At 46.2% G+C, this 52,065-nt stretch overlaps 6 protein-coding genes across 6 annotated transcripts; 2 read left to right on the top strand and 4 right to left on the bottom strand.

Moving 5' to 3' along the window:
• Positions 1 to 23,539: 23,539 nt before the first annotated feature.
• On the bottom strand, positions 23,540 to 25,334 carry PtA15_7A466 (uncharacterized protein; the record flags this gene model as incomplete). Its single annotated transcript, XM_053171075.1, has 8 exons — positions 23,540 to 23,690; positions 23,765 to 23,979; positions 24,047 to 24,124; positions 24,190 to 24,315; positions 24,399 to 24,512; positions 24,621 to 24,743; positions 24,815 to 25,258; positions 25,323 to 25,334. The coding sequence occupies 8 exons, from the start codon at positions 25,332 to 25,334 to the stop codon at positions 23,540 to 23,542; spliced, it is 1,263 nt and encodes a 420-aa protein (XP_053022293.1).
• A 7,262-nt stretch (positions 25,335 to 32,596) lies between these two features.
• Positions 32,597 to 32,981, bottom strand: PtA15_7A465 (uncharacterized protein; the record flags this gene model as incomplete). The annotated part of the gene is made up of 2 exons (XM_053171074.1): positions 32,597 to 32,758; positions 32,847 to 32,981. 2 exons carry the CDS (start codon positions 32,979 to 32,981, stop codon positions 32,597 to 32,599), a joined length of 297 nt encoding a protein of 98 aa, XP_053022292.1.
• An 873-nt stretch (positions 32,982 to 33,854) lies between these two features.
• Positions 33,855 to 35,883, bottom strand: PtA15_7A464 (uncharacterized protein; the record flags this gene model as incomplete). Its single annotated transcript, XM_053171073.1, has 10 exons — positions 33,855 to 33,946; positions 34,013 to 34,097; positions 34,174 to 34,205; positions 34,290 to 34,305; positions 34,374 to 34,562; positions 34,634 to 34,693; positions 34,772 to 35,096; positions 35,188 to 35,360; positions 35,436 to 35,514; positions 35,684 to 35,883. 10 exons carry the CDS (start codon positions 35,881 to 35,883, stop codon positions 33,855 to 33,857), a joined length of 1,251 nt encoding a protein of 416 aa, XP_053022291.1.
• A 159-nt stretch (positions 35,884 to 36,042) lies between these two features.
• Positions 36,043 to 36,995, top strand: PtA15_7A463 (uncharacterized protein; the record flags this gene model as incomplete). Its single annotated transcript, XM_053171072.1, has 4 exons — positions 36,043 to 36,100; positions 36,183 to 36,317; positions 36,385 to 36,581; positions 36,654 to 36,995. 4 exons carry the CDS (start codon positions 36,043 to 36,045, stop codon positions 36,993 to 36,995), a joined length of 732 nt encoding a protein of 243 aa, XP_053022290.1.
• Positions 36,996 to 45,109: 8,114 nt separating this feature from the next.
• On the bottom strand, positions 45,110 to 47,831 carry PtA15_7A462 (uncharacterized protein; the record flags this gene model as incomplete). The annotated part of the gene is made up of 11 exons (XM_053171071.1): positions 45,110 to 45,167; positions 45,259 to 45,401; positions 45,475 to 45,539; positions 45,602 to 46,018; positions 46,083 to 46,132; positions 46,205 to 46,214; positions 46,296 to 46,385; positions 46,453 to 46,605; positions 46,689 to 46,772; positions 46,849 to 47,434; positions 47,520 to 47,831. 11 exons carry the CDS (start codon positions 47,829 to 47,831, stop codon positions 45,110 to 45,112), a joined length of 1,968 nt encoding a protein of 655 aa, XP_053022289.1.
• Positions 47,832 to 47,954: 123 nt separating this feature from the next.
• PtA15_7A461 (uncharacterized protein) lies at positions 47,955 to 51,407 on the top strand (the record flags this gene model as incomplete). Its single annotated transcript, XM_053171070.1, has 18 exons — positions 47,955 to 48,011; positions 48,080 to 48,513; positions 48,618 to 48,676; positions 48,769 to 48,786; positions 48,873 to 48,925; positions 49,116 to 49,142; positions 49,233 to 49,318; positions 49,396 to 49,419; positions 49,531 to 49,553; positions 49,629 to 49,677; positions 49,752 to 49,887; positions 49,965 to 50,062; positions 50,151 to 50,353; positions 50,385 to 50,449; positions 50,521 to 50,557; positions 50,645 to 50,952; positions 51,039 to 51,097; positions 51,179 to 51,407. The coding sequence occupies 18 exons, from the start codon at positions 47,955 to 47,957 to the stop codon at positions 51,405 to 51,407; spliced, it is 1,965 nt and encodes a 654-aa protein (XP_053022288.1).
• Positions 51,408 to 52,065: the final 658 nt, after the last annotated feature.

Raw genomic sequence — 52,065 nt, 5'->3', positions numbered from 1 at the left:
TTTGGTACTTTTGCCAGGAAGGCTTGGCTCCATCAAACTCGCGGTGGATGCAAACCACTTCAATTCGCACATCGTCAGACTTGAGAATGGTAAGTAGCCGAGCAGGCGATTTTGAGGGGGGGTTGGTGGAAAATCGGTTCTGTGGGCCAATGCCAGTTTGATTTGGTTGACCTGAAGAGGTCGTTGGGCCAGGGTTTTGGTTAGAAGGGATTGATTTGGTTGAATTTTGAGTTTCTGAGGTGGAGCTATTTTGGTGAGGGTGGGAAGCAGCAGGTTGATTGTTTTTGGAAAGGGCTGGTTGTTGATCATTGTTCTCCGTGGCATTTGATGGGGAAATACTGGGGGGATCTTTGGCAGTTGATTTTGGTGCAGGGTTTTGGTCAATAGGAGCAAGTTCTAGGGGATTGGAAGTTATTACAGGAGCCGGAGAAGCTCCTGGATTGATTGAGTTGACCGTGTCGCCTGAATCGGTGGTGGTGCTCTGGATGGGAAGATCTGGGGAATGAGGATCTTCGGGAGGACAATGTTCAACTCGAGAATCTTTGCAGACCGGAATTTGGGATGGGTTTGGCGAGTTTGAAGGTGGTATCGGTTGCAATGGGGTGGTGAGTGTTGACGTGTTATTTTTTTTGACCAACAAATCGACTGGCTTGGAGGAGTTCGCTTTCCTGGCGCGTTTCTTGGGGGGCTTGCTGGATCCTTTCGATGTTTTTGGTGAGTTGGAACTGGATTTACCGGTTTGTATCTTAATGGCTTCGTCATCTGGAATTTCACCAGTTTCCTCCCATGCTATAAAATGATGTCAGTAAGAAATTCACCACGAAGTTGTTTTGGGAGGGGGAAATCTGGAACTAGATGACTTACTGCGCTTGGTGCTGTTGATGGAATGAGAAAGTTTGTCCACCTGTTTCTTCCAACTTCGGGGGAGCTTGAGTTTGGCAAGATGTTTAGCAGCCTCCTCGGCGGCTTGGATCGTGTAGCCAAATTCTTCTGCTGTAATTTGCTGGATTTCATTGTCAAGGATGGGTTCATCGGGATTCAGTGGGAGAGGTGCACCAGGGTCGTCTTTTCTGATTGCAAACTCTTTGAACATGGGGGCGGGTAGAGTCTTGGATGGAAAGTTTGCTTCAATGACATTTTGACCTATGGAAAGAAGCAAGTGAATTAGATGTACATAGAGAGCGGGTGATTATCTGAAAGCTAGCAATAACATACTTGGGGGGGGAGTCAAAGCACCCAGTGGAAAAGATGGGTCCAAAGAGGATGAGGTGTTGGAAGGCGCATTCGAAATAACAGGCTGATTGTTTTCCATGTTGATGTGAAATTTTAGAATGATATCAGGAGGATTTTGAACGATGAAGGATAGGATGTTGAGATTTTTGGTTGATGTGGGGTGAATGGGCTGGGAAGGAGGCTCTTATGTAGTCTTCGTGCACGGTTCTAGAATACTCCCATTGTGTGAAAAACCTTTAACCTAACCTTTGTTCACCCACAATCCACCTTTGTTATAAACTACAAAGACGTATTTGTTTGGCATGGCCAAACCCTTCCCAATCTTATGTATTCATTAGCCTAAAACAGATCAGCCTGAAATATGCATGCTTATTTGAAGAGGAGGTCAGCACTGGAATATCACGTGACTTTCTGTTTACAGAGTAGTGGATTATCTCGTCATTAGCCAACCATGAAACTGTTGTACTCTCAAAAGATACAGCAAATCATGGAATTCCAAACGTAAGCACATACTTATTCAGAGCTGCAAAGAGATTTCTCAGGAAGGCATGTGGTACTGACAACAATATATGTGGGTTTAGAAGAGGAAATGGGTGATATGTGTGCTGGAAGTCCATCTGAAGTGTGTATGAACTTGAGTCACCCTTTTGTACGCGCGTACATCAGGGTGACATCATGCAAATGTAACATGAAATTTCACCCGCTACATGAAGATCTACATGCAGACTGCCTCGCATGTCATTTTTTTGCTATGATTGCATTAGAGGGCTATGTCACTGCTATGTACGCGCGTACATGAGAGTGACAAATAAGGACAATCCTCTTTTTGGCCCTACTCCAGCAGAGTGGAACTCAAACATACAATCCGGTTAGCACACAGGAGAGTACGATTTCATATTGGCACAAAGTACCCCAACTATCTCCAATTTTGACTAAGGGAAAATGGATAGTCAAAAGCATATGGAAAATAAGCATAAAGAGAATTCAATCTAATCCACATTCATCCCTCTCCCTCCATTTTCACCCGAACCTTCCCCAGACGTCATACTTGGACCAGCATTCCCAGAATCGTCTTCCAATCGTCGCTTGTTCTTGGTCTGAGTGGGACTTTGAGATGCCGCATTTGAATCGCCCGTTATAGTTGTACCATGACAGTGTGTTTCAAGGTTCTTCGTAATATCCTTGATGCCAAATGATTTGACTGTTGAGATGGTTTCCCGCTTGAATGGACTCAACTTTTCCCACCAGGCGTCATCATAGCAATCTCAAGGCAAATCTCTGGGCACCCCCCTTGCGCCTTTGAAAGTCTTGAAAATTGTCTTAGAGCGGCCGTAGATCTTCTCGTTGGTTTTGATGGTTTTGTGGTGCTGCGCCTGTGCCTTCACCATTTTGTCAAGGCAGTGGAGTACCGAAGTGAGATCGCCACTACGCCAATTCGGACACATTCTTACTGGTAACATGTTCAGCTCGCCATCTTCAATGTCGGAGCCACAGTCCTTGTTTTCAACAATGTGCGCCAGCTGGACATTCTTTTGGAAGACTTTGTCGACCATTTTGCACATGTTTTCCCTTATCTTGAACATCCATCGGCCAATGCAAAATTTGTAATTCATCAGACAGGGACACAAAACAAAATTTAGCAATAAAAAATTGTAACTTACCTTCTTTTTCCATCTTTGGTACTGCGCCTTTTTCGCCTTTTCGTCCTTCATCTTACTATAAGTGTCGCTGCTCATGTTCTTGAATTGTTGAATCTCGAGGGACTTGGTACGGACCCATCGTTGGATTATTGCTGGCGCCTGGGCTGCCTGTTCATTGGTGACTGGCATAGATCGTCGAAGCCATTCAACAGACTTGCCTCCCAACACCTCTAAAATGGTTGAGTTCCAGGTTGATACAACGCCGTGGCTAATTTCCCATTCAAAAGTGAGCCTTGAGATGCCGGCCAAAGCAAGAGCTCTCTCCACATCACCCTTAGTTTGCGAGCTGACAGGTTGACCTTTATGATTACCCTTCTGAGCGGCGGGAATGAAAGAAGGCAACTGGATGTTCTTTCGGATTTCCTTCTCTGCCAGAGATACGAAGTAGTCCAACTCTGCAGGAGTCTTCCCTTGGAGCCTCTGGCGTAATCGATTGAGTTCCCTTTTGATTGAAGCCGTCCGTTGGTCCACCCAGTACTGGGCCTTGATTTCTTCACGCGTCGGGGCAGGCGGATAATCTTGAGGTTTGTCAGGATTTCCAAGAAAGAACTTTACAAAGCTTTGGATACCACGAGATAGTTTGTCGCAATGTTCTGCCAGAGCCTGTTTTCCCGCAATACCCCTCAACCTCTTTTCAGCTCGATGGTGGTCTTCATTTGCTTCTGCCTCCTCCCTTGCACGCCGGGCATTCTCCACCACAAACTTTGGATCCAATCGAGAAGTCTCTGGCAGTTTTGATGGCTGGTTTGGCTCCTGGGCATCACTTCCTGCTAGTAAGTGCACCCATCTATCAGCAAGCAGAAAACCAATCAAATTTAACTATACACTGACCACCAACACCGGTTTCCATTGTAGAAGCGCTTCCATTGACTCCAAACTTGGGAATTAATCCATCTACAACCGCCGAAATCCAACTATCATCCGGACCCACACCAGAAGAGGCATCATTCCTGTTGTCTTCATTCCCAGCCCCGTTTTGTTTGTTGAATTCTGAAGGCATGACACACAGAAGTTTGTCTCAAACACTTGATGAAAGCAGATCTCAGAAGAATGACAGTATATGATTGAAAGAGTATTTTATGCAGTAGTTCAAGAGAAAAAGCGCTTTGAGCAGAGTTTGACAGTTGAAAAGGAGAAAGTAGAGTAATAAAGGATAAACTGGCTAAAGTGCATCAAATTCGGTGAAATATTCAGCAATTGAGGCTGATGGGGATTTGTATCACTATTGCAAATCAAGGGAAACAACACCGAATATGTGGAAAATGCGTTTCTGAATTTTACAACAAAGAAAAGGGGGTATGGCAGATAATCAGTTATCCCTTTTTCTTCATTCAATTTTCAATCAATTCACAAGGCCCTCCCACCCCTTCATACGTAAAAAAAAACAAAACCAAACAAACCCAAAATTCAGATAAGTATGTACACAAATGTTGTATCAAAATTGAATGAGACTCACAGCTGTACCCAATCCAACAGCACTGATGGTGTTTGTCGAAATTCCAAAGGTTGAGATCGGATTTGCCAGGATTGCAACATGACCAATAGCCCTTCCACTGTCAATCACCTCACTAACCTCCTGATTGGATTGAACTAGACGGCAGTTGAGATCCGGGTAATCCCTGTATGGATCTTCTTGTTGTGCTACTTCCTTGAATGGTTTGACTATCAACCAAGTTTTTGCAGGTGTTTCTTCTGATTGGAATATTTGTTCCACCTCTCCAAATCGTTGATCCCTCCCTAAGTAGAACTCCACTAAGCAATTTCCTGGGTGATGGCTTTTTGTGGTGAACTTCTTCTCATTGATATTGATGTATTCAACAACCTCAACAGTTGAGGAAAGTTGAAGTTCTTCTACACTTTGACCCAGCCTTCCCCTTGAACCCTCCTTACCAGCCACAGCTCGCTTCCATTTCTTCATCAAAGTTCCATTCAACTGAGTTTGTGTTGTTTCCTTCTCGTCGTTTTTCCCTATGATACCAATGTTTTTTTTATTGTGGTCTTTGAGAATCAGCTGGAACGTTGAGTTGATGTGCCACTCCTTCATCAGTGTTTTAGGTATCTCATCTGCAATAGACCCGATTTATTGTCAGCTTAAAAATTCTACAAATTGAGTACAAACACACTAATATAAAACTCACCCATGTGATGGTTTGTAGGGAGTTTCTGCAACATTCCATTGACTCTTTCCTGTGCCCAAGCGGCAGTTGATCAAGGGGGTCTAAAACGGCGAATAACATCAGAGTAATGTTGTGTTAGATGTAGATTTGGCTTGCTTGGTTTTGTTGGCCAACCTTCCTGAAGGCACCTTCGGTATTCCAAAACCAAGCCATCAAGCTCACTAAGATCCTGTAGTTTGATCTTTGGAAGAGTGAGAAAGTGTGAGATTTTTGATAGTAGGGTGGTTGATTCCAGGAGTGAAGATATTCTTTGTTTGCTTTCGGCTGTTGCACAATCTTTGTACAATTTGGTCCATAGTGGAATTAATGCAATGGGATAGTAAACTTTGTACAGTATCAACCATTCTGCTGCTTTCAAAGATCCATGGCTTGCCAATCCCAAGTTGTGTGGAACACGATCAATCCAAGAGGGGACAATTGTATGTAAGATTGTTCTCCGCACTATTTCCAGCTCCTCCGGCAAGAGTTTAGGTTCATTAACGTCCAGTATTGGTGATGGAGCAGCTCTGCGGGCTCTATGTCGAGCTCGAGTGGCAGTGTGATCACTGGCACTATCATCTTCTGAGTTGGTGGTTACCTCCTCATCCGCATCACATAAAGCCTTCTTCCAAATCCAAAGCCGATATGAATGTGATGATGACCCATCTGAAGTTGTCTCAGAGCCACTGCAGAGCACACTGTCAACGATATCTTGCTTTGCTGTGGTACTTTTTTGCTTTGTTACAGCTGCACAAGCTCGCTTGTTTGGTTTGTCGGATTTCGCATTTGGATTTTCAAGATCATCTAGTTTACGTTTCCCCTTGTTTATGGAGCTAGGGCCAGAATACGTTGCAAACGGATGCTTGGTGTGTGACTTGTCGTTCTGCCATTCTGCATCTTTCTCTTGAATAATCTTGAGCTTGGACGCAACCGATGGCAAGGACATGAAGCGCATTGTGTGATCCTTTAAGTCGCCCAAAATCAATGCATGCATTAACTCAATAGAGCAGAACTCTATTGGCCTCCAGTATGGAAGGTTGTTGAGTACACTCCACCTTGCGCCGTGTTCCTTGACAAAATGTTCACGTTCAGTTGCATTTTGGAGTTTGAGCCATGCATTTGCTTGTTTCCGTTGTTCATCATTTGTGCGCGAGGGGAATTTTGTTTTGTCCGTTTCTTCAATTTCATTCTTGCTCAACATACAAAAAGAGCAAAATCGAATTGAGGCATGACTTCCAAATCCAGCAACCTTGCGGAGAGCAGGAAGATCTGCAATGAGAGGAAAAATTGCCGCACGGATAGTTCTTCCTTGTGCATGAGAAGCTGTTGATTCAAAGAATATTCCTTTCCAAAATTCCTTCAATTCATTCACTAGCGGCCGTAAAAGATGGTTGACTTCGTCTAGACTAGGCTTGTTTGGCCCTTGAATAATTCCGAAAAGGAAGATGTTTTCCTGCTTGTAACGCTGAGCTGGAGGAAGATTCAAGCAGATCAAGATGATTGCTCCAATAGAGTTATGCTTTCCAAGATTTGAAGTTCCTTCAGCATTGAACCAGTCAAGATACAGGCTAAACACAAGGTTTCCGGAATTCTGTGTGTAAACGCCCGTCCCATCGTCTAAGTTTGGAAATTCTCGCCAGACACTTCCATGCCACACGTCTTCCATTTCATTGTGTGGTTCCCAACTAGTTGCTGAAAGACTTGCATCTAGAAGCCCCTCAAAGGAAGGTTGGGAAAGCCGATCTTTCAACCAGGACTTGAGAGTCAGATAAGAGTATGTTCGAATCGGTTTGCGTGATTGATGCTTGTCGAGCTTCATGAGTTCTTGATCACACACAGGCACAAGTTCTTGTGACTTTGCCCACTTACAATATCCCTGATATTGGGAAAAAAAAGACTGAGTACATTTAGTCGAAGGTTCTTGATTATCCTTTTTCAGGGGGTAAAGCGCAAAGCATTTTTTACAACATATCTATGTTGTAAGATTCGGAAGAAGTCCAAGCCAATGGAAAACCGCCTCCTGAGTCTTAGGGATCTGTTGAATCATAGATTTTGTATTGATGATCCGATCTTCAGTGCTCCACAAGTCTCCTAGAAATGAGACGTTCTGCCTTGCTGCCTCAAGGAAAGCAGCAGAACACTCCTTGCTTAGCCGGTTTTTTAAAACAAATTCAGCCATCTGCATCATGACCTGTTTACAAAAATCCTCCTCCAAGTGTGGCACCTTCCCTGTGGTGGAGGCACTTTGATTTGAGTTGGAGGTGGTCGGAACAGTCTGAACCACACATCCATCAGCCCCAAGAAATAAATTTTATGATTGTAAACCAAACTTCGCTCACTTCAATTTGGTTGTAGTTGATGGGGCCAGTTTGCAAAAGGGTGGTCGCATTCTTCTCCAGTTGCATTTTTTCTTTCCTCTGGTGCATATGGTACGTTTTGCCTATCAAGACCCTCCCCGAAGCAACCCTACCACCCGCGTCTTCATGCTGGGCCTTATTGCACCCATAGAATTCGCAATGGCAAATCAAATTGGGTGGTCGGGACATGATGTGTTGGCTTTAACTCAAATTATATAGGCAGAGCAGATGACTTTGGACTTTTTCAGGAAGGAAGAATAAAATAGCGGTAATCAAGCTTCACACTTCACGTGAGAAAACTTGATCCAACCCAAGCCTTAAATCATCACCACCGATAGATGAAATCACACTGCTCTTCTGTTGTTGAGTAAAGATATGTGTACACAGCAAAATAACCAGCTGTGCACGTGATTGGCTGCAAGAATTCCAGACAAAGAATCTTTTGGAGAGTATATTCAAGTCATGTGCTACCCTCATGCAGGAGATAGAGTCATCATAACACATGCACTCAGGTATCATGTGATTCGGAATCGGAGGAGATAAAAAAGTCTACATTGGTGTTTGAGAAAAGCTGCACTGCATCCTCATATAATTCCTTGTACATTCTGAACTTCTCAAAAATACCACCACCTTATGCCCGCAAATTTCATATTCAGCAGCACTCCTGTCCGACCGGGTTAGATGATTCTTGAATCCGTAAAGAATTTTGTGACACTGTTCCACATAATTAGTGGTGGGTCCCACTGTCTTTCCCACCAGAATTGAGCAAGAAAATCATCACATCCCAAACCAATTTCTCGTTGTTCTGAGTTACATGTCATGCCGTATTATGGTGATGAACCACCTTCCTACCATCAATCATCTCCCGTTTGTGGTACCCTTTCTCCCATCCAAGTAAGATGGCTCCAAGACATGCAGATCTCGATTGATAATGCACTCAAGATCTGGGAGCCAGAAAATGAGGATCACGAGTCCACCACATCCAACACAAACCAACGAGAGCGTGAATTGGAGGCCTGGAAATGGCATATTGTCTGTCAGGGTAAAATGACTTCGGGGGCACATGATATGGGTATTCCCAAATGGGCAGTTCCAAATGTCAAGGCGATTTGGGACGCCAAGAGGAACCGTCTTGGAAAAGGTACGTTTGTTTTGAGTGTAATTTTTTAGCGTATTATCCAGCTGATTCCTGTGTTCCTTGACCCATGTGTTGAAAAAGGGCCACTGATGTTTATTAGTCCAGGCACAGTCCCACCAAATGTTGTTCAGTGAGATGGAATTTGTTAGGATCACTGTTGTGGCAAGATCGAGTGCTGATAGATAGTGAGTAAAGTTGCAAAGTCAAGAATTTCTCATTCAATGATTGCTGAGTTCTCTCTCCATAATGCCTCAAATTCCAGATTGGCTTCCTATTCCAAAAAAAACCTTCTCCTTATTGCCTCTGCATTCATGATATGGCCTTCTGTCACACCATTATTTTTAGTTGTTTTTCTCAGCCGAAATTTAAACAGAAAAATGATAGTATAGGGAACATGTCACACACACCACATTTCCTGTGGCGTTTTGCATGTTCCCATAAAGTCAAAAATGAAATGTCCAGTTACTACCTCAAAGAATATTGTGGTTCTCATTTTGTCAACTTTTTGACTATTGTTAATCAGGTGGTGAGGAAAATTTGATATGTATTGAGCGTGAAGCCCAGGGAAATTAGATTTGTACTTTGGTATTGAGTTCAGAAAAGGTGTTGGTTTGTCTTTTTGAATGCCTTGCAAGACTGCATTGTATGAGTTTGGGGATGGGAGGGTGTCCCGGCAAGATAATATTGCAACATGACACTGTCATAAAGTTGTAGTTGAGTGAAGGTCACTCTTATGTTTGCGCGTACATTGCGGTTACATGTACCTGTAGAAAAGCCTTTTTCTTCTGTGTGTCGTTGAAAAAATACAACTCCACACAATTTCAGTTTCGCTGACCAATTTCCCTCCCAGCCAATTTATTTGACAAAAGTCACCCGCATGTACGCGCGTACATAAAGGTGACACTCAATTTATGAAAATTCAACCCTTTCACTGTAACCAAATAACGATCAACATTTCAAAGCACCCTTTGTAGTTTACATAACATATGAACCCCTTTTACCTGAAAGCTACATAATTCTGACCATACTCATCCCCTTGTTTATTCTGAAATACCATTGCTCAATGTTACGATATATAATCTGACCCTTCTCCCTCCTGCCCCATGCTCAATTGCACATTTCTCTTCTCGACTTTCCTCACTTTGCAATGCCTCCATCCCAGACTCACTTCTGTGATGGCAAACCTCCAGCTGGTGCTGCACAAGTTAATCTTGCTTATTCCACAATCTTGCCCAACTCCAATTCACCATTTTCTCGTTGTATGTCTGCATTCATTCGAGCTCTCCTAGATATAGAATATAACCACAAGAAAAAACCTTCAGATTCTTGGATGCTCTCTCCCTCTGCCCACAATTTTCACGTTGGCTCGAACCTTCCAGACTCCATTCTAATGCGTCCCATAGATCCCATTCCAATCAATCCAGCATTGCCAACATCTCAAAAGATATCACCAGCATTCCGAATACTATTCTTACAAGACCTCTCAGAATCCAATTTCACTGGTGTAACGTTTGCCTGGTCTCATCCCTGGGATTCTCACTGGAATCAGCTCTTTGCGAAATTTGTCTTGAAGCATTGGAGGAATGCCTACACTTCTGGAGCTTTCACCCACTTTTTCATGGATCCGGTTCAGGCTTCAAACACCTCCTTGCAGCTTGGTATTCTTCATAGATGGTTCATGGGAAGGCAGAAAGGAATACGATTAGGTCATTTTTCCCATGCGTTTAAATCGAAGAAGAGCAAATCAGAGAGTAGATCCAAAGTGCAAATGCAGGTATGCAAATTTCATCATTTCTTCCCTGATCCCTCTTTTGTTGAATTCCTGGATTTTAGATTTCCCAGCATCGTCAAGAAACACTCTCCACACTCCCATTCAACTCCAACATCAAAGCGCTATTTGACAACATCAAGGCTACCTCTGACACCAAAATCAATCCTCCCCGAAATCTTGTCAAAATACCCTTACGTTGGAGATCAACAGAATTTGGAACCTTCTCTCAAGAACTGGACAACATATTCATTCAGAAAAAGACATGTACCAAAGGACGTCAATTTGTACACGATTACATTTTGGAAGCTCGTAGGAAGACTTTGGCCGTATTGTCTCGAGATTCTTTCAAAGATGTCCCTCGCAATCTCCCGTTAAACTGTTATGCACCCGAATACCTGTCCACACTTTCCGAGTCGCAGAAAATTCTACTTAATCCTCAGGATCCAATCAATATGTCTGAATTGCTAACAGTTGGATAGGTTTTAATACAGTAAGTAATGAGTGCTTACTTTTCAACCCATCATATTTCTCATCAGTAACTGAGCACATTCGTAATTCTCATTTCCCCCCAATGGTACATTGAGCCTATTCCACCACCAATTCTACTTTCAGTGAATGCAAACACAAAATATAAATTCATAGTCACTTACAGTGCAAGCTCCCCTTTCCTCTTCTGTACCTGGTAGATATTCATTTCCAGACTTCCTCTCAGATAGTATTGATAGACATGAACTGGATGTGCCTGTCCCAAGCGGTAAAGTCAATCAATGGCTTGGGTTTCTGCTGCGGGGTTCCAACCTGGCTCCTAAATAATGTATTATTATCAGATTTGTCCTTTATACATGTAACACAATGCCTATGACTTGCCATCATTCACACATTCTGTGCACAACGTAAATCAATTCCTACCCCAGCAGCTTGGATTGAGGCCAAAAGAACATTGCATTCTTTGTTGATTCGAAATTTTTTCAGATTTTCATTGCGCCTTTTAATAGTCTGTTCCCCAGTAAGCCAGGTTGATTGAATATCATTCTCCTCAAGTGCACGTTCAATACTTCAAGGTGAGATCAGCATCTGCAGCTTTCTACTGTAATTTTGTGAAATTAAAATTCACTTACATTCCTAGAAAACCAGTAAAGCTGGAAAAAACCACCGCCTTTGTCCTTTCAACTCCTTGAACTCCTCGCAAAAACAACTTGAGATTCTCAACTAGGTGGATGATCTTTCCCGAATCTTGCCATTGCCATTCAGGTTGGAAGTGTATCTCTGATCGTGCAAATAACGGATGATTGCAAAATTGGCGAAGCATTGTTAACTGTTTGAAAAACTCCGAAGAATCCCATCTCTCCCCCGCCGCTCGTAACCTTCCAAAAAGTTGGATAAAAGACTGGTGCAAATTTTTCAACATATCCTCCCATTCTGAGCTGATGTTCACTACAACACATTTCTCAACTTTTTCTGGTAGATTCAACAAAACGTCCTTGGTTCTTCTCAAACAAATTGCTTCCATCAGTCTATTCAAGCTTTTGATTGCCTCTCGAGATCCAACATTCATTTGAGGAACCAGACAGCTCTTCCAGACCCATTCTTCGCTCCAAGGATATATTTTCAATAGTGTGATCAAGCTTTGCAAGTCAGTCAATCTGTTTTAGACAGGTGTCCCCGTTAAGCAAAGAACAAACTGGTACTGAAGGTTATGGATGCTTTGGGTTCGGTTGGTTTCTGGATTCCTTATCAAACTATCATCATGCAGAAATATGAATCAGAACCGAGTCCAATGCTCATTCACATGAATTATTTCACTTACTGTGCTTCATCCAAGACAATCCTGAACCAAAATATGCCCAGAGATTCAATGTTAATCTGGTTGGTATGTTTCTTGTTACCGCTTGTCCCAATCATTTCGTAAGTTGTCAAGACAAGCATTGCAGACTGCAGGTCTTCTTTCGATAATTTTTTCCAATCATCTCCGTGGAATACCTTGTAATTTATTGCGTGATCTCTGAAATGAAGACTGATTTCGTTTTGCCAATTTGACAGGGTTGCTAGAGGGCAGATGACTAGAGTAGCAGCTGATTGTGTGTTGGTATTACCGTCTCGAAAGCTCTTTCCTTTGTTAATTGTCGCCAGAATGAATGCAAGTGTTGTCAATGTCTTTCCTAATCCCATATCGTCAGCTAGTATTGATCCTCGGGACCTTTGGTGATTGTGGGAATTCGTCTCGCTAGAATTAGACTTGACATCGAAGTGATCACGAAGCCAGGCATTATCATTGTGGTACCACAAGGCTTCTGGCTCGTGATTTTCTGGGTCCTCATTCTTCAGGAGGAATTCTAGGGCGGATAGCTGATGTGTTTTCATATCTGTTTGGCACTGTTGAAGTGATGCCAAAAGCCAAGTGGGTAGTCTGGAGTTCGAGCCATCTGGAGTGGTTTGAGACGTTAATTGTGGAATTTCAAAGAAAACAGCTGGGTTGTAGTTCCAGATTGGGATGAGATCCACGTTTGCAGTTTTGAAGGCTAATTCTACTTGAGCTATGTTTTCCAAACGGCTGAAGACGCAGCCCCTGAGCTGAGGCTCTATGCAATTCTTTTTCACAAGAAAGGCACGCAAATTAACAAGGGAAACATTGTTGGGGGGGATATCTCGATTTGTTACTGGAGTTGAACAGCTTGAAACTGGTCCTAACAGGGGACCTAGATGGCGACTTTGGTTTTCACTGAGATCACCAAACCTATTCTGCGGTGCACAATATACATGAACTCAATGGTGCCCACGTTGAAGGAAGGCTACCTGAGGGAAATCAGAGGTCAGGCCAAAAGGACTAGAAGAAGATAAAGATATGATAAATTGGCTGAGGCAGAAAGTTGAAGACATGCTTGGAGAGCAATGGATAATTCAATTGTTTTTTGTGGTAAAGACGGGAACTGAGAAAAACATGCAAGGAGGTTGTCTCCTTTCCATATATTGGGGCAAGCCAACCCCAAGAATATTATTGACCATGATGATATCCTAAAATCTATCGTTAGCTTTGTTTGGTCCTTGTATTTGGGCTCCTCACCATCACATACTGGAACGATGTGTGGTGAAATGCTATTAGAAGAAATCGATTGGATCTGCAAAAAACATGCTTCAAGGTAAAGATATCAAAACACTGAAATCATTAGCCCTGTCCCTTAGACGAATATCAAATCTCTCAGAGACCTATGCACAATCATGTCTTTCTGAATTATTTGTAAATTGGTAAGATTATGTTGTAAAAATATGTACGTTACACACATTTTTTTGCTTGATGTGATATGCTGAGTACCAATTCATAAGATTGGGGCCAAAAGCACAATTATTTCATATGGTAGAAACTATAATTTTAGTTAAACTTGTCTAGCCATCAAGTAATTGTAGTTAGCTTTGTAATTTTGAAAATGTGTATCCAAATGTCAAAACAAAACGCTTTGCCAGAAGGGATTTTAACTCTGCCTGTTGTTTTGCAAAGTAAACATGTTGAAAGGTACTTTAAGGCATTTTTTGGAGTTTTATTGGATAAGATTATTTATGATTGAGTTGAACTAGAATCTAACATTATTTCAACATAAGCTCTTGCTGAATTAGCTTTCAATATAATTTGAACCTTTTTCCATTTGGCCTAAACTGCCACTTAGGAACTGAATGAGTTATGTTTATTAACTCCCACTCAACTTCTGGCACAATTCACACTCACTTACAACTCAATTCTGGTAAAAGTTCCAACCCACTTCTGAATCACTTCCCGTCCACTTCTGAATCACTTCCACATAACTCCCAACACAATTCTCATTCACTTCTGAATCATTTACTAATCACTTCCTAATGCACATGTGACTAACATCAGACCTGAATCAACATAAAATTACACTCTGGCACTCTCCGGAGAGTGCGTCAAAGTCTCCCCTGGTGGTACCTGGTGCTTTTTTGCCCAAAATCCCGCACCCGGACCCGTACACGGCACCCGCGCGCGGGTACCCGACGCCATGTGGCGGGTACCTACCCACGGGTGCCGGGTACCCGCGCGCGGGTCCACTTGGTGATCTCTAATTGTATTTGTTTGGAGACTTGATCCAATATCAATACAGTGTATTGGACTAAAAATACCAACACATGTACCGTACCATTTCACCGTTGCCAGCAGCCATTCTTATGAGGGCTGTTCCTGAGCAATGTGATGGACCCGTAGGGCCAAGCGCCGCCAATGCAGGTCCAGGTTCTCACGGTTTTGGCCCCACAAGACCTTCCCAGCCAGTTTTTTACATCCAAATTACTTCCAAGCAATGGAGATGTAAGTTTGATATAATACACAGTAACATGTAGAAAGAGAAGGTGATTCTAATGGTACTGGAGGCTGTGAGGAAATCAGAGGTGTACCAGGTGATACATGGGTTCAAAGGGAATTTTGGACAATTGACTGGGAAGCCTCAAGCCAAATATGGGACATTGGGCACAAGTCCCTCCTTTGGAGGTCACTGCGCTCCCCCAAGGAGGGACATGCATTAAGTTTGTGCCCCCTCACCCTATTCCAGATCCACCCCCTCCCTCTTGCTTAGCACAATCCCCTTGTTTCAGGGGCCAGGGGACCCGGCGCTCCAAAGGCGAAGCAAGCCTCTGAAAGAGGGGCTTGTGAGTAAAGTCCCAGCCGTGGCCTGGGAGCTGTGGCTTTTTGTGACTTTTTTTGCCTTTTTGCAACTTAGACACTTGTAACTCCCAAACCATCAAGCCAATTAACATGCTGTACACTTTGGATGTAGTATAGCATCTTGGCTTCATGGCCATAACTTTTTTTGTCATATTTTTGGCTAATAGTATCCATTCCCTGGCATGTGAGTGATGGTCTCTCTTGGAGGAACCTTGTTCAATTGGCACAGGGAGCTGTAAGTGATGACAAAAGTGGTGAATCCAAAGCTTGAAGGTGATTTAAAGGTACAAGCTGTCAAATTTTCAGTCAAAGAAAAAGGTGCGACAAAGAGAGGGACAATCACAGAGGAGCTTGGATTGAACCAAGGAGCTAAAGATGTAGGTCAAGGGTGGAAATGCTCTGACTTGATCATTTATTTCAAATCATAGGGGCAGAATATATGTAGTCACAACTAGAGAGCCCCCTTGCAAGATCCAAAATTAAGGTGCAACTATGATTGTTGCGGGATCTACGAGAGAAGAAAGAGGATCTTGGAGTGAAGGACAGCTTTAAATATAAAGGACAGAAGGGGCCAAGCAAAGATTTTGCCGGAAGAAAAAGAAAGGTCCAAGAGCGTGATTTGAGTGATGTAATTCCCAGGCAGACTGATCTCAGGCCTTGTAGGTACCAACTGGGTTTGAGATGAAGTACTAGAGGGATAGAGCTTAGATATCAACACCCCCCCCTTCCCTCTAGACGAAGTAAACCAAGGTTCTGGAAGGAATTAAGCAGGGTGGGTTGCAGTACCAATTTAGTGAGAAAGTTGGCCAGCATCTTGCTTGTTGGAGTGTATTCAAGAAAGATTTTCGCCTCCTGGATGACATCTTGAATGAAGTGTAGTTGAATCTCCACGTGCTTCATCCGCTTAGCATTTGTATTAGCTTCAAAGTTTGCAACAGCAATACAACCTTGATTGTCTTTGTGAACAACCGTTGGAGCCATCACAGCCAATATCTTTACTTCATCAAGGAATTGTCAAAGCCAGAGAAGCTCACATGAGAAATTGGTGAGAGCTCTGTATTCCGCTTCACAGGAAGAAAGAGAGACCACCAGTTGCTTCTTGGTTTGCCACAAGATGAGATTATTGTTGAATTGGGAAAGATAACCGGTGACTGATCTGCAAGTAACAAGACAGTTTCCCCGGTCTGCATCCGTGAAACCCCTCAAAGGCATGGGAGTACCACGCTGATAGACCAAAGTGTTGTCGGCAGTGCCAGCCAAATAACGAAGAACATGGATGAAGGATTCCCAATGTTAAATGCCGGGAGCTTTGAGAAATTGAGACAACAAGCTTACAGCGTAAGATATGTCAGGAAGCGTCGCAGACAAAAGATAGCTCAAAGCCCGGATTGCACTTTGGTAATTGACACCCAAGCTTCTGAATTGGTCTTGATCCTCAACTATTGCTTTGTCAAGATGGAGATTTGGAACCAGAGGCATAGACACAGAGCGGCAATTTGTCATGCCGTACAAGTCCAAGACGGAGTTGACATAGTGCAGTTGAGACAGGACAATAGCACCCGGTTCATGTAGAATCTTGATGCCCAACATCAGATCCGCTCTACCAATGTTATTCATGTTGAATTTGTTCTTGATCTGATCTTTGAAAGCACCAACATCTCTTCCAAACACTGCAAGATCATCCACGTTTACAAAGACCCACACCGGATTGTTGCCTAGCCGATAAAAAATGCAAGGATCAGAGATGGCAATGAAAAAGTCAATTGAGACCAGCCACTTAGAAAGGTGATTGCACCAAGCAAGAGGAGCTTGTTTTAGGCCATAGATAGCCTTTTTTAATCTAAGAAACTTGCTCTTCTTTTCCAAGTTGACACCCCGAGGAATCAACAGAAAAACTTCTTCATCCAATTCAGTGTTAAGGAATGCAGTCTTGACATCGAGTGGATGAAAGTCAAGCCCGTTTGCTGCCGCATAAGAAATCAGAGCCCGCAGCGAGTTCAGGAGGCCAGTTGGAGCAAACGTTTTGGAGAAGTCGATTCCATGAACTTGTGAGAAGTCTTGAGCACACAACCTTGCTTTAAAGACAACAGACTTGTTATCCTTCTTTTTTCAAAATACCCACGTTGTCCCCACAGTCTCGATGCTGGGCACCCAATACACCACATCCCAGACATGAAGCCTATCCATAGCCTCCAGCTCGGATTTGATTGCGTTCAGCCATCCGACTGACTCTTGTGATAATGGCTAGGAATGTTATCGCCAACCACAGTGGTGAAAGTACAGGGACATTGATTAAATCAATAGGGGAGAATTTTGATGGTTGAGATGTCACCATTGATCAAAGTAGGATGGCGAGGTCCAACCACAGAAACTCTTGGAGCAGCCAGAGGAGGGGGTTGAGGAGGTGAGCCAGGATATCATCCGCTGGGGGAGAAGATCTGGATTATTGTTGTCGACGGAGGAGACTGACGAAGCTTCCGAATCCTCTTCAAAAGAGTCATGAGTGAATTCTCCCTCAACTAACGTTTCAGACATGGCAAAGGGAATGGAGTTGTTGGAGATCTTTGGAAAGACTGTTTCATCAAACTTTGCATGCCTGGTCTTGATCAACTTGCGATCCCGTAGACGAAGTACTCTATAGATAGAACCTTCATTTTCAAATCCAATGAGAATGCCAATATCACCGGTATTGCCAAGCTTCCAAGATCTGTGATGTTTTGGAACAGCGATGTATGCTTTACATCCAAAAGCTCTGAGACAATGACAAGGAGGAGGTGACTTAGTCCACAACTCATATGGAGAAGAATGGCGAGACGGGGTTGCTAACATTTTAGAAATAAACGTAGCAGCGTTGACTGCTTTAGCCCAGTACGTCTTGGGAAGACTGCTTGTCAAAAGCAGGCATCTTGCTTTGTCAAGAATTGTCCAATTAGCTCTTTCGGCGACACCATTCAATTGAGGTGTTTTGGTGGGTGAGAATGTTTGAAGGATGCCCTTATTTTCAGCAAATTCATTGAAACAAGCATTGACAAATTCTCCTACTTTATCTGAGACGACTTCCTTGATCTTGCTGTCTTGTAGATTCTCAACAAGATTGGCAAACTTCTCAAATTCTGCAAACACATCCTATTGAACTTGTGAAAATTATGGTCCAAGTGAAGTGGGTATTGAACCCACAACCTTGTGTACTGTGAGAGTCAAACTCACATACTCAGCATTCATGAGTGATGCTCTAACCATTGAGCTAAGTACACATTGCATAGAAATGAGATTTAGGTGATGACACACATAATATGCGAGAGGTTGCAAACTAAGTGCATTTAACATTGGCATTGTGGTACGCTGCAACTGAGCAGACAATCTACTCTCAATACTCCCCCTTGCTAGTTGCAGGGTTAGAAACAATGCACCTATCTTTTCCAAGTTCATTTGAATAGCAGCATAGCGCTATCTGGGCTCATAACCTATTGAACTTGTGAAAAGTATGGTCCAAGTGAAGTGGGTATTGAACCCACAACCTCGTGTACTGTGAGAGTCGAACTCACATACTCAGCATTCATGAGTGATGCTCTAGCCATTGAGCTAATTACACATTGCATAGAAATGAGATTGAGGTGATGACACACATAATATGCGAGAGGTTGCAAGCTAAGTGTATTTAACATTGGCATTGTGGTACGCTGCAACTGAGCAGACAATCTACTCTCGATACATCTGACTTCGCCTTGACAAACTGAACTAGAGATGGCATATGGCACCCGGGTACCTGTGGCGGGTGCGGGTACCCCCCTGTTTTTTCACAAATTCCTCACACCCGCACCCGCACCCGGCACCCGCCATGGGAGGTACCCGGGTGCAGAGGGGGAGGTACCCGGGTTCCAGGCACAGGTACCCGGGTATCACATTTGATGGCCAACTGAGAGGTTTCAGCGCCTTCAATGACCGGCTGACCGGTCATCGAGAGGTGGTATCCCTTTTGATGACCGGTCAGCCAGTCATCAAGAGTGTAGCCTCTTCAATGGCCGGCTGACCGGTCATCAAGAGTGTAGCCTCTTTGATGGCCGGCTGACCGGTCATCAAGAGTGTAGCCTCTTTGATGGCTGGCTGACCGGTCATTGAGAGCCTTTATCCTCTTCAATGACCGGTCAGCCGGTCATTGAGAGGTTGTATCCCTTTCAATGACCGGTCAGCCGGTCATTGAGAGTGTAGCCTCTTTGATGACCGGTCAGCCAGTCATCAAGAGTGTAGCCTCTTCGATGACCGGCTTAACGGTCATTGAGAGGTTTTATCCTCTTTGATGACCGGCTTAACGGTCATCAAGAGGTTTTATCCTCTTTGATGGCCGGTCAGCGGGTCATTGAGAGGTTGTATCCCTTTCAATGACCGGTCAGTTGGTCATCAAGAGGTATCCTCTTTGATGACCGGCTGACTGGCGGATACCCGTCCAGGTACCCGCCTTCCTCCCCACCAGAATTCTGGACACCCGCACCCGCACCCGGCACCCGCTGGCGGGTACCTGCCAGCAACAAGTACCTGTTTGCCATCTTTAAACTGAACAAATTTGAAGGATGAGTATTGGTCCAAGATAGGCAAGAAATATTTGAAGCCAGACAAGGAGGGAGGATTGATAGGACCAACAAGATCCATGTGAAGACGCGAAAGAGGAAATTGAACAGGTGGAAAATGACTGGGGAAAGGAAGAAGAGTCATTTTGGAGCAGCTACACACCTCACAGAGCAACTCATCTTTTGAAGTCGGAAACCCCATAACCTTCATAACTTGATTTCCTGGGTGTCCCATGTTGATGCCATAGCTCATCATCAGATTCCTTGGTGTTGACCAGGGCAGCAGGACAAAGGATAAATTTGGCATGAAGAAGATTGTCAATTATATTGCCAGAGAAAAGTGATCCGCAATCATCAGATATGTCAAAAAATTGATTGTTTTTTGTAATCTTTACGGACTTGCTGATGAGTCGAACAAGAGAAATCAATTGTTGGGATATGGTCGGAACAGGAAGACAGTCAACAAGTTTGATGACTTGACCATTGGTAAAAATTTCAGCTGTTCCGTGACCAGAGGCAAGAAGGGGAGTGTCCGGATTACCGGTCTTGATGGAGATCTTCTCAGGGACAAATGAAGTAAAGAAGCTGCGATTGCAAAGCATGTGATGAGATGCCATTGCCGCCAAATCAATTACCACGTCTTCAGTAGGTCGACCAGAAGCAAACAAAACAAAAACTGATGCATGAGCAAAGCTTGCACTAGTGTTCTTGCTCTTTGAAGGGGCTGCCGGTTGTTTGCCAGGATACTTCTTGTAGCAGTTCTCTTCAGCATGATTTGAATCAGGATTATGAGTTCTGTTCGCGCAATAGTGAAGGATCTTGAATGGAAACTTGCTAGTGGGAATTGGAACGCTAGAGGAATTGATTAAGGCAGTTCCCTGATCTTAATCTTTTTGACCGCTCTTGTGAGTCAACCAGGTTTGAAGGGCATCCAGAACAAGATAAGGAGATGAGGTGTATTCTTTGGATAATGCACAGGTATCAATAATTTGATTGATTTTATCATCATTCATGAGTTTACCAAGCACTAGATAAGAAATGATGTCATCAGGAAGAGTGATCCCTACGGCATCAATGTCAAGAAGGTGAGCTCGAGTTTTATCAATGTACTGTTGAAGATTGCCCATGTAGATCTCAGCCAACCAACTCATGAATACTCGTCCCCAATTAATGACCAAATGAGATGTGTGTTGAGCCGCAATTTTCTTCCAGAGTTTGATGGGATTGGAGTTGGTGAGTGAACTGATGACTTTGTTATAACATTGGGGATTGATCCGAGAAGTTATAATGGAGATAGATTTATGACCAGCCTCCTTGTTCTCAAGGTTCTCTTTGGCGGTAGCATCTTATTTGATTGGAATGGTGCAGACCTTCCAAAGTTTCTTCCCTCAAAGATAAATAAACATCCTTGACTGCCAATACGTGTAAGAGCATTCGCATTTGTTTGCTAAGTTTTTGGGTTAAATAAGCCCGGGTTTGTGGGCAGGTTAGCTGAGGAGGTTGCCTTCAAGTGGGCAAACACATTTGTTCGGTCAGTTTCAGGCTAAAGTGAGCTGAAATGAGTCGCAGACCGCCCTAGCCTGAGGCTAGATTTCAGGTGAAGGCTTGCTAAATTTAGCTGACCTTAGCGTGAAATCAAACCTGAGGCTTGTTGACCCGGGATAACTCTTGGTTCATGGCCTGGAGAGCGGTTAGAGCATCTCCACCCGGGGTGGTAAACCGGGTTGCTATCCCGCGTTTACCAACCCAAACCCAAAAAACACCACCCACCCGGGGTGCCAAACGAGTTTCTATTTTGGCTTGGGAGCTAAAAATCTCAATTGGGTTGCTATGTATGGCAACCCACTAGCAACTCAATAGCAACTTCCCCAAGCTCATCCCCCCCTCCCTACCCATCATCAGAAGTGCCTACACCTACCCTAGAACAACTACAAATATGTACCCTCCACCAAACTGTTCATCAAGAGCACTGCAAGCTATCGATGACTGGCTGTCCTGCTAACTGTCTGCCCAGTCATTGAGAGCATCAAAAGCAATTGATGACCGGCTACACATATGACCAACCATTGAGAATATCGCAAGCTCTCAATGACTGGCTATACTTATCAAGAGCTCTCTTGATGACTGGGTATACCGGTCATTGAGAGCCCTCTCAATGACTGGTCATTGAGAGCCCTCTTGATGACTGGTCATTGAGAGCCCTCTTGATGACTGGTCATTGAGAGCCCTCTTGATGACTGGTCATTGAGAGCCCTCTTGATGACTGGTCATTGAGAGCCCTCTTGATGACTGGTCATTGAGAGCTCTCTTGATGACTGGTCATTGAGAGCCCTCTTGATGACTGGTCATTGAGAGCCCTCTTGATGACTGGTCATTGAGAGCCCTCTTGATGACTGGTCATTGAGAGCCCTCTTGATGACTGGTCATTGAGAGCCCTCTTGATGACTGGTCATTGAGAGCCCTCTTGATGACTGGTCATTGAGAGCCCTCTTGATGACTGGTCATTGAGAGCCCTCTTGATGACTGGTCATTGAGAGCCCTCTTGATGACTGGTCATTGAGAGCCCTCTTGATGACTGGTCATTGAGAGCCCTCTTGATGACTGGTCATTGAGAGCCCTCTTGATGACTGTTCATTGAGAGCCCTCTTGATGACTGGTCATTGAGAGCCCTCTTGATGACTGGTCATTGAGAGCCCTCTTGATGACTGGTCATTGAGAGCCCTCTTGATGACTGGTCATTGAGAGCCCTCTTGATGACTGGTCATTGAGAGCCCTCTTGATGACTGGTCATTGAGAGCCCTCTTGATGACTGGTCATCAAGAGATCTCTCAATTGGTATATACCGGTCATTGAGAGCTCTCTTGATGACTGGCTACACCGGTCATCAAGAGCGTTCTCAATGACTGACTATACCGTTCATTGAGAGAGCTCTTGATGACTGACTATACCGTTCATCAAGAGCTCTCTTGATGACTGGATATACAGTCATTGAGCTCTCTCAATTGGCTATACCAATTGAGAGCCTTGAAAGCTCGAGCTTTGGAAGCTATCAATGACTGGCGATTTATTCCGGTCATCAAGAGCTTTGCAGCAAGCCATTGACAACCGGCTATACCAGTCATCAAGAGCTTGGCAAGCCATCAACAACCGGCTATACCGGTCCTAGGGACCTTTGCAAGCTATCGCCAATTGGTGACTGGCTGTATTGTTCATTAGGTTTGTTGTAACTCCATTTGATGACTTGGTCATCTTGGAGTGCTTCTGGATTATAGCAACCACGGGTGTGTGCCAGAGCCGCGCGGGTTGCTATATGAAAAAATTGAGTTGCCATCCCGGGGTTTTAACTTTTAGCAACCCGCTTTTACCTCCCCGGGTGGAGATGCTCTTACACCACGGAGCGCCCCCAACCGCGGTTTGACGTGGGACGCGATGTGGAGACGACCCCCGCGACCCCGCCCTGAATTTTTGGTGTCACCCGGAGCGGGAGTGATTGCCACCCGCGGTCGGCGCGACCTGCCACGTGATTCCCACGTGCGGGGCCCGCGGTCGGCAAATTCCTCACGTTGGCCTGCCGTGGGCGCCGCGGTCGGCTTCTGTCCCATGTGGGGCTTCCGTCCGGCGACCCACCAAAGGCGCACAGGATGTAAATCCCATCCAGATGCCGTGAGCTTCCCAACATCCCTGACAGCAGGAACCTGCTGTTAGGCCGACCGCGAGAGTCGCATTTTTTTTCAAAAACAGCTGCGGATCCCTGGCGGGAAACCACCAATTAGAAAAACCGGCGGATCTCCTTTTGAGAAAAACCATCGGATTTAAAAAGCGAAACGGATGAATTCTAATAGCAGCATTTAAAAAAAAGGAAAACAACATGAAAGGAAACCTTTGGCCAGACAGAAAAAGATTTAAGGAGACAAATGAGGAAAAGAAAGAAAACAATCAAAGGGATGTGAGGATCAGCGGAGGATAGCCGGGACAATTCCGCCATCAACAGAGGCTTGGACCTCTTCAATGGTAGGCACGGTGAACTCTGTTTTGTCAATTTCGTTGTAATATCGCTTGTGAGAGAAAAGCTCGAAGTCTTTGTTCAAGACAATGACTGAATGGCTTTGGCAAAAAAGAGAAAAATGTCAGTGAGGGGAATATGATAATTGGTGGAATGATGAGGAGAAAACTCTCACTGTTCTTGGAATGTATATGATGAACCACGTAGAATGCGCAATCGGTCATTGATGTCCGACCATTGCGAATTGTTCCTGCTTTTATGTGCCAAGGATTGAACCATGACGAGTCGACAGTAGCAGATTTGGGCCCGCATTGCGTAGTTTTCCTTGACTTGTTGCGCGATCTTGGCCTCAGTTAGCTTGTGTCCTTTGGGTGGAAGATTATCGTATATCTAGGAAAAAATTAACAATAAATTGGAAGAGTGTATACATTTATTTTTTGATTCATGGTGTACCTACTTTGGTGAGTAAGTCCTTGCGATTAGGGATGGGAGCGTTAACCTTTATCTTCTTGGTCTCCTGTGTATTTGTCAGAAGCTAGCGAAAAAAATAGAAAGAGATCAGATCGTTTTGTTTGAAGGTCAATTTTGTGGAGGACTCACCATATCACGGAGATAGCTTCGTCGATACTTTAAGAGATCGGCGATCAATCTACAATAATCGGCAAGTCTTGCCAAAGTATCAATTACGTCAGACGGTGCAGTGTGATCTTCCTTCCATTGGTCGGGCTGTTTGTCAAGGGTATCCTAGATTGAGAAACACAGAGAAAAATGTCTTCGGAAATCCGCCAAAAAAAAAAAAAGAAACTCACTAATGTTAAGTAGAAAAGCGAATTTGGGATAGTCCCATCATTGTGAGGATTATTAGAATACGCATCGATGGTTGGCTTAAGCAAGATCAGTTGAGCCGTTTCTCTGACAAAGTCCTGTTTGAAAGTGTTGGATCGATACAAGTGCGCAAGACGCAGAGGTTAGAATCGGATGCAATCAAAAGTGAAGGGAAGATGAGATCAAACAGGTAGAAACCGACTTGCCTTGAATGTTTTATCATATGTATAAGGGGCATTCCGTGCAGGACAGATGGTCTTCGAAAGAGCCAGTTGGTGATATGCTCCGTTAGAAAATATGACCACAGCGTTGGGTGCTTCGGAGACGTACTTTGGATGAGAACAGAGAGATCAGTAAAAAAAAAACTGACTGAATCAACAAACAAGTGAACAGAGATTACCTTGCATGCAAGTTTAGCAATCTTCAAATGGTCAGCGTCGAGTTTCAGATCAGCCTGAAGTTTGGAACATACTTCTGTAATATCATCGCTGAGATTGTAAGAGGCCGATGGACCGGCCATATTAACATCACCGCGGTTAGGTGGGAGATCAAAGATATTATTAGGATTGTTAGTTTCGAACTCGTCACTAGGGGAGCAACTGTTGTGGTGGCAATCAGGTGTAGTTGGATCGTGATGAGCACCTCCAAAGTTGGCAGGGTCGTCCACATCTCCATACAGGAGATCATCAATGCTGAGTGGCATTGTGTTACTGAGGGAGTGGGTGGGGAGATGCGAGTGATGAGCAAGCAAAGAGAGAGGGTCAGCAGATGGGGGAGTGATGATGAAGAACCAATTTGATGATTTCTCGTCCCGACTGTTTGAAGATTTATAAGGGAATTTAAACTGGAGAAAAAGGTAAAGGGCATGGTCAGATTATAGATTGAAAAAATGGCTAAGTCATCCATACCTCGGTCCCCATTTTCGATCCCCTGTCCACCATATTATTTCCGACTGTGAATCCGATCATCAAGGAAAGCAAGGACAACAAGTGGAATTTGAAGAACTGTAGAAATTTCAAGGAGCTATAATCAAGTGCCGAAATGGATCAGAGCTTTAAGTGTAAGCCTTCTGTCCATATTTTTTGCACACAGAATTCAAAAAACTTACTTTTTTTCCCTTGAAGACTTTCTTGAAAGACACTCTACAGGTTTAAAGCTGTATGAGTGCTGTCTGTGTAGAGGAAGACCTACAACTAACCGAGCCCGACATACCAAAAACATACGTCACCAAACCCTAGTCCAAGCAAACAAAGACCAACGTGCTCGACAGACTGCTTGAAGAGCCTTATTTGAGGCTTCAAATGCTGAGGCAATGGATATTGACGAGGAGACTGGTCGACTAGAGCCTGTGATAGGGGGTGAAGGACTGGATCCAGGAATCGAGTCCGATAACAAGAGCGGATCCGGGGACAAAGCTGATGAGATTCCGCCAGGTACTTTCGTGGAGGAGGAATCTGAAGATGACAAGGAGACGGAGTTTAACTGGATGGACTATGTTGGCGTGGCGGTTGGTCAGATTGAATCCGAGCCCAAGGATCCTGGTCTAGCTTCTAGTCCACTCTTCCATCGCGAGGAAGAAAAAATTAAGAAAGTGAAACCTGATAACACGGCCTGGTATCCCTTTTTAAATCAGGAAGTAAGCACATTGGAACTATAGTTCAGCAAAGAAAAGACAAAAAAAGAAAGAAACTTACGATTTTTCTGGTTTTCAGTATCTTGTTGGTTCGCTGCTTGTTGGGTACTTACACAAGTTGATTTCCCAAGACATGTACCATCAGATTCGGAGCGTCTTCACGCTCTTCCGCGTTAAACTTCCCCCCTGGGAAGCCTTGCGACAAATGCAAGCCAAGATCAGGAGCCTAATCAACCACACCATTGTCGAGATGGAAACAATCTTTAATCAGCCAATTTTTGGACTGAATGCGAGCGAGTTGGTGAAGGATGTGAGGAAAACTTACTTGATTTTCTTTGTGCTGGAGGATTTCTTGAGCTGACTGGGGTTTTAATGACAGGATCTAATGAATCCTTTGGTTGCGCCACACATGGATTTCTATCTGGAAGAATCACACGGGAAGAATGTCTACAAGCTTTCACAGTCTGAGAAATGGCTGAAACATACGGCACCCAACCTTTGAGCGCAGATGGTTGAATCAAACAAAAAACACTTCTACATTTTTGAGCCGGCCAAATTAAAATCTGCTCAAATTATTATTCCCATTTTCTTCTACACTGAACATAATGTGTTGTTTGCAAATTGCTATCCACCTGAATTCAAATCTAACAAAGATAATTCAAAGATCTGCATTGGAATTCCCGACAAAATAGATTTTGACAATGCAAAACTTCGAGTTATTCCTATAGAAGATTTGGATTTGACTTATGAAGAGATTAAGACGAGTAGCAGTTCAATGTTATCAACATGTTGCAGTGGCAAAATCCATCGTGAGAATTCCACTAATTTATAGAAACATGCATGTGTACATATATCAATATCTCATTTTTCCTTTTTTTGAACAGAAATTGATGTGTAGCACAGCTGGAATCCAAACATATCTTTCCCAAACACGTGGAGAAAAAAGGCGGGCAGAAAAATCTTGTGAAATATTCCCATCACGCTATACTGCGACGACACATCTGGAAACAAATCTAAAAAGTGGAATAAACAGATTTCTTATTATTTTACGCTCTCCGGCTTACCACCTCAATTTTCAAATCAGCAATTCAATTGCCATTTTATTTGTACTTCAAATATTGTTGGCGCTTTGGACCTGGGCGCGCTGGTAATTAAACAGTTAAAGTACAAATTTTATTGTTTTAAATCCGTCAGATTCAATTCTTGTTAGTTTACATCTTCTAATTGACAGTGCTTTTTTTAAATTCTCTTCTCATTTTCAGTGAAATGGCCATTGACGGATTTGACGCATACAATAGTACAATTGGCGGCGAAGTTCACGTGATGGCCAGCGTCTTATGTGTTACGGGAGATTCTCTGATGCACGCCGAGCTCACTAACACGCCTGTGCCAGGAAATTCACTTAATTGTTGTCGATACTGTACTTCAAGTTCTGCTACCTTGAAAGACCAAAAAAAACTGCCGTACATTGCCCAATTCTTACAGAAAAACCTCCATGGATCAAATGTATCTATTTTTTCGTCCTTTTGTCTTTTTTATTCTACTTTAGAAGTTAAATCTGATTTTTGCGGGTTTTTTTGAACAAAACAGTGTCCAAATCAACTCAGAAGCATGGAAAAAACCGCGGAAGACTCGAAAAAGCTCTGGGAATTTGCAAAAGAAACTAAAAGTCTTGACAAACTAGATGCAAAATCCGCCGAGCTGGGTGTGCGTGATCAAGTTAATCGGAAATTCTGCAAAAAAATATTCAAATTCGAGGCAGAGAAAATTTCTTTGCTTGCTGCGCTTGACGACGGCAAAGACTTACCAGATCATATGAATCAAGAATTTCGGCAAGAGTTGTTGGAGTTGGAAGAACACAATTATAATAAAATGTTTAATCAATTTTTGGAGCTCAAAGGTTTTTATTTTGTTGCTTTATTTGATTGGTATTTATTTCATTTGATTGGTATTTATTTCTGACTGTGTTATTTTTGTTTATTTTTGCTTTAGGTTTTGACATGGTCAAGGATACGCCGGTTGAGGTCTTGCACGTATTTTTACTTGGCGCGGTGAAATATTTATTTGGCAATTTTATGAAGGGTTTGGACATCAATGAAAAAGAAGAACTCTTGGCCTTATGGTATTCCTTCAACACATTCTCTCTAAACATCCCTCCATTTGACCAACAAGCATGGTACAATATTCTTCAAGTCTGGTGGGTAAAGATTTTAGAATAATTCTTCAAGCCGCCCCTTTCATCTTCTTCCAGTTCATGACTCCATCCGACATCAATCTCTGGTCTTCTCTCTGTCTCCTAGGCTCTTTAATCTTCCAGACTCATATTGAAGATATGGATGCGTATATTTCTGATATGCGCAAGTTGATTGATATATTCTTAAATCAAATCATTGAAGATTCCGCCCAATGGGTAAATAAAGCCAAATTCCATATGTTAATTCATCTTCCAGAATCTATCCTCCGCTTTGGTCCGCCTTGTCTTTATTCAACGGAATTATTTGAAAGCTATAATGGTATTCTCAGAAATGCTTCAATTCACTCCAACCGCCAAAGTCCTGGTCAAGATATAGCTATTACGTTCAGCAGTTATCACACTTTCCGCCAAATTTACTCTGCCGGTTTCTTTTTTGACAAAAAAAAGCAAAAAAACATTCAAGCTTCCAAATCCGTCACAGATATATTTAAAAATAATCTGTTAATCCAGCAAACTATGGGCTATAATCACTCTATGTCCTTTCCAAATACTAATTATCCTTCCATCAAGAAACAGCTAGTACCAGTTAGTGATAAATTAGAAACACCTCAAGACTTGAACAATGCATTTCCTGGCCACAAAATCAGTCAAATATCTGAATTAAACCTCAACAAGAAGCAATTTCTCAAGAAGGACTATTTCATCCTGGTATTTCTCAAGTTTTTACCCTCTTTTTACAAGACTTTAGTTAATGGTTTTGGCTATTATTTTGATAGTTCAAAATTTTACCTATAGTCACTCATACATAGTACCCCCTTATCTTCAATGGTTCAGTAGTTATAAAGGATATAAGACTTACAGACAACCTACATTCTTCATTAGTTACAATACTCATTTCATTAGTAACCTACTTGAATCATTACAGTAAATTCCTTTTACATATTTATTCTCACATACTAAACTCTTTACATACATTTCTTATTATGTACTATGCCTATTGTACACCTTACATCATTGGATCTGTGCTTACCTCTTTCAGTAGTGCTCATCATTACATACTGTTACTATGTTCACATCACTTTTCCTCATTTGTACAACCTTCATTCTCATAGCCAGAACTCCTCATTGTCTGTGCTCATCCTTCCTTCATATAAGAACTGTCTTTCCCCCCTCACTTGTACCTCATGCAGAATTTATATATAAATTTAGATACAGAAATTATAAGTGCCCATTCTCATCAACCCATTGCCATTGAACCATTTGCCCATTGCTTTCCCCCCCTTTCAACCATTACTCCAACTCTCTTACCCTCAGTAGTCAGTAGTTAAGCTCATAGTACTAGCTCCTAAGATCAAGCAGAAATCAGCCACACCTTTTCTTCTTTTTCTTAGTGTTACTCTCATCCCCTCAGCATTAGTCAGGAAGGCAGCCTCATCAGCACCCTTGCATAGCTTAAATTAGTACTAGTGTTGCTATCCATTTCCCTTCCAAGCTCTATTCTCCCCTTTGAGTAGTTCCACAACGCACAAAGATACAGAACACTACATAATAAATGCTGCATCGCTCTTGTTGTCGGCTGTACACAGGAGTATCTCAGATTGTTCCAGCCAGTCAATACAGCCACTACAGTGGGTAGAAACTATGCACAATGGCCTTCAAAAGTGGCGCTTAGGTGTAGAGAAGAAGGACGTTACTAAAGCCAAAAAGAAGACAAACCCGGTGGCATTGACTTCAAATTTTGATCCAGATCTCATGTAAAGCAACCACGTACAAATACATAGCTATAAAGACATAGATTCATAAATTAATCTGTACACGAGTTTTTTGTCGGGTTCATGAATTTTACAAAACTTGTTTCACAAGGCTTATGACTTGTGAAACGTATGGGTTGGAATTTTACAGGAAGTATGGTGTAAAACATATTTTTACAGGGCTTTCGGACTTTTCTCAGCCCTCGTAAATTATACATCGTAATACATACGTTGTAAACATACTGTGTACAGGAGACTTATGTAATATTACACTGCATGTTTCACAAACCTTGTGACACCACACCTGGAATATCAACATTCCAACACAGATATGTAGTTTTCCGGCGTACAGGTTACGAGCCTTGTTTTACAAGCCTGTATTTGGCCGGAAAAACACACCCCCTCACAATGATGGTCAAAATTTGAACGCCTCAACAGTTTGATTACAATGGATGCCCAGCCACTTATAGGTCTGTCCCCCCCACCTCATTCATTTTGCCTCCACCTCTGTGTTTCCGGGTCAAAATTCCCTCCAGTCAACTGCCAACAAGTTATCACGTCCAGGCAGTTTCAACGCCGGTGTCTTTTGCTCAACCAATCTTTTCATTGACTTGCTCATTGATCCGTTCCTCAGGAAAAATCCAAAAAGTTCATATCCTCCTTGAGATCTCTTCACGGTCACCGAAGTCCGCACGGCAACATGTGAAGCTCAACCAGACATTGAACAGCTGCATCCTTGTGGAATTTGAGATGTTACGGTGTTGCGGATTCAGAAGGAAATGTTTGAAGCGGCAAACATGGAACCTTGTTTGGTCCAAGGGTTGATTGCGACTTGGGCCTTGGATGGCATTGCCTCCACTTCTGGACTTTGCTGCAAGTCATGCCCTTCGACAAAACAGCCAGCCGAACCTCACCATATCATTGAAAAGTCCGTATTGACCGTTGAGAATGGGGGAGCACCCCAACACTTGTACTTGTTTGCTCAAGTTTCAACAATCTTCAACCAAGACAAGCAGAAAATGTCAGACGAGCAGCAGACTTTCATGGCGGGATTGGATTTTCCCCGCTACTTGGAGTTCCATGGTGTCAAATACACCCTCTTCGCACGCGGCTTCTGGAACGGCTCCCATTACTGGTACAAGATGCTCAAGAATCTCGGCGGCATCTTGGGTGTATGGATGCACGACAACTGTCAGAACGGTGGGATTGCTCGGCTGATCAGTCCACATCAGAGCACAATTTCTGGACGCGCACCCAACACAAGCTGGGTGTTTTACTCACGACCGTGGAGCTCAAGCGAAGACAAATTTGTCTCCAAGAGCATTGCGAACATCGCTTGTGACCACCCGGGAGCACCTGGATCGTTGCCATTTGCCCATCTGGGCATGCTTCTCAACAATTCGCCTAGTCAACTCATCCCAACGCTTAATGAGGACCATTCGCCGATTGAAGATCAACAAATCGCGGCTCTATCAGACAAGCAAGGGCCCAACTCGATACTATTGGATGGGAAGGAGGTTGCCGCCGCTCCCAAAAAGAACCGGCGACCTAAGAAGGTCAATTTGCCGCTTAATGAGGATGATTTGCCAATTGAAGATCAACATATCGCGGCGGTATCAGACAAGCAAGCCAAATTACTCTTGGATGCGAAGGAGGTTGCCACCGCTCAAAAAAAGAAGTGGCAACCTAAGAAGGTCACACGACTTCAAGAAGCTGGCAGCTCTCCATCTGGAGCAGCCCAAGCAACAATTGGCGCCCCCTCTGGAGAGGAAAAGCCGGGTGATCTTAAACGGAAAGCATCGGGCGAGTTCAGGATACGATTGAAAGTCTTGAAGACTAATAATCCTCAACCAATGATTGCAGATTCAAATATCAAAGAGAAGAAATCTCCCATCAAAGGAAAGCAGGCAAGCACGACTATCAAGCCAACGATTGAAGAGCAAAAGACTTCGGGCAAAATCAAGATACCTAGCAACCAACAACAGAAGCCCATACGTGTGGGCTCGCGATCAAGTACCCGCAAAGCTTCGCAAGCGTTGCAAGCTTGATTTGATTGCTAAACTCATATTTGTGTGTTTTGGGAGAGGGATGGTGGGCGGTCATCTGCGGTTCCTTTTTGGGTTTTTTGTTTCCTGCATTGCAATTTATCACTTGCAAAATTTTATATGGCTTGCAAAATTCTCATTTCCTTTTGCCTGGTGAGAATTTTGCAACTGTTGGGAGGACAAAAATGTATCCCTTGTAAGTGAACCCTTGTGAATTTCAAGTTTTTCGGCCCCACAAGCTTTTTTGCGAGGCTTATTTTTTACAAGGGAGGTCCTTGTAAGACAATCACTTGTGAAATTACATTTCAGTCCGCTGCACAAAAAAATTACAAAGTATCTTTTACAATGCTTGTTTCACAATGGTAGAAAATATGGGAGTAGGTGTGCAAAATTATAAATGCCTCCCGGCTTGTGGTAATTTCACAATGTATGCAATTTACAAGGCTTATGCCTTGTAAAAAAAGGATTGTAAAATTCTACCCCCCCGTTTTTTGTGGGGGTTTGTTCTTGGTCGGCCGAGCAATTCCGACACCAATGTTCGCAGCACGGGCTGAATGCCTTAAGGGCGAGGTCGTTTAGATCCTTCGGCTTTTGCGCGTGCAATTTTCTTCAACTCCGTTAGACGAGGATAGTGTGCTGCGACTTCCAAGCTTCCAGAGCCATTCGCTTGATTGAAGATGCGACGGCTACGACGCAATACTTGGCCGGAGGTGATTTTGGTCTGTATAGAGGAATGAGCAAGGTGCAAGATCAGTCCAGACGATGTATGTGCAATGTACATGAATAGATAAAAACAGATATGTACATACCGGTGAGTTACGTGCTGAAGCACGCTCCGGTGGCCCCTCAAAGGCAACGGCGACAGGGATAGACTCCTCAATTGTTGGGGCGACAACGCTCGGCCCGGCGGCTTCGGGGGTGCTCGATTGCTTGGGTTGAGTCATTTTCTTGTCGGGTGCGTTCGCGGCTGCTTAGAGCAGGGTGCGGACTCGGAGGGCAGCACATGGGACGGTCGTGGGGCATGACGAAAGCCCAACCAGCGTCCGCCGTGGGCACGCTGATCAGAGCCGGAACAGGTCGGCCGGGTTAGCCATAGCCGACTCATCCACTCCAGTCGTGAAGCCGCCTCTCCCGACACGGCAAGTCGGCTGGGTTGACCCGCCGGCGGAGCTGCACGGGTCGGGCCAAGGGGGGCCCGACGGAGAGCTGACACCATTCCGGCCCGCGGTCGAACTCTGGGTGGGCAGGTCGGGGCCCACCTGGGCCGACCTGTCTGCGACTGCGCCGTTGGGCCCACGTCAACCCAAGCTCGAATTCGAGCGGTGGTGTAGAAAAAGGTCTCTTTTTGAGATGCAGCTCAGCTAATTTAAGCAAGAATGCAGTATTCCACTGCCTCTCAATAGATTGAAACAGATTTTGATACAAGCTTGTTTATTTTGATACAAACTTGTTTTTAAGTATATCTGAGAATCCCGCTGGTCACCTTTTCTCATGAGGGGAACTCACAGGAGCGAAGGGGATGCATGTAAAAGCCAACAGTATGTACAATGATAGGCACGAAGAGTTGGTGGACAATTCAGCAGATTATGTTTATAGCAAAGAAAAGAAGAACATTCATAGGCAAAGCAAGTGGCGGTCTACAGATTGGATACATGTTCTGTGACCCGAATCTTCAATGATTTTAGCTACATATATGTCTAATATAGGAAAGTTCAGAAAAAGAGAAGTCCAAACAAGTAGTTTTTTTTTTTCCATGGTCGACAACTTGCAGAATGGCGCGGTTGCATGAGGCAGCCACGGGGTCAACTAACAACGACCTAAAGTACGTTGACGTTCTTGAGATCTTGGCAGGCTTCCATAACTCTCTTAACCATAGTTTTCTCTCCCTCTCGGACCCAAACACGGGGGTCTATGTGTTCCAAGTAGCAGCATCAGCAAGAGTGACAATGAATAAGACGACGAAAATCTGACTGACCGTAGCATTTCTTGTTGGGGAGATCAGCGCCCTCCGGATTGCCGACTTGGGTTTTCAGGTAATCCTTCTTTGCCTCAAAGTAGTTCTGCGAGAAGACAATTCCGTCTCAAGTCAGTGGCCTAGCCTTGGCTCGTGAAAGAGTGGTGGTCGAGGGAACTCACTCGGAAGCCTTCCATGTAGGCCCATTGAGTATCTATGATCGGCAGACGTCCATGAAAGAAAAGCTGTCAGAACTCGCACTTCAGTAACAGCGATAACTGCGGTTGGCAGAACTAACCAGTGTCGACGTTCATCTGATGGAATTTAAAGGAATTGGTCAGTCTTCAAGACACGCGAGCGATTTAAGGCCGAGCCAGCATACCTTGACGACTCCGTTTTCGAGCGCAGTCGCAATTTCCTTCTTGGTGGACCCAGAGCCGCCGTGGAAGACGAGATAAAGAGGGCGGGGGTCGTCCGTCTTGAGTTTCTCCTTGCAGTAAGCTTGGTGCTTGCCAAGAAGTTCGGGCTGCAAGGAGACATTCCCAGGCTTGTACACGCCATGGACGTTGCCCTGCATAAATCCGTACACATATCTTGTTCAGAAATGGGTCCGGCTTCGAGCGTATTCAGTGCTAGACTTACAAATGCAGCAGCAATGGAGAACATCGGGCTGATCTTGCTGAAAGCGGAGTAAACGTCCCACTGCGAGGTAGCAGATCAAGTCAAGAAACGGTGTGAGCTCAGCAATCTCGACGAAAGAATAGACAGCCAGGGACGAACAATATCCTCTGGTTGGGTGTACAAGGCAGCATTGTCGACGTTTTCGTTGTTGACGCCATCTTCTTCGCCGCCCGTGATGCCGATTTCCATCTCTAGCCAGAGATCGATCTTGGCCATTCGTTCGAAGTACTTGCAGCAGATTTCGATGTTTTCTTCCTTGGATTCCTCAGAAAGGTCGAGCATGTGGGACGAGAAGAGCGGCTCGCCATGCGCCTTGTAGTACTCCTCATTGGCCTTGAGCATCCCGTCGAACCAGGGCAAGAGCTTCTTGGCGCAATGGTCCGAATGCATGATCACGGGGATGCCGTAAGTCGGAGCGATGGATCTGCAGGGCAACCAAACCGAGCGTGACAATTAATGATGGAACATGATTCGTTGGGCAGGATCAGATCATTCGTGAAAACACATTAGCTTACCTGACAAACATGGCGGCGGCTACAGCGCCGGCGATCGAAGCTTCTTGGTTGCCGTTCTTGACTCCTTTGCCTGCAAAGAATGCGGCACCGCCTTGAGAAACTTGAATCATCACAGGCGCTTTGGACTCTCGGGCTCCTTCTAAGGCTGCAATGACAGTCGAAGAAGAGGTGCACTACATAACCAAAGGCGATCAATGGAGGTGAGGATACGCCAAACCGATCGGACGTAAACGCAGTTGAGTACTAACGTTGAAGGCAGGGATGGCAAATCCGTGAGCCTTGGCATATTCCAAGACTTTGACGAGGTTTTTGCCGGTGACGACACCACTGTTGAAAAGAGATAGATTTAGATAGCTGCGCAATCTGCAGGTGATGGCAGGGGGGAAAGAAAACTTACGCCTGGACAGGTCATGATGTGATATGGGCAATTGGAGGGAGAGTTGGCTGATCAGATATAGCTATCTGGATTGAGAATATAGTGAGGGTGGTTACTTACAGGCACGAGTTCGAGCAGACCACCCATTGTTGACGGTTGAAGGTGATGGGGATTTTCTTAGTAGATTTTAGTGGTTGATGGATGGGGGGGGGGGAGTGGGATGGATTGGAAGCGGGGGTGGTTTTCTGTTGACCGCTGCTTGGTGGGTTGCTGGGAGGCTGGCTGCTGCTGCTGCTGCTGTGGAGATGCTGGAGAGCCATGACGATGACGCATACATCCCGCTTATGGCCGAGACCGTAGACTACCGTTGATCGGTTTCAGCTTTTCGATTGGGGGAAACTCGGAACGCGGCCCGACGGGGCCCCCGGACGGTCCCCCTGTGCAGGTGCAACGCTCTTCCTCTTTGACCTGACCTGTTCATGGATGCGACGATGCAATCGGCGATGATGGACTCAATGCTCCCGCCTCAATCGGAGGGTAAGCAAGCACTTCCAATCCAGCTCTAGCCTTTTGTAAAAGTAAATCACCTCACAATAATTCTCCTTTTGATTCCTCGTAGTTCTCGTTACACTTGAAAAAGCGCTGTTGAACTTGTCCCAAAAGCCGTCTGTACGTATACGCACGCACGATGGTAGCAGGATGTGTCCTCGCGAAGGAACACCGACAACCGATGAAATCAAGAAAATCTCACCTGGTCCAAATTCACACACGCTTCCTCCCTTTGTTGCGGCAGCATCTGGCTGATCTGCTGACGTCACTAGACATAACCGGTTTACGAAACATTCCGCACCCTAACTTCCAAGAGGCCCTGGCGATCGCATCCCAAATCAATCAAACCTTGCAACGTCTCAGATCTTCCGTTTTTACTATCGGCCTAGCAGAACCTCAAGTGTCGAGCAAGAACGACCAGAATTTAGGCATTTTGAAAAGATATCGGACTGATCGCCTGCTGAACGATGTTGATGATTTGATGAAAGAAGAACTCAGCTAATTGTTCAACTATCATGCCGATTTTTTCTTTGGTTGGAAGGACTCGATGGAAGAAGAATCCTCCATAGCCAACCGCAAGGACATACTCATAGCAACAACGGAAGCCTCCGAAATGATCAATGATATAATCCAATGGTCTCAAAAATCAAATGTTTGCTGTTTGCAACACCGCTGGCAAATTTCACTCAATGGCCCCGAATACCCCGCGGCAGGCTTCATTCAGCATCTAGATTTAGTCATACAATTGGCCTCAGAGCGCCAGAGCACATTTGAAGCCGATCCAGGAGAGCTGTCTCAGATCTTGCGAACGCCACAAGGCATAAACTTTGTCAAGACATTAATACCCCTTCTCAAACTGGTCCGAATTGCAACAAGTTATTGATCACTCGAACAAGAAAACTCGCCTTCACATTTCATGGTCAAGCCAGTTCCGATCAGATCGTCGCAATATGCACTCGCGTTGATTCGCTTTCTCGCGACGCAAATGAGCTTATCCTTCACTTGAAGTTTTTTTTTGGCTTCTGTGAACCTGTTATTCCCCCATATGCCCTCAAGGGCGCAATCAAAGTTTTACTTCACATTGATTCCTTCATGAAACTGTTAAACCTCCATCCTGTACCTGCAAACCCTGAGCTCAGTCTTCCGGCATCACAAATGATCATGCCCGCACGAACTGCTGCCGATGCCGTTTCGGTATGATCACACGCACCACTTATCAGTTCCTCAGCCTTGTCTGGCTGCTTTCTGACATCTTACCATTACTATCCGGAAACAAACTAAATACTATCCGCTTAAGCGACGCCGACGGACGAGGAAGGCCTTGCAGTCGACGCAACAATCACATCTCCTCTTCCATTCAGTTTATCCCCACCTCAACCTACTACCGGATTAAGCTCTCTGCCCAGTCCGATTACTATGCAGCAACAAGCTAAACAACATCCACTTAGCGACTCCGACACACGAGGAAGGCCTTGCAGCCAACACAACAATCAAATATTCTCTTCCATTGAGTTTATCCAACGGGCCTCAACCTACTACCGCATTAAGCTCTCTGCCCAGTCCAATGGAGTATTGGACACGTCGGAAATATCATGGTTCTTTTCTCACAGGTATATGCATCAGATGCCTAACATGTTTCTTCTTCTTGCGTGTAGAAAGTTATTCTTCTCTTTGGACAAAGGCTTTTCCAAGACTGTGAGTCCAATCTGTGTATATTCCAGTGTTGTGGCGGAGATCCCCAAAGCAATCCAGAGTCCTAAATTCCAGATTTCCCTGTGAAATCTGAAATTCCAGATTAGTCCTCCACTTTGTGGCAGACATGAAATTGCCTTCCAATCAGCATCTAACTGAGATCCAACCAAATCTATGGCTGAGTTCAGAGATGGCACTTGCACACAAGTGCCAAGGAAATTCCCATGGTGAATCTTTTATAATTTCTTTTGCCCTTCCAGCATCTGTGCTCAGTAATGAAGACCAAGAATCAGCTGTCACTGTGAAAAAAACTTGAGAAAGCGCAGTCAGTTGACATGTGCAATCCAGGGCAAGACTTCCAGGACATCCACTTTCATTCTGTGATTGATCACAGGGCAGCTCAGCTAGCTCAGTATTTGCATGCACCAAGCTCCTGAGCGTACTGGTGCTCATTGGTCATCAACAAGGGGATGTATTTCCATACACATAATACAAGCCCTTGGGGGGAATTCCACCAGGTCAACCAGGATATGCGCCCATGTCAACTAGTAGTAATACCTCCCGTCCTAGGCGGGGTTGATAAGGCTAGATGAAAGGGCACTCATGTTGACCAGCCCATGTCAACCTATCAGTCAACCGCATATATCAGTCCTCCGGGAGGCATCCCTCCCGGTCGACTATTGTATGAACCTGGCGTCCGGGAGGGATCCCTCCCGTCCAACTGATAGATGTATCAGTTGTCCGGGAGGGATCCCTCCCGGTTGAGAGGTTCATACAATAGCCAACCGGGAGGGATCCCTCCCGGACAACTGATACATACAATAGTCAACCGGGAGGGATCCCTCCCGGGGGACTGATATATGTATCAGTCCTCCGGGAGGCATCCCTCCCGGTTGGCTATTGTATGAACCTCTCAACCGGGAGGGATCCCTCCCGGACAACTGATACATCTATCAGTTGGACGGGAGGGATCCCTCCCGGACAACTGATACATCTATCAGTTGGACGGGAGGGATCCCTTCCGGACAACTGTTGTATGGAGCAGTCGTCCTGGGCTTTGGCACACTCCTATAAGGAGTGGGCTTTGGCACACTCAGTTGACCGGGAGGGATCCCTCCCGGTCAACTATTGTATGAACCTCTTGACCGGGAGGGATGCCTCCCGGACGGCTGACACATTTATCAGTCCTCCGGGAGGGATCCCTCCCGGTCGACTATTGTATGTATCAGCTGTCCGGGAGGGATCCCTCACTATTGTATGAAACTCTTGACCGGGTGGGATGCCTCCCGGACGAATATTCCCTATATCAGTCAAACAGGAGGGATCCCTCCCGGACAACTGACACATAGAATAGTCAACCAGGAGGGATCCCTCCCGGACAACTGCTCCATACAACAGTCGTCCGGAAGGGATCCCTCCCGGATGACTGTTCTATGTATCAGTCAACCAGGAGGGATGCCTCCCGGAGGACTGATATATGTATCAGTCGTTTGGGAGGGATGCCTACCGGAAGGACTGATATATGTATCAGTTGTTCGGGAGGCATCCCTCCCGGTCAACTATTGTATAAACCTGTTGTCTGGGAGGGATCCCTTCCGGACAACTGTTGTATGGAGCAGTTGTCCGGGAGGTATCACTCCCGGTTGACTATTGTATGTATCAGTTGTCCGGGAGGGATCCCTCCCAGACAGCTGTTCTATGTATTAGTCAACTGAGAGGGATCCCTTCCAGTCACCTATTGTATGAAGCAGTCAGCCGTGAGGGATGTCTTCCGGTCGACTATTCTATTTATCAGTCAACCGGGAGGGATGCCTCCCGGACAACTTTTCCATGTATTAGTTGACTGGGAGAGATCCCTCCCAGTCAACTATCCTATGTCTTTGTTGTACAGGAGGGATCCCTCCAAGTCAAGTACTGTATGAAGCAGTCAGGAGGGATCCCTCTTGGTCAACATAGGTGGATTTTGCCTAGTCGGTTGGCTGGGGGGATTCCTCCTGCTTGACAAAGGTGCTGACATGTACCTAGGTGCTACTGCCTTGCCAGCTGAGCAACTCAAGAATGAGTGCACTAAAGTTAAGGTGCAGCTGGTGTGGCTAAGTAGAGTCTTAAAATACTGCTTAGCCTGGGCTGTTGAGTAACTTCCAAATATTCCAGGTTGCACCACCCTGGGATTTGTTTTTTATCAGGCTTGTTTCAAGGGGGACTGAACTCCAGTATACTGCATGTCAACTGAAACCAGTTTTTTGAGTTTTTTTTTTTTCATAGTGTGTGTCGGTGTGGTAGACGGAAAAGTGGAAAAATAAAAAGGTTTTTCTATGCCACATAATTACTCATACTAGGCCTGAGAATACCATCAAATGGACCCCAGAAATGGATTCTATGGCCAATTTCACCCCTAGGCCCCACTGGAAGCACCCCTGGACCCCCTCTAGTGTGGAAGTTACACCTCATGGACATCTATCACACGGCCAGCCCCAGTAACCCAGCTGTCACCTGCCTCAACCCAAGTTTCACATTAGTACACATATACACATCACAGGATACAAACATACATCTCCCCATCAGGCTACACTCATTACATATTAACTACATACACTCCTTTATATACATAGTATGACATCATTTACACTGTTTCTGCAGCCTCAGACTTTGTGTATACACTAATTCCCCCTGTATGACAGCTCATGCAGTCTACTGTCACCTCATGCATGTGTTAGAATGTTTTTTTGTATATTCTGACATCATCTATGCACCCCTGGCATATTTAGAATTTTCTGTGGTATATTCTGACACCATCCATGCGCCCCTGAGGGGTTATGACATCATTTGTATCTACTCTCACCAGCTAAAATCCCTCACCCTGCTGTCTAGATTAGCTGAAAACCCTTTCCCACAAGCCCCTTTGGGGCTCCACTTTTGTCTATAAAAGGAGCTCTCTCCACCCACAGTGGCCTGCTCCTCAGTTCCTCACCCAGAACTCACAAGTCACCCAACACTCATCCACACTCAAATCCTAAAACCCTTATAACAATAAATCAACCCTTATAACAACAATTCAACCCTTATAACAAAGTAATTAAAACACTTACACGTTGCCAGTCAAACAGATTTCATCTGGAACAGACCAGACCTATCACTTAATAAAACTTGCCAAGCTGAGCTTGGTGGGTCTTGTTGACTGATAACAGAAGGGCAGAGCTTGCAACTCCATCATACCCTTCAAAATTCAGCAAAAGGGTTTCATTACCACTTTTGAGTCCTACATTGGAGAGACATTGCAGTCAATATCTCGGGTTTTTAATATTTATATAATTTGATGGAACATGGTTTCTGCTTATTCAATGATTACACTAACTTTATTCTCCGTTGGGAGGACGTGACGGACCACAAATCTGTCATACCCAAGTACAGCAACATACTTGAAGGGACTAGGAAAGCCTCCAAAACAATCAACGATTTAATTGTTGCCCACTCCAACACACAGCCATCCTTTTGCATTTGATAGCGTCCCTTCCATCAACGGTGGGTCACTACTTTACGGTTATCAATATTGTAACATTATTGTAGCAATTTTTGGTCCCTCTACAATAACCAGATTGGTAGCAATGGGGAAATGTGGTGCAATATTGATATCACACCGGCCGGGTGTTTTTCTTTTCAAGGCCTCTACAATATCTATGGGCAGAGCAGGAGGTATTTGTCAATATATTGAGCAAGAAAAGGCCATTTTAGGGCTGATTTGGCCTTTCACAGCTCAATAAAGAGTTTCTCTGCTTGATAAGGGCCAAGTTGACCCTTAATTGCTTAATAACATGTTAATTTTCTCAATAACACATTATAACGGCTGTACAAAAAAAGGCCAGTTACAATAACCGCGACGCGGCTATCCGCGCGCTAGCGCTAAAAATAACTGTAAAAATGTTAGGTGCAGCTTGCTACTTCACTCTAAAGCCCTGGTTATCAGAGAGTAAAGTAGCGACCCACCGTTGCTTCCATTGAGCTCTGCAAACTGGATTCTGACCTGGGTTGCCTCTGCCACACCATACAGGCCATCATCAATGGCACCCATAAGTATTTGTTTTGTAAGGAAATGCCTGAAGATTTACAAGATGATGTGGTTGACAGAAAGCTCAATTTAAGATGTTTTGAGTTTGACCCTCTTGCAGAACATTTACGCCTCCTTCTTGTTCTGTTACCTCCCCGGCAGCCAGAGCTTCCGGTATCTGATAATGTCTTTGATGATTGATTTTCCTTGTTAGTTGATCACTTGCGTCTAGCTTTTGGGAACTTTGGAGATGCTGCAGACCAATTAGAGCCCATAGAGAGAGACTTGGTTCAAGCTTCAGATGACTAGTTTTATCAAGTTGACCCATCTGAGCCAAACTGTTGTTGTAACCGCAGTTGGAAATTTGACACGTAGACATGAAGCCTTTGTCAGCTTTCAACTTTACTGATCCAAGTTGCCCAACGTTTATGTATATCCTGATTTTTATTGGGAAAGAAAGAAGGAACATGTGTCAATATCATGGGTTCATTCCTAACTTAGCTAATTCCCTCCTCCTCAGGGGAGCGAAGCAACCTCCAAAGGAGGGACTTATGCTAATTTCCCTCCTTGGGGGAGCACAGCAACCTCTGAAGGAGGGACTTATGTGCTAAGTTGACTCTGTGGCCTGAGAGAATTTCAGCCTTTGGTGGGCACTTTTTCATAATCAACCTCATGCACTTGTCTCTGAATGCTTTTCCTTCTAGTTTTCATTTCTGGGACCACACAAGCAGTCCCCATGTACCTCCTATTTTTTTTGTCTCCATCCCATCAGCTGCCTTCACTATCCTGCTGTGTAAAATTTTTATTTCCTCTTGGGCATGACACTTGCATTCCAGGCGCTTCCACGCATTAAAGCTGTATTCAGTGCTGAAACATACTATGTTGTTTCAGTGACTGTGGCCCATGAGTACGTTGTGGTGATTTATATAGGCCAGTGCGGTAGAATGTCCACGCAGGGATAGCGGGGATAGCGCGGGCGGGAATGCACAAAGCCGCTCAGGCCGAGTGCATTCCGGTGACATAAGCACTGAGGATGAGCCCAGGAAAGCACGCTAAAAAAGCTTATGGAAAGTCACACGTGGACTGGGATGCACGGATTTCGGATTGGGTATTTGGATTGGAGCGGAAAAGACAGGGCTGGACTGCGGTGGGGCTACACACATGGACTGGTAGCAGCGGCGCGTCAGCGGGTGAGCCACGACAGCCAAAGCGGGTTCCACCAGCAGGTGGAACCGGGGTGGAGGCGGTGGCGAGAGACTGACTGACGGGGGCTAGACAGAGGACGGTGGGAGGTCAAGCGTTGGAGAGGAGCGGAGTCTGGGAAAGTGACAAGCGGTATAGCGGGCGGAGCTGGAGGACTAGTGCGGGAAAGTGTCAGACGTGCGGGATCGGGTGGGAACGGCAATGTGCGCGGAGAGAAGGAGGGGGGAAGGGGCTGGAGGATTTTCTCTTCTTTTGGCATGGAATTTATCCTATCCGGGAGGGAATTACTCATCATTGTACTTGCAACCTATTTGGGAGGGAATTACTCATCATTGTACTTACAACTACGGACGTACTAGAGCTATTAGGAGATTATCTGAAATCTTATCTATACTTTGAGAGTTACTTGCGGATTTTTGTGCTTACGAAGTGCGGAGCTTAATTCACTTGCGGATTATTACGCTATAGATCAGGCTCAGTAGAGGAGCACTGAAGGCTAGCGGAAATTAGCAGTGCGGAGCCGAGTTACCGACAATCACACAGCCTAGACACTAATAAGGAGGCGGTCAGCGGACATTTCCACCGACTAACCAGCTTTCATTCTCACAACGTATAACATATTATGATCATGTTGTAAGGGTTCTAATACTTTATAAATCATTTGAACTGCTGTATTTCATGCGGAATCTTTTTTGCATGAGATGTGGCAACCGAAACTGGATTTGGTGTTTGAGTCTCTTTGGAGGGATGAAAACAACAAACAGCATTTAACAAGACATTGAAGGATTTCACAGGTTCAAAAAGGAGACATAAGGATTCTCCTGGATAAGCCCCTCCTTTTGCTGGGCGACTTTGTTGTCAGCCAATAAGAAATGGCGGCACTAGAGCAAATCAAAAAAAAGGTCCAATTTTCCTGATGCTCTCAGGCAAGAGGTTCGGAGGGTCCCTGCGGGACGGCGTCCCCCCTCCACACAGAGAGGGACTTAGTTAAGTCAGGACTTGTGCGCTATGTGGACCCCGCGGCCTGAGAGAATTATGGCTTTTGGTGGGGACTTTTTTAGAATCAATCTCCCTCGTGAGCCTCTGCACCATTGTTGATCACTGCAAGAAAAACTCTAGAAACTGCTAGCAGTTGAGATGTAGCAAGCTTGAATCAAGCCTCAGCTCAAGCTGGAGTCAAGCATCCAAATTCTGTGCTGGTGCACCTTGAGTGTATACCTTGTTCAGCATCCCAATGCTGAACATTCTGTAGTGATCATGAAGTAGGCTGAGCCAAATGTTCAACCTTGAAAATGAGCACCCTTTTACTTTATTTTATTAAACACTCCATGTGCCATTGAATCCAGCCAGAATAACATGAAAGGGGTATGTGCACATGAAAGGGGTATGTGCACATGAAAGGGGTATGTGCACATGAAAGGGGTATGTGCACATGAAAGGGGAATTTGCACAGGGATCAACAGAGTATTTTGGAGCCTGTACTCAGGTTTTTGGAGCTTAGACTAACTCTTGCACGAATGAGGCAATTTTCATGTACTCAACCAGTGCTTGATTCTTGCATGAGGCCCAGCTCAACTGCAAGCAGTTTCTAGAGTTTTCCTTGCAGAGGATATTGTTTACATTCAGAGGGTCCCTGCGGGACGGCGTCCCCCCTCCAATAGGAGGACTCAGGTAGGATCCATTCATGTTTGATAAGAGCAAGACTACACGTTTTACAGGAGACCAAGAGAGAAACAAGAGATCTATGCGGCTTGCAGCAGGCACGTCCTACGCCGAAACAAATAAAACTACCCTCTACACAATGCGTTATGTGTGTCGTGACAGACGACAGAACGAGACGAGAAAAACCCAAGAAAGACGGCCATTCTCTATGCGGTAATGGCGAAAGCTTCGTGGTAGACGACGCAGAACAAAGCAAGACTAGTGAGGAACCCGGGCAATAACGAAAAAGAGGACGCGGCGGAAAGATAACGACGGATTAGATACGAAGCAGAGATATCGGCCTATTATGTGTATATATGGATGGGTTGAGCAGGAGGGGACGGGTGGGGAAGGTTTTATTGAGAGGACGACGAGGCGGCGGCTTCCCAATCGGTGAGGACGAGCTGATTGACCCTACAAAACGCGCGCCGACACAAAAGAAAAGTGAGCAGAAGCGGTGATGAAGGACGAAGAGGGGGGGGGGGGGGGGGGGGGGGGGACGGACCGGTCGAGGTAGACGTTCTTGCGCATGTCTTCGGGGATGAAGGGCGCGTCGAGGGGCGTCTTGAGCAGCTGCTCGATGGCCAGCCGGACGTCGTCCTCGCGCTGGTCCTGGACGTTGTAGACGTACGGGGGGTCGAACTGGGCCTGCCGTCCATAGACCGCGGTTAGTGACAGAGAGGGGGATAAGGGTGGGGGGGGGGGGGGGGGGGGGACGGACTAGGTAGGGGTGTTGGGTGTGCCATTTGGAGCGGTCGGGCTGGCTTCGGCGGCCGTTCCAGACGGCTGTTTTGGGAGGGGTGTGAGCGGCTGTGTTCAGCAGGTTTCGGGGGAGGGGGGGGGCGTACGGTTGATGAAGGGGGTGCCGACGCAGAGGGCCTCGAGGGGCGTCGAGGGCTGGACGGGCCATCCGAGCCCGATGACGGCCTTGTGGTGCTGGAGCTCGTAGATGAACTTGTCGCGGTCGAGCGTTCCGATGTCCGCGATCCCGTCGAGCAGCCGGTCCTTGGGCGCGAGAGTGGCGGGGTCGCGGGCCGCGAGGGCGTGTTTCTGCTGGGTGCCAATCGTGAACTCGACCCCGGTCGCGTTCGTCAGCGCGGCCCACATCGTCTCCGGGAACAGCGTCGGCGCGGGCGGGTGCAGGTAGCCCCGGTCCTTGCCCAGGATGTACACCTTGTTCGACCGCTCCTGCGCCGGCACCACACCGAACTTGTGGCAGTAGTGCTCGATCGTCAGCCCCAGATAGGTGAAGTTCTTCTCCGGCTCTGCCAACACACTCTCGGTCAGCTCGTTTCGGACAGATCGTCTGCCGGTGAAGGGGGTGCTTACGAGGGTAGAATGTCAGGTGCCACTTCCTGCCCAGCGGGTGTCCGACATCCCTGCAAATGTTGGAAAAGCGTCCGCGATCAGTCTGTGCTCCGCTTCTTGACTCACGAGCTCGAGCCACTCACTGTCCGAATCCTGTTTACATACAGAGACAGACGTAAGCATGAGAGTTTGAGTACAGAGAGACTCGATGGCTGGTTGGGATGGGACACTGACCATCGAAGACGAACAGCTTGTGGGGAGGGATTCCGGTGGGATTATGGTGGGTCGACTGGACACACGCCTTGTTTTTGAGACACTGGGGGACTGAGAAGCGGAGCGTGAGCAAGGGGCTAATCAGGAGACGTGCCCGAGACAGAGGAGGATGGCGGACTTGAGAGATAGTCTCCGACGACCATCTTGACGTCGGCTCCCAGCAGGCTGTGGATCTCGCCGAGCCGGGTGTTGGTCTCGTTGTGGTCTGCGCCGTTGACGACCAAGTAGGGGTATTCGAGCTGGTTGAGGGCCCACATGAACGCATCGGCCCCTATGCAGAACCATATGCCCATGTCAGTCATCAGGATGTCTGTGTGTTTCTCCTTTTTCGGGTTGTGGGGAGAGAGTGCTTACAGATGGCTTCTCCGGCGGGGAAGGAGGCTTTCTCGGCGAAGATGCCGTCGAGGACCCGACTGAAGTGAACGGTGCCCAGGAGGACTAAGTACGAAGCGGACGGGCGAAAGGATGAGTGTCAGGCAGGCTAGGGAGAGGGAGAGAGGGGGGGGGGACAGACGGATGTGCTGGTCCATGGGCGAGCAGGAGCGATGGCGGCCGGCCGACTGGCGACACCCGAGGAGCCTGGCGAGCTCGTCCTGGTGGGCCTTGCGCCAGGCGTGCATTCCGGGGGCGAAGGGGATGAGTCTGCGGGCGGTTTCGCGGGCGTGGGGGAAGCTGAAGCGGGACTGGTTCTGGGGATGGGCGTACACGGCCTTGTGGATGGCGTGGTAGCGGGACTGGCGCGAGTGCTGGGGCTCGCCGGCCAGCCCCGGCGCGGGCCGCCGGCTGATGTACCGGCTCAGCAGGTACACCGCCGACAGCGTCAGGACGATCCATAGGGGCGACTTCGGCCGGCTCGGGATGGCTCGCATTCTTGCAGGCTGTGGTTCGGGGTTTTTGGGTGAGGGTGTGCTGGGGCTGGTGGGCTGTTCAGTTGGCTCTGGGGGCCATGCAGTGTATATGTATGCGTTCGTCGTTGCTATGGGGGTGGTTTGTTGGCAGGGGGCGGCTGGGAGTGTGAGCGTCACTCTGGCTGGGATGATGATGTCAGGCTGCAGCTGAGACTCAATGGGGATCGTTGGGGTGTTTCGGATGAGTGCAGGCTGTCAGGCTGGCCCCGCCTGCCCCTTGTTTCGCCATCTGCCCGGAGACAGCCAGCCGAGGCCCTGAAACAGTGCAGGCTCACACGGCGCTACCTGGCTCGCTGGGCCATGCCCGGCCTGTTGAGAGCACCCGCACACGCCAGCGGGGAATAACCACACTCCCGGCGCCCTTGCTCGGGAACCACATCCCGGGGAAGCCTTCCTCCTGAGGACGGCTGGCAGACGGCCAGCTTCGGAAAGATTGGCTCGGATCTGCACAGATCTGGGGCATATGATCGGCTCCCGCGACACTTCGGCCCCCTCCTGCCGGACACTCGCCTCGCGGGCACACCCTCCTACGTTCCGCAGCTGCGAGCCACTTCGCTAGCGTCGGCTTCGGCTCACAGGAGGACACCATCGCTCTAGACCTCCCCTTTCGATACCCGAATCGTGCTCATACATCCAAAGCTGTTGTCAACACGTCTGCACATGCTGCCAATATACCCATGATCACCCTGAACTGAAGGCTGGGCTTTTGTGTATGTGTCTCTGGGGTGTCAATGTCGAGCCCATTTGTAGATCGGAATCGGCCCCGTATGTGTGTAGTGTGTCTTCTATTTAGCTAACGTGGTCGATCTGAAATTGCGGATGGGAAAATTCGGGCAGGCGGCTGCGTTTGCGAAAGAGTGGGAGTCAACCAAGCAAGCTACGGATCCCGTCGTCCACAGCCATCCTCATGAGCCTGGCGCCCTTCCACCAGCAACCATCTGCACCAGACCACCCTTCCTGCCCCGCCAAAAATACGCATTCCAGTCCCACCAACAAACCGGCAAAAAGACTAGCAATTGCATCCACATCCACCCATCCAAGGCGAGCATCCGCGGAGAACAATCTCGTCGGGCCCGCACTTTCGGCGCTGTTTGTTTGCGTCGGCTCCGGATATCAGGCTCGATGGCCGGCCACAGCTGCGTCGTGTCGGGTGCCAAAGGGCTCGCGGACGGTGCCCTGGACGCCGGGCCTTCGTCGGCGTCGCCCCACGCGGCCGCCGATGCCCTGCAGACGGCGCGGCAGAAGCGCGCCATCCTCAAGCTGGATCTCCTGTCAGTCGTCCGTTTTCTAACACAATAAACGCCCGGGGAGCCGTGGCGCCAGACCCGGCCCGCGAAACGTCCGGCGGGGGTTGACGTCTTCTGGGGCGCTGTAGAGTCGTCCCCATCCTGGGCCTGTTCTTCTTGCTGAGCGCGCTCGATCAGTCCAACATCGGTGCGCCCCTTTCTTTGCGCCCGCCCATGCAGCTGACTGATCGACACAATCGGGCTGCTCATCGCTTCGGCTGGGACCGAATCTTCGCACAGGCAATGCTAGGATCATTGGTGCGAAATACCCCGCTCTCCATCAGAAGACCTGTCTGCCAGATGGGTCCAGCGGATTGATTCCCTCTCATGCCTTGTGGAAACAGGTCTTCAAAAGGATCTCCGGATGTCCGACTACGATTTCTCGATGGCTTTGACGGTGACAATCATGTAAGAGTTCGGCTTGGTTTGTCCATACATGTTATACCAGGCAACAGTCATAAAAATGTTGACAGAGTCCGCTGCGTTTCTCCCTGGTGGCTCGAAAGACCTTATATCGTTGAGTTGAAATTTCGGAGTCTGCTGATACATGGAATTTTGACTGACCTATTTTTACGCAAAACCTCCAGCTGGTCGAGCTTCCATCCAACCTATTGGTTCGTGTTTCCTGATGCCCACACAACACCCTCCCAGAAAACTGAACTATCGCGCACTTTATTGTATTTTGCTTGACGTCGCTGCCATAGGTGCAAAAGATTGGCGCCGGGATACAAATCCCGCTAATAGTGACGGTCTGGGGACTGATAACGTGTCTGCAAGGGCTGGTGACCAGGTGAGCAGCCGTTGCCCCTGCACGCATCTTCTGCAGGACGATTGTTGACGCCCGGCAATGGGGGTTCGCGGATGCAGCTATCGGGGACTGTTGGCTACGAGGTCAGTCCGCATCGTGAGCCGGCTCGCAGTATCCGTCCGAGCCAACTCGCCCAGCACGCATGAACACAAATGACTGATTTCCTTGTCCTGCTCCTTGTATCGGCATTCTAGGTTCTTTCTCGGCCTCGTTGAAGGTGCGCTCGAGTCTTCGGAAAAATACAAGCCTAGAGACGTTGGATCCTGACTTGTTTGTTGTTGCGCTTTGCAAGGAGCACTAGGGCCGGCCACCGTTCTTTACATGACAACGTTCTACACCAGGTGGGTGCTTCCAGGCTGAGCAGCGAGATTCGGTCACAGCTTTGACGAAGAGACAATTCTTGGTGGCGACGCAGATCTGAGCTCCAATTTCGCATCGCTATGTTCCTGAGCACAGTGTGTATAGCTGCAGCGGTCTCCGGATTGCTGACTTACGAGATCGTCAAGCTGGATGGTCGGTGGGGACATCCAGGCTGGGCTTGGGTCTTTCTGGTGTGGCCTCACAGACTGGTCTGAACTCACTATTTTGTCTGATTTTCAATTCTCCTTCGAATCACTCCTGCACATAGATCGAGGGCTTCGTTACATCGATTATCGGCCTGACCGGATTCTATTTTCTGCCATCAAGCATTGAGAACGCAATACTTTTAACAAACGAAGACAAAACGCGAGTTTCTTCCCATCGATTCGCACATCATTCTCTCGCACATAGGCGGAATCATCTGATTTTGTTGTCATTGATATTAATTTTCCAGCTTTCTTGTCTCGAGACTCAAGGCGGTCGGGAAGCCCAGTCCCAGCTCCGCTTGTTCATTGACTTCTATCCAGGAGTTTTCGCCCAAGTCTACCAAGTACCAGGTCCTGGCAGCCTTCAAAAGCCCACACGTGATACTCATGAGCGTAGCACAATTCGCATCAACATCCAACATCTATGGCCTGGGTTACTTTACACCTACCGGTCAGCATTTGTTCGTCTTAATTTTTTTCAGCTCATGTGCTCGAATTTGCTGACGACCTACTGAAAATCGGTGGAATCCGCGCAGTTGTGATGAGAGTCAGCTTCTCAAAATCCTACTCCGTTGTCTTGATCTGATCCGTAACTGACTTGCGGCGTATCATTGACAGTTCGGTTACTCTCCGAGAGCCACTCAGCTCTTGACAGGTACTCACACTCTTCGTAATCAAGTTCACTTTTTCGTACGAGCTCAGCTGAGCCCAAGATGTTTCTTCATTATCAACAAAACGACAGTCCCGCCCTTCATTGTAGCTTTTATCTACATCCTAGGCCTCTCGTACTGGTCAGATCGCTATCAATCTCGGGGCCTTGCAGGGGGGACCAGCGCAGCCCTTGCAATAATCGGCTTCTCGATCTTCTATGGGTCAACCTACGATAAACTGCGGTATGCGTCCTTGTTTTTATCGATCCCTGGAGCCTATGGTGTCATGCCGAGCTTGGCGGCTTGGACGGCGGATAACAGCGAGCCGCACGTTCGAAAAGCGAGTGCACTCGCCTGTGGTGGAATGGTAGCAAACGTAGGTGGATTGTTCAGCGTTTGGGTAAGTCGACCATGCCTGTCCTCCTCCAGCGGATGAAATCCTTTGACTGTGGAATTCTTTAAATCCAACTGTCTGGTGGTATTTAGATCTTCACCCTGGGGCAACCGCCACGATACTCCCTTCCGACCGAAGTCAACCTATTTCTGTTAGTCATCTGTATCATTCTTCGTGCGCTCCATCTCTTGAAAGCCAACTGATATGCATCCGGGTCGTGTTCGACAAACAGGGCAGTGGTGATCATTACCTGCTGCATATTGAACGTAATGTGGCTCCGACACGCCCAGAAAGATAAATCTGAGAAAAGAAACGAAATTTTGCAGCAGTTCAGTTGTGGCGATTCAGACCGGGTTGTCAAGGAAGAGCTGCAGAAGTACCCGACCGAACGGGACCTAACATCTGCACAGGCTTGGGACCATCTGGGCGACAAGCATCCAGATTTCAAATACGTTTACTGATTCCAGTTAATTCCAATCAGATTCTTCAATGCATGTATGTACAACAAAATTACACCCTTGCTTATTTGTTTCTTGGACATTTTGATCCTCTCAGGAAATTGTGTACACTGTTGAAGTGCACTAAGACTTTCACTTCCTTTTTACCTCTTTGTGTCTATTTCTATTCATTACCATGGGCTCTCTTCTACCCAAAATTCATTCAAGTATCAACCTTGGATCTTTTCATTCTCAATCTTCTTCATTTTCCCTGTGCTTCTTTCTCTGTGCAGTTGATATCTACCATGTCATATTAGGGGGAGTTTAGGTTGGCAAAAATGCACTACTGACTTCCATTTCAGTGAGGTTTAAGTGTCATTGCTTCCCAAGGGGAGCCGCCCCCCAAAATCTTGTTGCTTTTTCATGGGAGGCAAAAGCTCTAGCCTAACTAAGCCTCTTGAACAGGGGGGGGGGGGACACCCGCGTCCCAAAGGGACTCTCTGTAGGAGAGGCTTATGACTAATGTTGTAATTTTGGCTTGAGGGTTTGGGTTGTTTGTGGCTTTCTAGCCATATTTCTTCTTTTTCCCCTCACACAACAAACACCGCTCCAACCCAGGTGAAGCTATGAAGGGGTGGAACAGCCAAGCTTCTTGGCTTCCAGTTCCTGTCCTCAAAGTGAA

Source organism: Puccinia triticina, chromosome 7A, assembly GCF_026914185.1.
Source record: "Puccinia triticina chromosome 7A, complete sequence".
In the NCBI taxonomy this organism is placed as follows: domain Eukaryota; kingdom Fungi; phylum Basidiomycota; class Pucciniomycetes; order Pucciniales; family Pucciniaceae; genus Puccinia; species Puccinia triticina.
The sequence above is the reverse complement of the archived record's forward strand: the minus strand, read 5'-3'. Positions and strand labels throughout refer to the sequence as shown.